At 46.7% G+C, this 72,089-nt stretch overlaps 2 long non-coding RNA genes across 4 annotated transcripts; both read right to left on the bottom strand.

The window, feature by feature from the left end:
• Positions 1-13,554: 13,554 nt before the first annotated feature.
• Positions 13,555-17,830, bottom strand: LOC136456065 (uncharacterized). Of its 3 annotated transcripts, none has more exons than XR_010759333.1 (7): positions 17,575-17,830; positions 16,883-16,997; positions 16,757-16,801; positions 16,560-16,608; positions 14,847-16,343; positions 14,599-14,761; positions 13,555-13,813 (listed from the first exon to the last, which is right to left on the bottom strand). It is a non-coding gene; the product is annotated as an uncharacterized lncRNA (long non-coding RNA). The 3 variants fall into 3 exon arrangements; XR_010759332.1 differs by having other exon boundaries at positions 14,599-16,128; positions 16,214-16,343; XR_010759331.1 differs by having other exon boundaries at positions 14,599-16,343.
• Positions 17,831-36,538: 18,708 nt separating this feature from the next.
• Positions 36,539-56,905, bottom strand: LOC136458303 (uncharacterized). The gene is made up of 3 exons (XR_010759965.1): positions 56,296-56,905; positions 55,582-55,679; positions 36,539-36,762 (listed from the first exon to the last, which is right to left on the bottom strand). It is a non-coding gene; the product is annotated as an uncharacterized lncRNA (long non-coding RNA).
• Positions 56,906-72,089: the final 15,184 nt, after the last annotated feature.

Here is a 72,089-nt window from a genome sequence, read left to right as displayed (position 1 = left end):
AGACTCAAGAAGGTGTGCCTAGGGGAGGCTGATCCAAGCTGACATAGCCTAACACTCAATGTGTTAGAACAGGCTAGCTAGACGATGCCTAGGGCTTCATTTGCTTCATGACACTACCATGGTCCATAGAGCATCACTACAAGACCCTCCTAGACTCTGATGCATGTAGACCATAGGCTGAACCCTCCAAACCACCATGTCCCTGACCTATCTTAATATATAAGGGATAAGATCGGATCCTAGAGGGGGGAAGACAATCCCAGATAGATCATTCCATTCCTCATCGATCCACTCTGGCTAGGCACACTACAAGGTTTTACCCCTGATGCAACGGCCTAAAAGCGTTGCAATATACCAAAAATAGTTGCAATAGACAAAATTGCAACACTTTTTTTTCATTCGCAGGCGTTGCCATAGTAACCGTGGCAAAAGGTTTGCCCAACGACTCATTTTGGTGTTGCAATAGGTTTTCCCCTATTGCAACACCAAGGACTGTTGTTGCAATGCCATGTAGTGTTGCAACCCATAGTATAGGCAACCATCGTGGGTGTTGCAATAGTTACTATTGCAACACACCTGGTGTTGCCAAAAATACCTATTGCCACGTACCCAAAGTGTGGCAATAGGTGCACTAGCAATGATATTGGGTGTTGCAATAGACCTTATTGCCACACATCAATAGCATTGCAATAGATGGACCCTCTATTGCCATGCTATCTCGATGGTTGCTATAGGTGGAACCCTCTATTGCCATGATAAATATTTGGTTGCTAGAGGTAGCCTCTCTGTTGCCACACTAAACATTGTGCTTGCTATAGGTGCAACCATCTATTGCCATGATAAATGTTTGGTTGCTAGAGCTTGCCTCTCTATTGCCACGATCAATATTGGTTGCTATACTTAGACCCTCTATTACCATGCTTACTATTGTGTTGCTACAGTTTGGAGACTATTGCAATGCCCACTGTTCCGTTGGTATGATATTTTTTGCAACACCGTTTGTTTGTTGCTATATCATATATTGCAACGCCAAATTATTATGTCAATAGTCCATATTGCAACGCTTTGGTTGCTTCAAACAATAATTGCATGCCAAACAATAAATGATGAAAGAAGCATTTAGACATCCATTAATGTAACACCTAAAATTCTACTGCAAATTAGCAATTAAATTCTTGCCCTATTTATACATTTTCTAGGTATTTCTAACATAGGCCAAATAATAAAAATTGTATAAATAAAATAAACTATAAGTTTAGAAACTTGTTTGTTGCATTCATGCCGAATCATATGGTTTTTGATTGAGTGTAGGGCTAGATGATTTGAAATCGAATTCAAAGCTTATTTGAATTTGGCTTAAAAATGGAAATGGAGAAAATAGAATTGAAAAAAAAGATTTGAGTTGAAAAGAATTTATCTTCTCTTTTTTTAGCCCAACCGAACCAGGCCGGCCTTCTTCCTCCCCCTTCCCAGCCTGCCTTGCCCGGCGTCGGCCCACTCGGCGGCTGCCCCGCACCGGCGCGTTGGCCCGTACCCCGCGTGGCCCAGCTTGCCGCCTGCGCGCACATTAGCTCGGTCGGCCTTCATCACCGAGCCACCGCCCGTTCCCTCTCTCGCTGCGCAACAGGACCAGCCCACCAGCGCAGCCCACCTCGGCACCGTGGCCCACAACGCCCACGCCGCCGCTCCCTCCCTTCTCTCTCCCACTGCGCAGTTGGTCCTGCCTGTCAGCCGCATGCGCCTGTCGTCTTCTTTCCTTTCTTCCCTGATGCTCTTTCCTTTTCTCTGCCCGTCAATGGCGTGACTCCGAATGGAAGGCCACCGGCGCTTGTATGGAAGGCGCTGAAACTGCCCCGCTCCCCTTCCTTGTACGCCGCAACCGCCCACCTATAAAGGCCAAGCCTCCCCTCTGCCCTTCCCCATCCCTTGCTCGCTGCCGTGAGCCACCGCCGCTGGCTAATCCCTCCGCTCGAGCACGTAACTCGGCGCTGACGTGCCCAGGAGATCCACCGCGACCCACTGAAGCCATAGGTACCTCCACTTCACGATTTTGGCCTCATTTTCCTTGGATTCCACCTCAACCGCACTCTCTCTCTCACCAGTTCGTGGCCGCCATCGATGACTCGCTTCGGAGCCTTCTAGACACCGCGACCACCATCGTCGGATTCCCGGTGAGCTCCTGACCATCCCCGTGCCCTCAGTTCTTGTTTTGGCGCCCTAGAAAGTCGTAGCCCAAGCTCCAGTTCGCATCGGCCATGGCGCCGCCGGCATCTTCTTCTTCCCCGGTGAGCCACCGCCCGGCCCTCACCCCTGCGCCGTTGGATCTAGCACGGATGGCCTAGATTAGAAACCAGTTGGATTTAAGTGGCCGGTCCACGGTGAGCCATGGACCCGTTCCACCCCACCGCGTTAGCACTGGTCCACCGCCATGTGGTGAACCGCACCAACCATGTGCTGCCGCATGTCACCCAGTCAACAGCAGGGTCAACCGTAGTCAAAGCCATGCCTGTTTTACAAAATAGCCCCTCGGTTTTTAGTGAATCAACCCGCAGTCCTGGTTAGTTCAAAATAATTATTTTTTGGTCCAGATTTTATTCGTTTAGAACCCTGTCATTTCCAGAAATAGTATGCCCGGTCCAAATTTCATTTAAATTCAGATTTTTAATTGTTTTAATTTGAAAATAGGTTAGTTTATTTACAGAATTGCCATTACATCTTATTTCATGCATAACTTTCACGTTTTAAGTCTGATTTGAGTGATTCTTTCGCTCATGTGTTCGTAGCAATGCGTAGAATAGATCTGTAAGCTTTTCAACATATATTTTCACTATTTGGTGTACTGTTCTAATGGAAGTCTATCTTGTATGCATGTAATGTTTGGAATGATGCTTGATTGATGATTGGATCACGATTAGAGGGTGAGCCATTTGAGGTGACTGAGGACCCCCAACAGGATCAGCAGTACTCCCAGGACAACTTTGAGGAAGGCAAGTGTACGAAAGGCCCCTTGTTACCTATGAACTACTACCACTTACATTCATGCATGTGTTTAATTTGAAATTGCCTTTAAGGACTTTACCTAGATGATTCCTTGTACCACATATCCTTGATACCTAGGTTTATTGGGTAGGCATTTTGGATAGATGCTACAGTGCTTAACATGAAGTAATTGTTAAACATGTTTAAAGGCTATATGCAATGTGATAAAATGGAACTTTTTAGCAATAGATAGGGGGCTGGAGTACGGGGTTGAGTACTCTAGTGCCTCTCCATAAGGACTTAATCCTAAAGTGACAACCCAGGAGGGATCGTACAACCTCGAGTGTCAAATGGCTCTGACTTTAACCTATTATCTAGTTTGTACTAGCTCATCTGTAGCTCTAGTAAGGGGTAAGAGGGTATCTTTCCTTTTTCTATTAGGGTGTGCATCGTGCTGCGATGCCCACGCGTGCCATTCCTTTGTAGCTATGACCTGTTAGTGCAACTAGCTAAGGGTTTCATAGTGAAACTCTGCCACACTTCCTAGGAAGATGTGTAGTGGGTCTTGCGAACCTCGGCATTGGGAATCATGGCTCGGTGGGTAAAGATGTACAATTTCTGTAGAAATAATTAACCTGTTATAACAGTCATGCTCACGGATATGAGCAGTCTGGATCCTTCAAGATTAGTGGTTACTGTGGATGATGGATGGATGGGTTATGAGATAAAGTTTGATGATACTTTAATACCACTTGGGAATTGGGTCTGTTCATTAAAGTAGTAATTCAGGTTGCTAAAAATTGATCAACTAAAATTGCGAACCGCAGTCAAATAGTGTCAAGCCTATTTGAGCCTCATAGATCCCTTTGTTATACTTGCTAAGCATGGTGAGCTTACACTTGCTTTACATCCAATGAAAATCCCGGATGGGTAACAGATAATGGATATGAAGAGTTTCTAGAGGATGTCCAGGACTACTAGGGAGACGTTCACCAGTTGGAGTCCCTATGGCAGTTGGGCTAGTTATTCCGCTGTGATTGTAATAATTTTGCCTTCGAGCAAACTTTGTATTAACTTTATGATGAGATATGCGATGTAATAAGTACTTTACTTTGATACTATTGCAATTTGTGATATATGTGTGTGTTTAGACATCCTAGGCGCACATATATGAGTACTTGGTTTTGCTTTGCAAAATTGGGTGCGTTACAAATTGATATCAGAGCTATAACTGACTGTAGGATGAACAACCTAGATAGAAATGGACGTTTTTAGGATTTCATTATCTTTATTTTACTACTTTTACTTTGCTATAAAATTTTTGCTTATATTCTGTTCTTTATCTGTTGCCAAAAATTATTTTGTTCTAATACTCAACCTTTTCATTCTTGTAGATGGCCCGTACCAAGCAGACCCCGCGCAAGAGGACCATCCTGATGCCCACTAGGAGGACCAGGTTCACTTTGGGCAAGTATGTCCTGACACACCTTGTGGAGGCTCTAAGGAACCAGGAGGAGGAATCACCTATGGAGGTGCCCATGGGGGAACCTCTGGAGGACTTGTTGGAGGATCCAATGGATGAAGAAACAGAAGAGGGACCCATGTTTGAGGGACCCATTGAGATAGAGGAGTCTGAGGGAGCTGGTGACCCTGATGATGGAGATGGTTCTGATGATTCTGATGCCGATGGAGGTGATGATGGTGGAGACGGTGGAGACGATGGGGACGATGACAATGATGATGATCACAATGCACCATTGGCTCAGGGATGGACTACGGAGATCCACTACGACTTGGAGGGTGATGGCTACTACCACCCTAGGCTTCTCGCACTTGTGCATCACTACCACCCCGGAGGCACTATACAGTACAGGATGGAGCATTGGACCCACCTTGACTACACCAGCTTCTAGGAGACAGAAGTGTACATCCGAGAGGGGACTCGGGTGCGCTACATCCACCGCGCCACCACTGCACGGCTCACACATGCAGCCATCATCAGGGATGCAGCTCGACAGGCGTTGATGGTCAACCACGACCGTCACTTCGACGACATCGCCTGGGAGGATGACCGCTATCTTCCCCGCCATCGGAGCGGACAGTCTACGTGCAACATCACTGCACCACTTGGAGAGGCGAACCTGAGGCTAAGGCCTACCCTGTTGTGCTTGGCTGAGACCCACACTGACTTGGATCAGGCCTTGGATGAGCTCGATGTCATGGGGAGGGCCTACATGCAGCTGGCACGTGAGAACGCTACACTGAAGCAGCAGCTAGGAGGTCCAGATGTGGAAGATTCAGGAGTACCCGCTCAGTCGCCCCCGAGGACCAGAGGAGAGTCTGGAGACCCCAGCACCAGCACCAACATCGACCCGTACCCATAGGAGAGTCTTAAAAAAATGTAATAAGCACGCGTAGCTACGCGAGAGAGTATTTAGTTTCTTTCTTTTAATGGTTGGACAAGTGTTAGTTGCATGGCTAGATGTTTATCATTATGAATAATGTTTGATTTGGATCTTTGATATGATTGTGATGACTTGTGGGCATGTCCACGGTCATTTAGTTAAGGTTAAGGTTTAAGGATATTATGAATAAATAGTTGGGTTTCGTTTTATCATGCTGTCCATGCTGTATCATTCGGAACAGTCTGTCTTTATCAGTCCATATCTCGTAATCTAGATACTCAAAGGTCATGAAATTTTTATGGAGATAAGTAGACTTCAACATCTTTCTTTTGGCTCTGGAATCACCTCAATAGCTATTATAAATTGTGAGATACAGCTGTTGTAAGTTGAGGTTTCTGCGCTGTCAGGATTCTGGAACAGTACTGCTTTTCGTTTGTATTTGACTAAGTAAACATCAGAATCTGAAAAAGTGTTCTAAACAAAAGTTGTAGAGAATTTCATAAGATTTCCAGAAAGGTATGCTACGCAGTCATATGATAAGCAGAGAGTGAGATATGCTCGTTTTACAGCACAGCTGTTATCCAACTTGCTGGAAAAGTTCAGAACAAATATCTTCTTGCATACCCTACATATATCTCTTGTCTACACCTACTCTTGTTACACCAGTATCTTGTAAGAGTTATATGCTTGGACATGTGAGACTTATATGATGCCTTTACAGATGGTGAACACCAGGAGGAACAACCAGGGAGGCGAGGAACCGCTGCCACCACCCCAGTCACCATGGAGCAGCTGATGATGATGCAGACCCAGTTGCTTCAACAGATGGCCCAGAACATGCAGAACATGGGGCAAGGGAATGGGAATGCACCCCCTCATGTCAGAGATAAGAGGGGAGAGTTTCTGAAAGGACACCCACCTGTATTCAAGTACTCTGCCGATCCACTCCAAGCTGATGATTGGCTATGTGCCATTGAGACGCAACTGGAGATTGCCCAATGTGATGATAGGGAGAAAGTTTTATATGCTTTTGGACAGTTGCAGGGAGCTGCACAGGATTGGTGGGACTCATTCCGCTTCGGCCACACCGAAGCTAATCCCATCACTTGGGTTGAGTTCCGCAGTGCCTTTCGCACTCACCATGTACCTGCGGGACTGATAAAGCTGAAGAAGAAGGAGTTCTTGGCTCTCAAGTAGGGGAGCATGACTATTGCTGAATATCATGACAAATTTATACAATTGTCACGGTATGCACCTACTGAGGTAGACGAGGATGGAAAGAGGCAGGAGCTGTTTATGGAGGGCTTAAATGATGGTCTCCAATACCAGCTGTTGTCCCATACCTTTGCTAACTTCCAGCAACTGGTGGACAAAGCTTTAGTGATTGAGAACAAGCGCCGCCAGATGGAGGACAAGAAGAGGAAATTTCAAGGATAGCAATCTAGGAGCAACTCTCGCTTCTGTACCAACCCTCAATAAACTCAACCTCAGCAGCGCTATCAAGGTTAGACAGGTCCCAACCGCAACCAGCAGCAGCAGCGTGCACAGCAGTACAAGGCACTAGCTCAGCGCCAATAGCAACCCAACAATGTACCAGTGAGGAATAATGCCCCCAATGCTCCATAGAGGAATGGCGCACCAAAAGCGCCAAATGCAGTTAATGACAACAAGTGCTTCAATTGTGGAGAGCCAGGACATTACTCCAATAGATGTCCCAAGAAGATGGCTAACTCACAGCAGAATTACGTTTGGGGAAAGGTGAACCATGTTACTGCTAAAACAGCTCAGGAGGCATCGGATGTGGTGATCGGTATGTTTCTGGTCAACTCAAACTCAGCTACAGTACTTTTTGATTTTGGTGCTTCGCATTCCTTCATAGCATATACATTCATAAAGAAGCATGGTATTCCAGTAAGTGTTATGAAGAAACACATGTTAGTAAGCTCAACGGGTGGGGTAATGAAAGCAGAGTGGATATGCTTAGCTGCTAGTCTCAGCATAAGGGGGGTAGAATTTCAAGCAAATCTTGTAGTCATAAATTCCACTAGTATCGATGTCATCTTGGGTATGGATTGGCTAAGGATGCAAAAAGCAGTTATTAATTGTGGTAATAGTTCTATGAATCTTATCACTTCAACTAGAGAAGAAGTGGTGTATGTGACAACTCAGTCAGCTGCAGAAATCTGTCGGGTTAATCAGTTGGAAGGCACAACCATAGAAGATATAAGGATAGTAAATGAGTACCCGGATGTCTTCCCTAAGGAATTGCTAGGTATGCCACCTGACCGAGACATCGAGTTTATAATTGAACTTTTACCTGGAACTGCACCCATTGCTAAGAGACCCTATAGAATGGGAGTGAATGAATTAGCAGAACTTAAGAAACAATTAAGGGAATTGTTAGACAAGGGTTATGTTCAACCTAGTTTATCACCTTGGGGTGCACCAGTACTGTTTGTAGAAAAGAAGGATGGTACACAAAGGATGTGCATAGACTACAGGTCATTTAATGAGGTCACAATAAAGAACAAGTACCCATTACCTAGAATTGATGACCTATTTGACCAATTGAAAGGGGCTTGTGTGTTTTCCAAGATTGACCTTCGATCTAGATACCATTAGTTGAGGATAAGGCGTACTGACATCCCCAAGACCACCTTTGTGACCCGTTATAGACTGTATGAGTTCACAGTCATGTCTTTTGGTCTAACAAATGCACCTACCTACTTCATGTATCTGATGAACAAAGTGTTCATGGAGTACCTTGACAAGTTTGTCGTCGTGTTCATTGATGACATACTAGTGTATTCTAAGAATGAAGAAGAGCATGAAGAACATTTGAGATTGGTGTTGCAGAAGCTTAGAGAACATCAACTTTATGCCAAGTTCAGCAAATGTGAGTTTTGGCTAAAAGAAGTATCTTTCCTTGGTCACATAATCTCTAATGGAAGAGTAGCAGTAGATCCCAAGAAGGTTAGAGATGTGTTGAGTTGGAAGCCACCTAAAGATGTTAGTGAGATTCGGAGTTTTCTGGGTATGGCTGGGTATTATAGGAGATTCATTGAGGGATTCTCTAAGTTAGCCAAGCCCATGACTGCGTTGTTAGAGAAGAATGCCAAATTTGTATGGACTAAGCAATGCCAGGACAGTTTTGAGGAGTTGAAGAAGAGACTGACTTCTGCTCCAGTGCTCATCTTACCTAATCTCACCAAAAGTTTCTCTATCTATTGTGATGCCTCATGGCAAGGTCTAGGAGGTGTTCTTATGCAAGAAGGCAGAGTTGTTTCCTATGCATCCAGACAGTGGAGAAAACATGAGTTAAATTATCCGACCCATGATCTGAAATTGGCAGTTGTGGTGCATGCTCTTAAGATTTGGAGACACTACTTGATTGGTCATAAGTGTGAGATTTATACAGACCATAAGAGTCTAAAGTATATATTCACGCAGTCAGATCTGAATCTGAGGCAGCGTAGATGGCTCAAGTTAATCAAGGATTATGAGTTGGATATCCACTATCACCTAGGAAAGGCTAATGTTGTAGCAGATGCCTTGAGTAGAAGGAGTTATGTGAACATGGCCTATACAACTCAACTACCTGAAGAGTTGTGTGAGGAGTTCAAATACTTGAATTTGGGTATTGTGGCCAACACCATGGAGTTAGAGGTAGAATCCACTCTGGAACAAGAGATTCGTAAGGGACAGCTGGGTGATGAGAGGATCAAGGATATTGCAGAGCGTATAGTGATTGGTAAAGCCCTAGGATTCCATATGGATGATCAAGGGACAGTATGGTTTGGTAAAAGGATTTGTGTGCTAGAAGTAAAATCTATTAGGGAGTCTATCTTGAGGGAAGCTCATGACTCAGCCTATTCCATACACCCAGGAAGTACTAAGATGTATCTTGATCTTAAAGAGAGATACTAGTGGTATGGACTAAAGAGAGATGTAGCTGAACATGTGGCTATATGTGATACGTGCCAAAGAGTGAAAGCAGAACATCAGAGGCCAGCAGGTTTACTACAGCCTATGAAGATACCCAAGTGGAAATGGGAAGAAGTTGGAATGGACTTTATAGTTGGATTACCCCATACATAGAGAGGATTTGACTCTATCTAGGTGATTGTTGACCGTCTGACAAAAGTGGCCCATTTCATTCCGGTCAAGGTAACTTATTCGAGTGCAAAGTTAGCAGAGTTATATATGGAAAGGATTGTATGTTTACATGGTGTACCAAAGAAGATTGTTTCGGATAGGGGTACATAGTTCACATCACATTTTTGGCAGAAATTGCATGAGTCAATGGATACGAAGTTGAACTTTAGCTCAGCTTACCATCCTCAAACAGATGGACAGACCAAGAGAACAAATCAGCTCTTAGAGGATATGCTGAGAGCTTGTGCTCTGTAGTATGGGACAAGTTGGGATAAGAGTTTACCTTATGCTGGATTCTCCTATAATAATAGCTACCAAAAGAGTCTTAAGATGGCACCGTTTGAGGCATAGTATGGCAGGAAGTGCAGAACACCATTGTTTTGGAATCAAACGGGGGAAAGCTAAGTCTTTGGACCAGATGTTTTGCAACTGGCAGAAAAACAAGTGCAAACAATTAGGCAAAACCTAAAGGTTGCACAGTCCCGATAGAAAAGCTATGCGGACACAAGAAAAAGAGATTTGGCATTTGAAATTGGTGACTTTGTCTATCTCAAAGTTTCACCTATGAAAGGAGTAAAGAGATTCCATACCAAGGGAAAGTTGTCACCCAGGTATGTGGGACCATTCAAGATCATCAATAGGAGAGGAGAAGTTGCTTACTAGTTAGAGTTACCGGAGCAGCTCTCAGGTGTTCATGATGTTTTCCATGTGTCACAACTTAAGAAATGTTTGAGACTACCTAAGGTACAACTACCTTTGGAAGAACTAGATATCTAAGGGGATCTATCATACAAAGAATATCTAGTAAGAATCCTAGAAACAGCGGAGAGAATCACAAGGAGCAAAATAATAAGAATGTGCAAGGTTTAGTGGAACAGACACTCAGTGGATGAGGCAACTTGGGAAAGAGAGGAAGATCTAAGAACTGACTATCCCAATCTCTTTGAACCATCCGAATCTCGACGATGAGATTCATCTTAAGGGGGGTAGGTTTGTAACACCCAAAATTCTACTGTAAATTAGCCATTAAATTCTTGCCCTATTTATACATTTTCTAGGTATTTCTAACATAGGCCAAATAATAAACATTGTATAAATAAAATAAACTATAAGTTTAGAAACTTGTTTGTTGCATTCATGCCGAATCATATGGTTTTTGATTGAGTGTAGGGCTAGATGATTTGAAATCGAATTCAAAGCTTATTTGAATTTGGCTTAAAAATGGAAATGGAGAAAATAGAATTGAAAAAAAAAGATTTGAGTTGAAAAGAATTTATCTTCTCTTTTTTTTCAGCCCAAGCGAACTAGGCCGGCCTTCTTCCTCCCCCTTCCCGGCCTGCCTTGCCCGGCGTCGGCCCACTCGGTGGCTGCCCTGCACCGGCGCGCTAGCCCACACCCCGCATGGCCCAGGTTGCCGTCCGCGCGTGCATCAGCTTGGCCGGCCTTCATCGCCGAGCCACCGCCCGTTCCCTCTCTCACTACGCAACTGGACCAGCCTACCAGCACAGCCCACCTTCGCACCACGGCCCGCAACGCCCATGCCGCCGCTCCCTCCCTTCTCTCTCCTACTGCGCAGCTGGTCCCGCCTGTCAGCCGCATGCACCCATTGTCTTCTTTGCTTTCTTCCCCAATGCTCTTTCCTTTTCTCTGCCCGTCAATGGCGTGGCTCCGAATGGAAGGCCACCGTCGCCCGTATGGAAGGCGCCAAAACTGCCCCACTCCCCTTCCTTGTACGCCGTAGCCGCCCACCTATAAAGGCCGAGCCTCCCCTCTGCCCTTCCCCATCCCCTGCTCGCTGCCGTGACCCACCGCCGCCGGCTAATCCCTCCGCCTGAGCGCGTAACTCGACGCCGACGTGCCCAAGAGATCCACCGCGACCCACCGAAGCCGTAGGTACCTCCACTTTGCGATTTTGGCCTGGTTTTCCTCGGATTTCCACCTCAATCATGCTCTCTCTCTCTAGTTCGCGGCCGCCATCGACGACTCGCTTCGAAGCCATCCAGACGTCGTGACCACCATCGTCGGATTCCCGGTGAGCTCCTGACCGTCCCCGTGCCCTCAGTTCTTGTTTTGGCGCCCTAAAAAGCCGTAGCCCAAGCTCTAGTTCGCACCGGCCATGGCACCGCTGGCATCTTCTTCTTCCTCGGTGAGCCACCGCCCGACCCTCACCCCTGTGCCGTTGGATCTAGCACGGATGGCCTAGATTAGAAACCAGTTGGATTTAAGTGGCCAGTCCACGGTGAGCCATGGACCCATTCCACCCCACCGTGTCAGCACTGGTCCACCGCCACGTGGTGAACCGCACCAACCATGTGCTGCCACGTGTCACCCAGTCAACAGCAGGGTCAACCATAGTCAAAGCCGCGCCTGTTTTACAAAATAGCCCCTCGGTTTTTAGTGAATCAACCTGCAGTCCTGGTTAGTTCAAAATAATTATTTTTCATTCCTAATTTTATTCGTTTAGGACCCTGTCATTTCCAGAAATAGTATGCCCGGTCCAAATTTCATTTAAATTCAGATTTTTAATTGTTTTAATTCGAAAATAGGTTAGTTTATTTACAGAATTGCCATTACATCTTATTTCATGCATAACTTTCATGTTTTAAGTCTGATTTGAGTGATTCTTTCGCTCATGTGTTCGTAGCAATGCGTAGAATAGATCTGTAAGCTTTTCAACATATGTTTTCACTGTTTGGTGTACTGTTCTAATGGAAGTCTATCTTGTATGCATGTAATGTTTGGAATGATGCTTGATTGATGATTGGATCACGATTAGAGGGTGAGCCATTTGAGGTGACTGAGGACCCCCAGCAGGATCAACAGTACTCCCTGGATGACTTTGAGGAAGGCAAGTGTACCAAAGGCCCCTTGTTACCTATGAACTACTACCACTTACATTCATGCATGTGTTTAATTTGAAATTGCCTTTAAGGACTTTACCTAGATGATTCCTTGTACCACATATCCTTGATACCTGGGTTTATTGGGTAGGCATTTTGGATAGATGCTGCAGCGCTTAACATGAAGTAATTGTTAAACATGTTTAAAGGCTATATGCAATATGATAAAATGAAACTTTTTAGCAATAGATAGGGGGCTAGAGTACGGGGTTGAGTACTCTAGTGCCTCTCCATAAGGACTTAATCCTAAAGCGGCAACCCAGAAGGGACCGTACAACCCCGAGTGTCAAATGGCTCTGACTTTAACCTATTATCTAGTTTGTACTAGCTCGTCTATAGCTCCAGTAAGGGGTAAGAGGGTATCTTTCCTTTTTCTGTTAGGGTGTGCATCGTGCTGCGATGCCCACGCATGCCATTCCTTTGTAGCTATGACCTGTTAGTGCAACTAGCTAAGGGTTTCATAGTGAAACTCTGCCACACTTCCTAGGAAGAGGTGTAGTGGGTCTCGTGAACCCTGGCATTGGGAATCATGGCTCAGTGGGTAAAGATGTACAATTTCTGCAGAAATAATTAACCTATTATAACAGCCGTGCTCACGGATACGAGCGGTCTGGATCCTTCAAGATTAGTGGTTACTATGGATGATGGATGGATGGGTTATGAGATAAAGTTTGATGATACTTTAATACCACTTGGGAATTGGGTCTGTTCATTAAAGTAGTAATTCAGGTTTCTAAAAATTGATCAACTAAAATTGCGAACCACAGTCAAACAGTGTCAAGCCTATTTGAGCCTCATAGATCCCTTTGTTATACTTGTTAAGCATGGTGAGCTTACACTTGCTTTGCATCCAATGAAAATCCCGGATGGGTAACATATAATGGATATGAAGAGTTTCCGGAGGATGTCCAGGACTACTAGGGAGACGTTCACCAGTTGGAGTCCCTGTGGCAGTTGGGCTAGTTATTCCGCTGTGATTGTAATAATTTTGCCTTCGAGCAAACTTTGTATTAACTTTATGATGAGATATGCGATGTAATAAGTACTTTACTTTGATACTATTGCAATTTGTGATATATGTGTGTGTTTGGACATCCTGGGCGCACATATATGAGTACTTGGTTTTGCTTTGCAAAATTGGGTGCGACAATTAATACAAAATATGCTTTGTTCATACAAATCTTTAATGAAACCATCCAATGTCAAACTTAGTCGATAACACACGCACAGCTGAAACACATAAGGTATCCGACACACACTTGCTAGTTTCAACGCATCAAAATGTAATGAACTATGTCTAACACTTGTAAGAATGGTTGGATTGACGTTGACCGTCCCATCACTTGTGCACTCCACTCGAACTCAATCTTGGTCCTAAAAAAATGAAAAAATCAGTAACATTGGTATATTATGTGACCTCAAATTAAGTTTGGGTTGTGCTGACAGAGATTTTCCTTTTCTACTGCACAAGTTCAGTAGGTAAGTATATAGTTTCAGTTTTTAGCATGGTACACAGAAGCATAGATAGGGTAAGTTTTTAAACATTCAATTAGACAAAACTTTATGTTTGTTCAGACAAGACAGTTTGTAGAATGGGCTGCACCCTAATCTAGTCAGATTTCTGAAGTTGGTCAGAGAATGCCAATGCATTTATATTTAGAATACAAAATAGATTATTTTGGTTATACATTCAAAATGATGCAAACATTATATTTTAGAAAGAACGGATTGCATAAAGGCCAAACATTACATCATTAATCATGAACCCTATCTTCATGGTGAAACAAAGGCCAATAGATTTTTTTGCTTTGCCAGCTCCAATCTAATTCCAATGATGTAATTTGCTAAGAAATAGTAATGAATTATTTTTGAGTTGGTTCTTTTCAGAGATGTGAATGTGAGAAACATGACAAAGGAATATAGGTAGTCAGAGAAATAATCTGAGCAAAAGTACAGAAGTTATAGCATATAAACAATATATCTAGTATTTCTCATTTATGATTTTTTAAAAATAATTCTTGAAGACTAGAATTTCTTGACCAACTTTAATAGAAATGAAGGAAAAATAATTTCCTTTAGTAATTCCATCGAACAGGTTGTACACACAAGCACTACAATATGAGACGTAGATGTAGTATGTGCAGGTTGCATGCATTTACCATGTCTGGGATGTAGTCAACGGCGTCCTGTGTTCCGAAGCTCCTCATCAGTTAGCTGTGAGTTTAATACCCTCCCTAGCTATATAATTTATATTTACTTAGTGAGACCTAGTTGTTCAACTCTTGCACCTCCAAAGTCACAGGCATAATGTGCAGCCATAACCTGAAAAGTATAGGTCAATTTGCAATGTTTTGGAGTAGAAATTCTTTCAATATAGCACAAAAGATACACAAAATCTATCCATAACCTGTGCCATAGTACTCTCTTGTGCTCCAAGAAAATTCTTTTCAAGGCACATTGATAATGGAAACTTCATCTTTTATGGAGTTGATAGAAGTGATCCACATCAAAAAAATTCTTTGAATGAGCTGCAGCCAGAAAATAGATACAAAAAAATAGTTCTAGCTCAACAGGAGAACACGAAATATATAGTTTCAAACTCCAGAGGCACCTTGAGTCCTTCCAAACAGGGTTCACTTCAAGATGTGAGATGACAAGAGTAGCATTAAGAATCTTTCAACTGCAATGGCATCACATATCTAAACAAAATAAAAAAAGAGTTGGCTGATCTAAAGCCCGGATTAAGTAAACCATCTCATGTCTGCAAAATCATGGATACTATCAGTAATTAGAAGAGCATACCACCATTCTTTGTTTGTTCAATCTACCATCAAGAAATTTTTGTCGTGCCTTTGAGGAACAATTTTTTTGACCAAATGATCATACGATCGAATAGTCAAGAGTTGTTTGCGATATTATATTGTGATAGGACTTTTCTTCCAACAACTATCACAACAGTTTTGTGGACCATACATAAAGCATTAGCTTGCTATCTCAAATGGCTCATGTTGAGCTGACATGGAGGGGGTAGCTCCTGTGAGCGGCATGTAATTTGGGCAGAAAACCATGTTGTTTTTATGCTCTGTACATAAACCTCTTTTCCCTATCTTAATAAAAGGTAGAGCTCTTGCTAGTTCATTCAAAAAAATGGCTCATGTTTGGGACATAACTGTGAGTTCGATCTTCTAGGCTTCTAACTAACTATATGGAAGTTTAAGGTAGTCAAGATGAATAAAGGAACTGTATAATCATAGTTCTAACTATGCAATTTTCTTATACCTCTTAGCACGAACCATGTGTTTCATGCAGCAATCAGAAGGCAATCCAACTAATTATCGTAAATATTCCTACATATATGTTTTCTTGCTAGATAGTGGAGTTAATTGTGAATTACCATGCAACAGAGACCTTCATTGATTGTATATATCACTTCAGTAGTTATCGGTCAAAACAACAAAGCTGCACATATATTTTGCATCAAATAAATTGATCAACAAGTAATTAATTTGTTTTGAGATTTTACCCCCAAACAAAATTAGTAGGCATGGAAAATGGACCATACAAAATTATTTTGATTTTATATTGTCCCATATTGATTCATCACCCCTTGTTGTCAGCATTTTTGAAATGTTTCGACCAATGTGGTGTGGCAACTACCATTTCCTGCCAAGTCAAGTGACATAATAAACCTGTGAAGCAGGTCAAAGCATTTGGCATTAGGCTTCTAGCATGGACATCAAAGGACTATTGTTCAGGAAATGGAAATAAACAAACCTTGCATATATACACACCTCTATGTAACCGAGGTTCTCCAGATCGAGCTCCTCCATGATCAAGGATGCATACTCCTTAGCCTGCTCCTTGAGCTTCAATAGCTTTTTGACGACACACTCAAAACGATCGGCTGGGAAAAATAAAAACTTTTTAGGCTGACCACAGACTCAAGATCAAATCTAATTACCTACCGCACAGTGAAATTACATGCATAATTCACCCTATCGAAGTGATAGTTATGACAAAACTCTACAAGTAATACTGACATGTTACTTTCAATTAGTGTACTACTAACTCAGTAACTCAGTTGACTATTAATCAAGTGGGCTCAACTTGGTTTGATTACCTCTTGCAGTTCCTCCCTCATGATCCTACCATCCACTTCGAAGTCCACCCTGAATAGAAATGGATTTGTTTGAGGCCAAGAACACAAGCAAGGAACACCACTAGTTGCAACAGAAAAAGTAGAGGAAGAAATTAGTGCAGAATTGCATGGGGGTGTTGCACACATGTCAAAGAAGAATTGCATACAAGAACACTTACTTTCTTTTCCCTTCCAAGTGTACCAAAGAAGCTCTAAATCATTGTCTGTATGTACACCTCAAAATGATTAATAATTAACATACAAAATGGACCAAACTGTCTTAGTTCAGTACTTCAGTTTCTTACCTTCAGAATGCCCAAAGAAACATCAAGCAAGCACAAGAGTAGATACATGACATCCCACCATGTCATTCGGAGGCTGTTTGCCAACGCTGACTTCATCTTGTCCCTTCTGCTCTTCCTGGAGAGAAGAAAGGAACAAAAGGATTACACAAGAAGTAGATCCAATACCCATTAAAAAGAAACACATCTTCAGAGGAGGTTACTACAGCATGGGTTTTTGGTACGTCATAGAGGTACAAGAAAACAAATGAAAATTTGGCCTACAACTAACAGGCCACCAGCCACACATCCACGATATTCTCATAGTGGACGCTACTTAGCTCCTCCTTGATCTACTTGGGGCCATCGTAAACAGTGGAAAACATGACCTCCAGGGCAAAGGACACAGATCATTGTTGGGGTGCTTCAAACCTTGATGCCGTGATTGTGGGGGCAAGCTAGGGCGGCAGCGATGCGTGACGGCGATGGAGCCCAGGCGAAGATCGGGTACCAGGGGAGGCGCGCATGACTAGGGAGGAGATCGCTTGTGGAGCTGATTGAGAGGGCGTCTTCCTTTTTTCAGATGTTATTGGTAAGTTTTCTTTTTTGCCAGAGGAGAGTTCATGTGAGGAACATCCGCGAGGGCCGGGTGAAGCAAAGGCATGGGGAAGTTTTTCACAGATGTACGGGAGCGAGAGGGTTTGGTGTCGCATGACCTTGTTGCCGTTGTCGTCGAAGCGGTACTCAATGACCTTCTTGGGGCCATTCTCGTCGGGCCCAATGACGACACGGGGAGGGAGGAGGAAGTCGAGGTCACCACCATCGTCCTCCTCGAGCTTCCCCACTAGATCGTCCTCCTCAGGGACAGACGCCGCGCCATCCTGCAAGGGAACCCGAGGGGGGAGGCCGCCATGATGATGGCCAGGCGCAGCAACGACAGCTCTGGGAGGCTGAGCCAGTGGTGGTGGGGGCTAGAGGGAGGGGTGGGGGTGGGGCCACTACACCTCCCCATCCACGAGAGAGGTCAACTGCATGGAGGGATCTAGGGAGGGAGGCATGGTCGGAGGTGGAGGAGGGAGGCATGGTCGGTTTTGCTGATGGAGGAGTCGTGTCCATCGCGGTAGTCGGTGGAGGGAGGAGATGAGGGCACGGTGGTCGGTGGACGAGGAGGAGATTGGGGCACAACAGCGACTGAGGAGATGCGGTCTGTGGTGGAGAAAATGGCCTGTGGTGGATGAGATTGCGGAGACGTGGATGAGATTTGGGGCGTGGGTGCGGGATGAGATTACGAAGATACCCTTAAAAAATATAGGGATTTGAGGAGGAGGATGGGTAGTAGCGTCAATTAACTATGTGAAATTTTTGGGCTGATGCCATTGGACCGAAGAAGGAGGCAGGGGGCCAAACTGAATTTAGCCCAGCGCCTGAAAAGCTTATGTGAAGCAACTTTTTTTAAAATAAGAAATTAAGGCACCTTTGTGAAGCAACTTGTACATAAACTAAATTAAATATGATGAATACATTTTTCAAATGTAATAGGCAACATATAAGTTGTCGTGTAGGAGTTTGAATAATTTCTAAGTAGATTTGGTATTTTCTATCATTTAATTGACTTTCTATGTCTTTATTGAAAGTAATCCTAAGTTGAACTATGTGTCCCTCCAATAAGATTCGAAAAATTGCACAAAAATATTTTTTTAGGTTCATATGTTCCATTACAGACCATGTATTAGAGATGGAGAAAAATTATGTTGTCTTCTAAAGACAATTCAAAATTTTATCTCCAAATTAGCACATAATAATTACAATAATATCTAAATTTGATCAAAAAATTCTACAAATTGATGTGGCAACATATTTTTGGTTCATAACTAAGCTTGTAAAAAAATTAAGTATTTTGATAAAGTTGGAGCATACATTGTTCACAAATGGAGACATCTCTCACATAGTTCGTAGTAACTCAAGTCAAATTTTGAGATTTAAGTAGCACTTTATATGTTTGAACTCATATTCACCTCAAAATTGGATAGAACCTTATAATTACCATGACATTAGAAAATATGAAGTTATGTTACCAATTGTTATGCAAAAAACATGTTTTATCTATTCTTTTTTTTGGAAGAAAAGAAGCTAGAAATTGTATACATAGAATAAACCATCCTCACATCATCTAAAGCCATCCATCCATGGGTGAGGGGCACGGCATGGTGGCCGGACAGCACCCCAGTTGCGGGCAATGTGTACATGGACGACGCCCAACATCTATTTGAGGAGATGCTTGCAAGGTAATTAATTTGCTGCAGTTCTTGAATGTTCTCGTATGCCCGCCTATAATATCCGGTAACAAAACAAATAGAACAAGGAACAAGGACCAAGGAACAAATAGATTAGTACTTCTATATAGGAAGAGTCGAAGACACAAGCGCTTCTCCGACGTCGCCTGAAACCTCTAGTGGTGGCGATGCATAGGCGCCGAAGGCAAGACCAGCGACAAGGCAGAGCACATCATGGTGCCAAAGGCGTCGCCGCCTGGCAGTTGCGTGTTTGTCATGACACAAGTGGGGCAAATAGAATTTTTTAAATAAAAAATAGGGAAAACAAAAATAGAAAAGCAAATATAATACTTGAAACCAAAAATCATGAAAAAAGAGAGTAAAATGGAAAAATCTAGAAAAAAGAGAGAAAAACATGCAAAATCTAGGATTTGATCATGGAACCTCCTAGCTAGGAACCACCACACTTACCACTGAGCTACATGTTCTTTGGTTTAGATTTATGGTATTTAATAGTTTTTAACACAATTTGTTGCACTATTGCTTCCATGGCAACCCTTGGGCAAGGACGCCACATCACCCAGCCACTTGCCCGCCATGTCACCCGGCCACCAGCCGCGCCCACTAGAAATTGGGAAAAAAATTAAAAGATGCGCGGTAAATGCGCCAGAGCTTTTTTTTCCTAGGATCCACGGGAGGGCAGGAAGGCAGCCAGGAGGTTTCCTGTGCAAGAAAAATTATAGAAATTTTAATGAAACTAAAATTCAGGCTGAATAAATTATCTTGTAAAAGTTTCAAAAACTTTGAAACTGATTTACTATTTTTTTCTTTTTCCCTACCTAGCACAACACTATTGTAGAAAGCACAACACTATTATAGAAAGCCTAGAAGATGATTTCTTTATTTAAATACTTATCTTTTGTTCAACAGTAATATGTTTCTAGATTTTTTGTTGAAAACTATCGCATTGTCCGGGATAATGAATAGCTGGAGTTGGTCTTTAAACTGTTATACTCATATTTGTTTTCTATTATAAGCACAAATATCAGCATGCTAGACAATTTTTTGTTTTATGAAATTATCATGGATGATACGGATGGTGATCATCCATGTTGAAAAATGAAGTGAATTAGCCATCTTCATCATGTAAACAAGTAATATAAAGTTTGCTTAATGTCGAACACACCTCAGTACCCTAGTGGTAGATGAGGGTTTGCTTGTACTTTAGTTCCTAGGATCAAATCCTTCGTGGAGCATTTTTTGTTAATAGAATATATTATTAAAAAATGTGTGGAGTATTTTGTCTATTACAACCATTTTTGGTATATTGCAACACTTTTAGGTTGTTGCATCTGGAGTAGTCTACTGCGTGGAGCATTTTGTCTATTACAACCATTTTTGGTACATTGCAACACTTTTAGGCTGTTGCATCAGAGCGGGTCCCACTGGCTGGATTCCCACGCAGCTAGTATTTGCTCTTGTGTAGGTGTGAATGAAATGGTGCAGTGAGCGGCGCAGGCCGCGGGGCTGGTGACATGGTCCGGCCAGTCCTATGCCTCCACGTCGGTACGGTGGACCCCGTGGTCAGCGACGAAGATAGAACCGCTTGCCACGCATGTCATCACATGTTCGTTCTTTTTCTTTTTTTCCTTCTAGAATTTTTATGAACTTCTACAATTTTGAAATAGTAGATAATTTCTAATGGAAAAGTCATCAAAAACAAAGTTGTAGAACCCACCGAGATCTATAATTTCAGTTTTGGTCCTTTCTCCATCTGACTTTGTTTCAACAATTCAAAATTTGAATTTTAAAATATAAGAATACAAATAGAATTTTGGGATAGTAAACGATTTCAAATGAAAACGTTATCAACAACTAAGTTGTAGAAATCATAAAGATCTATAACTTTTATTTTGGTCATTTCTTTATCCGACTTTGTTTGAATAATTCAAAAATTGAATTTCAAAATATAAGAGCTTTAAACATATTTTTGGGACAGTTAATGATTTCAAATGAAAAAGTCATCAACAACAAAGTTGTATAACCCAATGTGTTCTACAACTCTTGTATTGGTAATTTCTCCATCCGACAAAATGTTAGTATACACTGTTCACAATTGGGTACATTCTTCATATTAATCACTAACAACTATGTGAGAGATGTATCAATTTGTGAACAATGTCTATTGCCACCTTGTTAAAATCATTTGAGTTTTTTATATGGTGATTAGATAACAAAAACATGTTACCATGCAAAATTGTAGAATTTTCTGACAAAATTTAGAATTATTACAATTATTTGATCTTAAATTAGGAATAGAAGGATGAATTATCCCTAGCAAACAAATGTTTTTCCCTAACAACTCTGTGATATGGGATAGAGTGAAATGTATGACTATAAATATGTTCTTTGTAATTTTTTTGACTCCTATTGGAGGTACGCACAGTTCAATTTGGAATTACTTTCGGTAAGCACGCAGAAATTTATTTAAAAGATAGAAAATATCAAATGAGTTCCAATTTTTTTGAAACTCCTACACAACAACATATACATAGGCTATTGCTTGTTAAAAAAGTTTTAGAAATACCAACTATTAAGAATAGAAATACCAGCTATTCATGTGTTCTTTATTCCAAATCAGTTCATCTAACTGGACGGAATTAGTACTTGGAAGAAAATTCCCCCAACTTGGCACAAACACTTGTTGTAGCCTGGTGATTAGAATTCCTTGGTTCCTTGTCGAGGTCTTGGGTTCGAGTCTCAACTAAGGAATAATTTTTTTTCTGATTTAATTTCTCTATTCTCTCACTAACATGTTAAGAACAATGCATGCCGAAGTAAGTCACAAACAATGAAGTGGTGTGGTGGTATGGTGCGCTTGGCTTTAGTCTGAGGTCTTGGGTTCAATTCCCTTGGCCAGTATCTTTTTTTGCCCTTTTCACGTCAATTCCCTTGGCAGATGGGCTCCAGCTTGCAGCTGGCGCCAGCAGGCCTGCTCGGACCAGGCTCAAGCGTGCAGCCTAGCCCATATTTTTTCGGTTTTGAATTTCAAATGATTGGACCAAACATGTATAAGGAAACATGCTAGAAAAAATCACAAACACAACCATGATGTGGTGGTAAGACATGCTCATCTTTAGTGGTAGGTCATGGGTTTGAATTCTCCTCACCCCCATTTTTTGGTATATTATTCAGAAATGCATGGAGCATTTTGTCTATGGCAACCATTTTTGGTATATTGCAACACTTTTAGGCTGTTGCATCAGGGGTAGTCTAATGCGTGGAGTATTTTGTCTATTGCAACCATTTTTGGTATATTGCAACACTTTTAGGCCGTTGCATCAGGGGTAGTCTATATCAACACAAAAAAATCATGGCAATATTAACGTGATATTGCGTCCATTTAGGATTGTAGCTGCAATAAGTACTTAACAAGTGCACTGCCATAAAAGATTATTACAACCCTAGAAAACCGTGGAAATAGGAACATGCTATTGCATCCATTCAGAAATCTTGTTGCAATAACCACCCTAGCAATTGCAACACCATGGAACATTATTGTAACCCATAATAACTGTAGCAATAGTTACAAGCAAAAGCAACCAAATCTAATATAGTTGCAATAACACCAAGTAATTGCAACGAAAACCAATACTATTGCAACTCAAAAATGCCATTACAATAATGCCAACTAATTGCAACACAATTCTTAAATGGTTGCAGTAGCACAAGCCTGTTGCAATGACAAACCACACATATTGCAACAAATTTAGTCTGTTGCATTATCAGCACATATTGCAACCATTTTTTGAAAAGGTTGCAATACCCACCTATGGCAACCAAATTAGTGGTGTTGCAATCATGTGCCGTGGCATTAGAGGTAGAATCTTGTAGTGGCACTAATAGTAGAGCAACCTAGAGAGGGGCGCCGAGAGCTCCTCCACCGCACCCGTTGTCTTCCTCCACTCCAATGAGGGGAAGGCTCCATCGGTGGCAAGGCAACCTCAGGATTAGCACCGAGCCAACCCCCTACCAAATCTATCTCTACCTCATGTACACTCTATTGTAACTCCCTAATTTTGGGTGCTCTTGAGTATAAGGATCATCAGCTGCTGGATGTAGCGCATCAATTGGCCTGAACCAGGATAAGCCATTGCATCCTCTCTATGATTCTTGTGTTCCTGAGTCCACCTGAGCCACCAAAGACACGTACTCTGACACCGACTAGAACAACAATGCTTGTCGTGGTTCTGACCCCACGACAGCTAGCACACCAGGTAGGGGGTAGCGTCAACTGTGATTTAGGCTCTATGGTGGCCAGAGACACCTGCCTTATCACTAGAGCAAGCAGCACTGCCCTAGACGGTGGTGTCCACTTCCCTAGGGAGTTCATCACAGCCGATGCCTTCACTCGAGTCTAGGTGCTCAACTTTGGGACCCTAGCCTACATCACCGACTACTACAACAAGTTTCATCCACCCATGGGGGCCATGCTAGTGGGCGCTAGTCCTCACTACCACTCTCTCTGCTAGGTCTTGAGAGAGCAAGGCTCCTAGTCCTGGTTTAGCAGATCCGTCATGACTTAAGCCTCTGTCCAGCCCTGATGAGCTGGCACCAGAAGCCACACACGATGGTAGGCGATCAACTCTTGGGCAAACATCGCATGTGCGGTAGCATGCCCTACCATCTCCTTGCATGGAAGCACCCCACGAAGGAAGAACAATGTGGCAAAGGAGCTGACATGCGAACTCGGCAAACAGCTAAGTCCTCATGCTTCAAAATCCTTTATCATTCATTCCTCGCTCTCTAGATCATCATTGGGAGGGAGACGCTTTTGAGCCATGGGCCTTCTCACCAAGGCCTCATGGTCGAGGGGCAGAACCGCCCTGTCCTTCCTCTCAAGACCACCAAACGGGATAAGCCAACACCCTAACACCAAACAGGCATGTCCTAGGCCAATGGAGCTAACAGGAGGAGATAGGCGCTGGGGATGCTCCCCACTGAGACGAATGGGGGATGAAGTGAAAATGACAATGAAAGCATGAAATTCAGCATGAGAGTGCACCCCTAGCGTACCATTGTTCAAAGGGGCAAGCCCCCAAAATTACAGCAACAAGTTTTACAACTAAATTCTTGCACAAATCACGAGGAAGATGGTGGAGTTTGTCAGGGTTAGAACCATCGCAACACCTTTTCGTATGGCGCACCTGACAACCCAAGGGATGTGTGCCACATGGGAGCACACCCGCTTGGTGAGGTTGAGAGGTTTGGCCCACCTCGGACACCTCTGCCTCTGCCTGTAGCTCATGCCATAGGCGGTTGCACTCCTCGTTCATCTTCTTCGCCTCCTCCTCCAAAATGATGACCTTGCCATGCTCATCCACAAGCTCTGCTCGCTGCCCTACACTGTTCAAAAGGGAAGGACTAAGTTCATGGTGAGTGAGAGTGGGAGGCCCTGCCTTAGAAGCAAGTGAAAGAAGGAAGAGGGAGGACGCACTAGTGATGAGCTGTCGGGCATCGTGGAGCTTGGAACGGGTAGTGTCGGGTTCATAAACCTGGGGTCCCTTGGGGACCAACTTCCACACAAAGGCTCAGCCTGAGCAGACAGCACGTAACTCATGGGCTAGCCCAAGAATCTAAAATGATAGGCCAAAAGGGTGGTCTAGTCACCAACCGAAAGGTCTGGCCAAAGAGGAGCAGCGCCCGCTCGTTGACTATGTCGGCCCACCTCTTCGACTAGACCTCTTGCTTTAGACTCCTGTCACCTCTAGATGGCCTCTTGGATCAGAAGGCCTAGCCCAAGCACTATTTCTGACTCTAACCCCACATCTCTAACCGGGGTTCATAGGAACCCTGCTCACTGCTCTTCTCTGACCGGCGCACTCAGAGCCGACTAGAGCCATCCGACTAGGGACGCCTGCTTGGAAGGGACCAGGAGACGTGCAGAGAAAAGCAAGGCAAGGCTCACAAGTCAAAACCACTGTACCAATGACCATGCCCTACATAGAATAGAACTCCATAACTACCCTGACACAAATAGTATTGTAGGCACCAACATTTCCCTCTACAGTATTATGGGCGCCATTGACTCCCATATGGTAAGGCCCCCCACATGCCCCTGGGCATCAATAGTGTTGTGGGCGCTAGGATTTACCATACCGAGTCAACATGGTGAGACTCCTCACATGCCTCTAGGCATCAATAGTATTTGTAGGTACCGACATCTGCCATTTCTGAAGAAGGCGACGCAACCTCCCATGTGCATCTAACATTCTACAGTGACAATCAACAGTGTTGTAGGTGCCTACCATTATCTTGTACCCACCAGCATGGGCAATAGAGCCCAGTAGCATACGTATCCTCACCCTCTCACTTGTAAAGCCATCCCTTTTATCTATAAAAGGGGATGCGCTCCCTCCAACAAAGGAGAGCCTGTAGTTCACAAAGACTGATCAAGTTCACTAGCTCACAACCACAGAACCACTGGGTTCAGACCTTAAGCACACGCTTGAACACTTAACTCATAGTGTAGTTCCTATTGCTCTCAGCCCTTCCGACCGGAGCTGACTAGACCTCTTGTACACCTCTTCTTTCTCCTTCTCATTTGTAACCCCACTGCAAACTTCGAGCACCTAGGCTTAGGAATAAAGGCATTGACCGACCCAAACTAGACGTAGGGCATGTTACCTGAACTAGTATAAACCCTATGTCATTGAGTGCTAGGCCACCTCCGATCACAATGTACGGCAAAACTACAAATATTCACTAGTTGGTCACTTTCTACACCGACAATTGGCGTCATCCGTGGGGAAGACATTGTACGTTCAACACTTTTTGGTCATCAGATGGCCCACTTTTTTGCCACTCTCACCATGGCGGGCTCAGGCGATATGATTTGCTTTGGCTCGCTGGAGTTTCCCACACTCTTAACGGCTAGCATGTGGGCTCCACCTATCTTCGAGCCATCCTAGGCCTTCCTCTTCGGAAGCCTAGACTTCGTCACCAACTGGCTTGGCGTACTACACCTCCATGAGGAGGCTCACATCTCGGCACCCATTGGAGGGGCTCCCTCCATCGACTCCAGGATACACAACTTCGATGCTGTGACATCTATGCTTCTTTCCAAGCAAACTCTCTGCTCAAACCCCACGGTGAGTAATGTACACGCTGTTATTTACTTACTATTCTCTATCTTCCGCCGATTACCTGTAGGAACCCTGTTGTCCCTGACGCGACCACCGTATGACCAGTTCCCCTATGGCCTCGCATCTTTTGTGGACACATATGCCTAGGGGCTCCAAAGGATGCCAGCGCCGCCCCCTCTCACATCCAAATTCATGGGAATGGCGAGCTATATTCCCACCTATTTCCTCAACCTCATGGATGACGATGGCGAGAGTGACGGCTCCAGCATCGGTGACATGGCGCCTAGCCATCGTCCATCTCGAGAGTACTTCATGGCGGATGCTCTAGGACACCCACCGGTGGAAGCAGAGTCCTCATAGACTCGCACCTCACCAGACTCTTGTGTGGAGACCCTCGAGCTCACACGGGAGCATGGTGAGGCACTACGACAATAGTGGCTGCACCAGCCACCAACTATGCCAGCGCACTCCACGCACCACACTGTGCCCCATGCATGTAGACAGGTGAGCGGCGGCCAGGGTCGTGCCCGTTAGGTCTAGCACAACACCATGGATAGGGGGACTGATCCCTCATAGTTCGCTTGGGCCGGTCAGAACATCATCGCCGCAGCAATGCTTCTGTGCGGCCTGTCTGAGCCCAACGACCCTCACGAACAGGCGATCCACTAGAACCTCTAGGAACTAGTGGAGACTACCACCGTTCAGCAAGCAAAGTGCTCCATATTGCGACACTGACTCATGGCCTCGCTCCCCACTAGGGGAATGAGGATGCGGCAGATGGGTCGCTCCACCCGATCGCCGCTACAATCACCAAGCGCGGTACAGGAGGCTGCATTGGCACCTCATCTTGACTTGATGACCACCCTGCACTGACCGCCTATATATGCATGGCTCAGGCCAAACTGAGACACACACAGCAGCAACCAAAGTCCCAGCCCTAATGGCCTAGGACCACAGACCTTTGTCCAAAACCCCCAACAAACGCCGCTCCCGCCGTGCTCCAACAGAGGCTAGGGCAAGGGCAAGGCCAAGCGCCAGGATTAGGACAAGGGCCCCTCCATGCAGAGGGGGAAAAGAACAGAAAGAATCGCCACCGATCGGCCAACTCCATGCTGGTCGCCATGGCCGATCGTGTGGGCACGTAGCCCTAGCAGGGCCCTTCCAAACACTTCCACAAGCTCATGGAGAGCCTATGCACCAACCATGACTACCCCGTAAAACACCTCTACAAGGAATGCTAGCTCCTCAAGCACCTTCTGCGGTAGGCTGGTAGGCCGAAGAAAGAAAAAGGCAAAGAAGCAGCAACCGAGAAAGGGGGCGTAGCGGGCAAGGATCTAGATGACCAAAGGACGAAGTGATCCGACTGGATGCTACCGACCGGAGGATGACAACGATGCCCTTCTCTCTGAATGTTTGGAATAGCTATGTCGTTTTTCCCCTAAGCTTCAATTTTACCATTGTTTACTTAGCATATGCTCCTATAAAAGCACCCCGACCCGAATACTTTTCAGCATGGGGCACTCGGGGGCTCCACTAGGGTACACTACTATCATTATACTTAATGACTACCTCCCTATTTTGTTTACTACCATATGGTGAAATTCCTTCCTACCTAACCAAAGGGATAGTTTGTTCCTTTAATTTGCCTTTCGTAGCTTTGCTTTAAAAACATTCCAACCGATCGCACCCCATCTTTCCCTACGGTTATGAGCAGCCGAGCCTTGCGAGCCATGCCCCAAGCTCCCAAAGTTGTGGCCTACGGTGCAAATGGGCAGGTACGAGAAAGAAAGAATAAAAAACAAAATTATGCTATGGGAAAACTAAGGAACAAAAGGGAACAGGCTCCCCCGAATGGAGCAACTCCATCATAGAAAACAAAACCAACTGTAGTCATTAAGCACATAGGAACGTTTACACAAGGCTCCCCCACAAACTTAAACTTTTACATTCACTAAATTACTTATATTTTACAAGCTATTGGACCAGCCTGGCGGCATCTGCTATTGGTGTGACCGACGAGGGCGCGGGCTGCTCACTCCCTGGTGGCACGACATTCAGCTTGGTCGATGCCAGGGTGATGTTCACCTCTGACCTAGGCTCTGCACCGTCCACAAGCTGGGCAGCATCCTCCCCATGCATGCCTCTGGCCATATCTTCACGACAGATGTCCATCACCCACTGGGCAGAGACTTGCTCTGCCACCAACCTTGCATGCAGCAGGAAGTTCTCCCTGATCGATAGGATGTCCTCCATGCTCAAGCCTTTAGCATACCCACTGCAGATGGCAGCGAAGTCTAGGTTCGGGTGGTGCGTCGCCACCGAAGTCAGCACCCCCGACGCTCCATAAAACAGCCCGCTCCTGACAAGATCTCGGACCGCATGTGGGACCTCCGCTAGCTAGACGGCAGGCGTGCTAGTGCTTGGTGCTGACCCAAGGACTTCTGAGACAATGAGCTGGGCAACATTGTGGATCTGGTCGAGATCCCCCTCGAGAGCACATCGCTCTTCATGGGACTTGGCTAGCTCCTCCGCATTTTGGCTGAAGGTTGCCTTGATCGTCTCTAAGTCCTGCTCCAGTGTCTTCACCCTTCCACCTAGCTCTGAAAGAAGAGCGACAAGCTCAGAAACAGGCTGAAGAAAAAACCAACACAACAAGAAATAGGAAAGGTACATACCAACATGAAAGTTCTCAAGGGTGGAGAGATCCTCTGCTTGCCGGGCCACCTGCTCGCATAGCCAGGCACTCGCATCCTCCGTCCTCATCACCCAGCCCTAGGGCGCAAGCACCTCCTAGTCCACCTCTAACTAGGCCTTTCGCTCCACCTCCAAGGCCTGCTACTCCACCTCTAGGGCCTTCCATGCCGACTCTAGGGCGGTCTGCTCCACTCCAACTCAAGGGTCTCCAGGGATTTCTGGAGCGCCACCTCGGTCTCCGCCAGGGATGTCCGCAACCCCGCCTTGGTCTTCGCCTGGTGGGGCTTCACCACCTCGAGCCCTTGCCCGGTGGTAGTCGCCCACTTAGCTACATGCTGCCCCTCTGCCTATGCTGTGGTCGCCTTGGCCACTCGATCCTAGGACTCACGATGAGCAGACGCTAGCTGACACTCAATCTCAGCCGTCTGGGCATGCTCCGTTCGGAGAAAGTAGGACTTGCGGGACGACATCCCCTTTAGACTCTATGAAAAAACAAGCTTGCTAAGGCAACCAACAAAAGATTTAGAGGTCAAGGACAAGCACATGAAACTCACCTCTGCGGTGAGCTACAGGTCGACCTCAACTAACTACTGAGCAGACTTAACCCACTCCTGGATGTCTCCGAGCTTCGCGGATAGGTTGGCAAGTTCAGACACCACGGCGTGCCCTTGCTCCCTAAGGATGTCCCAGAGCTAACACTCCTAGGAATCCTAGAGGAGGAACCACACCTTCGCTGGGTCCTTAGGGTAGGGCCACTCTAGGTCACCCACCGATAGCCCATCGGAGGGCCCAGCCTCTGACTGGACCACCGCCAGCTACCGCGATGACACCGGTGGCTCTGCTATATCATCTGCCTTGTCATCAGACAAGATGTCCACCACCTTGGTTGTGTGGACCACCACCAAGTGTTCCAGCTCTATCCCAGCCATGCTTTCCCTAGGCATCTTCGGCTCTAACCACGAGGGCAAGCCATGCGGCCCTTCGCCCGGTGAGGTAGGGAGCTCAGTCTCCCTCTTCTCTTCTGCCGTAGCCGGTGGAGGAGGGGCCACAAGGGTTACTTCTGACACAACCGCCACCAGAATCACCGCCAATGCCAACGCTGTCGCCGTCATAGTAGCAGCAACTGCCCCTGGAAGGAAAGAGCTCACCGCCGCCACCCTGTTTCCCCTGCCGCTCATCGTGACACACTGTAAGGTGGGCCTCCATGCCTCCTGCATGGGAGTTCGGGCGATGCTCAACCCCATCATCGCTCGGCCACTGATAGAGGGCATAGGTAAGTCACACTCCAAAAAGACTCAACATCAAAAGATTGAAAAGAAACAAAGGAAAACATACCAGGTGGTGAGCGGTATGACGCAAGACTCGGCGGTGATGGGCCTAGAGGCCACAGGTCGCTCCCGGGCTACGACCCGTGCCCCTCGCTTCGCTCGGGGGCGAAGCCATCCCGAACGGCTCCTTCACGACCTGTGGGTCGCCCCATCCCATGGCTCAGGACTCCTCGACCAAAGCATGGGGTGGGGCACCCTCTAGCTATGAATCACATGACACATGGGTGCCAATCTGCTCCTTAGACCGCCCAGCTTGCTCGACCACGTCCGCGGTAGGCGGGGACACCCCCGGCTACGAGTTGCGCGTTGGCACCGGTCCCGACAATGCACAAAAGCTAGTCCGCTGCTCGGACCGCTCGGCTTGCTCAGCCATGACCACCACAGGCGGCGATGGACCCAACGATGCCGTCAAAGGGTGCAGTGACCATGTTCGCTTTACCGCCCATTCACCGACAGTGTCCGCGCTCGCCGCACGCTTCCTCAGTGTGGAAGCCACCGCGTGCCGCGTGGCCTCCCGCTCATCCTTAGTGGATGTCGCTGTGGGGCCACGACGCTCCACCGAGGTCACAACAACATCTCAACTTTCCTCCTCCTCGGAGAAAACCATGTTGTCCACATTCATGGGATCCTCTGACTCAAGCTCGAACTCGACATCGCTCTTTCTCTCCCCGACCTTCATGCGCCGGGTAACCTCCTTCTCCTTCTGGTACTTTTGGTGGGCCACCTTGGCCTTCTTCTTCCTCCTCGTGTCTACAGCCTCCTTCTGAGTGGCCTGCCGAGCCACGCGCTTCGGACCCTTGGGAAGGTGTGGCCAGGACTTGTAGTTTCCAAGCCCCTGTGGAACATGTGGCTCCAAATCAAGAAATAGGAAAGGCAGAGGAAGAAGTGCGGACTAAAGAAAAGGGAGCATACAAGGCTGGACACGATCAAGGAGTTGAAAGGCATGGGCTTCCCTTTGACCCTCTCTCTAGGCTTCAGCCATAGCAACCGGCCAAGGTGACTCTAGACCTCACCATCTGGCAGATCCTCTGGCGACACATGGTCTAGGTCCAATGGGTCGCTATACAACCACATCGGCTGTGTCCTCTCCGCCAACGGCATGACCCGGCGATGGTATAGGGTGTGGAACACCCGCACCCCATCAAGGCTGTGCTTCATGAGCTTTCGGAGCTCCTCCTCGATGACCCCCACCTTATGCTTCTCCTTATGGGTGCAACCCCACGACCAGCTGTCCTGCTTCTCTGGCCTCCTATCGGTGAATGCTAGGAATGGCGCTGCCGCCGGATTCCTAATGTAAAACCACTCCCCATGCCACCCCTGGTTGGAGTTACAGGGGAGGTATGCGGGATATGAGCCTCCCATGCTTAGCTTCCTCTATAGGGCGAAACCCCCCATCAGTGCGATCTTGACTGGGTTCCCCACCGTCAAGGCTCTCCTGGAGAAGAGCTGTCGGAAGAAATCCACGTGTGGTTCCATCCCGAGGAAAGCCTCACAAATGATGACAAAATCGGCAATGTGCAGCACCCCCGTCAGATTAAGGTGCTATAGCTCCAAACCCCACTCATTGAGAAGCCCACGTAGGAACCAGTGCACGGGGTACCCTAACTTGCGCTCATGAAAGGTAAGAAAGGAAACCACCTTATCAGGACGAGGTTGCGGAAACTCCTCCCTCCTAGGAACCCTCTAGTGCGCCAGCTCCTTCGGCAGCAGAAGCCCCTTCCCAATGAAGGCCTTCAACATCGACTCCCTCATGGTGGACAACTTCCAGTCTGACATTTTGCTCTAGGATCACAAAAGGATTGGTGAGTTCTCCTCTTCTCCCTCGCTCTCTCCCCTCTCTTTCCTAGAAACCACTATGGCTCTCAGGAACGCTCACGGTAAGAAGGAAGAGGAAAGGCGGTAGTAGATGAGGAACATGCAAAAGAATGGGGCAAAACCCCTCTCCCTTCTCCTACTTAAGGAAAAGGGAACAACAATTAGGGAAGGGCACCGATCGAAGAAAGGCAAAACGGTGGAGCAAGAAACTCTCTCTTTCCCATTTAATGCGGATGAGACGCACCCTGACCGATGAGACGTGCCCTGCCCAATGGAACGGCTCCTGATCAGATGGGACATGGCCTAGGCATGGCCCACCACTACCACACGACCAACCACTACCGCACGCCGGGCACAGGAACCAAAAGCGCCACCGCACATGGATGACTCACCGCTTCCCCAGGCCAGACCTAGAAAACCCCAAAATGAGATCTCCGCTAGGAGAGACCATCGGGCCCCCTAAGTCGATCGAATCACTTAGGATAGACACTGAGAGATCGGTAAGGAGCAAAGGGAGACCCCATGTAGGCCATGCCAACTCCGTCACAAACGACGAGCGCGGGTCTCAGTCGGGCATTTCCGATTGAAGCTCTCCAAACCCCGTCACTCAAGTCATCAAGGTGAGCACTACCAACCCCCTCTATTTCCTTATAATCATTTCATACATCCATACGCGCATTCATTCCATACACCCGTGCCTCCTAGATGATTCGAGCCCTGAACCGCCTAGAGGCTTAGGAACTAAGCATCACACGTGCAGCGAAATGAATCACAACGCTCCGTGTTGCGTCATGAAGCGGTGGTTGCCTCATTCGACATGAGCAACCAACAGAGCCAGGGGAGAAATGTAGATGAGCCCCATGTGGCCCACACCTGGTCTGATAGATCGGGTCATCTCAACCTTCTCGTTCGATCCTGAACGTCTCGCCAAGCCCATAGAATCTCCATCGAGGGGAGGCTGTTAGGCCACCTAGGTTGATCTCTGAAATGACCCACGCATCTACAAGGTTGCAGGTAAAGGAGTAGTGGAATGTCACAAGAGGGCTATGCTGACCCTGTCACGAACGATGGACCTAGATTCCGCTCGATCACACCCGTTAGCAAACTCACCAAGCATGTCACTCGAGCCCGAGCGATCGGGACAATCGACAAAACTCAGCCCCTCTGGTTGTGAGGAACCAAGGATGGGGTAACGCACACAAGTCACACCGACCCCTACTAAGGCCCAACAGGGCTTAGGCTCAAGACTCAAAAAGCCCGGGTCTGCGACCCCGATCTCTCTCCATCCGGCTACACTTCCGACTATGCTCCAAACACCCGGGTCTGCGACCCCAATCTCACCCCATCCTGCTACACTTTTGACTGTGCTCCAAACACCTAGGTCTGCAACCCTGATCTCGCCCCACAACTCTAACACCCAGCTCCAAATACCTAGTGAGCTCTGTCTCGACCAAAACTAACTGCCTCGCCCGATCCCATGGTGCGCACCGACGCTAGGATCAGTGAGCTCCCTCTCGACCAAAACTAACTGCCTCACCCTATCCCATGGCTCGCACTGACACTAGGATCCATGAGCTCCCTCTTGCCCAATCTCTCAAAACAACAAAAATACCTCAGCCGCACAATGACGTCTTGGTTATAACAAACTCCGTCTCAAACTAAAAAACACGCACACACGCCCACTAAATGAACATCCCCCAAACGGTTCTACAGAAACCACCTAGGGGCTCGAGGGCTACACCTATAGGTGCACTCGCGCGCACCTGCCAACAACACAGAAAACCCCTAGATGGTTCTGCCTCAACCGCCCGGGGCTCAGGGGCTACACCCATGGGTGCGCTCACGTGCACCCACCGACAAGACACAAATCCCCCGAACGATTCTGCCCAAATCACCTAGGGGCTCAGGGGCTCCTATCAGGTTCATAAACCCAGGGTCCCACGAGGACCGGCTTCCACTCCAAGGATCGGCCCAAGCAGATAGCACGTAACTCATGGGCCGGCCCAAGAATCTGAAACGACAGGGTGGAAGGGTGGTCTAGTCACCGACCAAAAGGTCTGGCCGAAGAGGAGCAGCGCCCGCTTGTCAACTACTTTGGCCCACCTCTCCGATCGGAGCTCTCGCTTTGGACTCCTACCGCCTCTGGATGGCCTCTCCGATCGGAAGGCCTAGACCAAGCACTACTTTTGACTGTACTGGGGACGTGCGGAGAAAAGCAAGGTAAGGCAAGGCTCACAAGTCAAAACCACTATACTAGGGACCATGCCCTACATGAAACAGTACTCTATAACCGTGAAGAAAAGCAAGGTAAGGCAAGGCAAGCCTAGACGTGCGAAGAAAAGCAAGGCAAGGCTCACAAGTCAAAACCACTATACCAGGGACCATGCCCTGCATGGAACAGTACTCCATAACTGCCCTGACACAAACAGTATTGTAGGCGCCGATATTTCCCTCTATAGTATTATGGGCGCCATTGACTCCCATATGGTAAGGCCCCCCCCTCGCATGCCCCTGGGCATCAACAGTGTTGTGGGCGCTAGGATTTACTATACTGGGTGACCGTGGTGAGACTCCTCACATGCCTCTAGGCATCAACAGTATTTGTAGGTACCGACATCTGCCATTTCTGAAGAAGGCAATGCAACCTCCCATGTGCATCTGACATTCTACAGTGACAATCAACAGTGTTGTAGGCGCCTACCATTATCTTGTACCCACCGGCATGGGCAACAGAGCCCAGTAGCATATGTATCCTCACCCTCTCACTTATAAAGTCGTCCCTTTTATCTATAAAAGGGGATGCACTCCCTCCAACAAAGGAGAGCCTTTCCTTATGTTCACAAAGACCGATCAAGTTCACTAGCTCACAACCATAGAACCGCTGGGTTCGAACCTCAAGCACACGCTTGAACACTTAACTCATAGCATAGTTCTTGTCACTCTCAGCCCTTCTAACTAGAGCTGACCGGACCTCTTGTACACCCCTTCTTTCTCCTCGTTTGTAACCCCACTACAAACTTTGAGCACCTAAGCTCAGGAATAAAGTCACTAACCGACCCAAACTAGACATAGGGCATGTTGCCTGAACCAATATAAACCCTGTGTCATTGAGTGCTAGGCCACCTACGATCACAACATATGGCAAAACTACAAATATTCACTAGTTGGTCACTTTCTGCATCGACAGGTAGCATCCCTTGAAGTCTCGATGACAATCAGGGAAGCCCTCAGCTCCGTGACCATCCCCTCGACTGCGCGGTGAGCCTCCTCCACCTCTATACCCTTCTGCCAAAATACTTTGGTCCACGCTTCCATAGCATGCCTGGCCTCATGCTCTACCACTAGCTCGATCCCCAACCATGTAGCGTCGCTGCATGCCCTATCACACTCCTTAACGAGCATCTCCATCAGCATCTGTCGCACCCAATTTTGCATAGCAAAACCATGTACTCATATATGTGCGCCTAGGATGTCCAAACACACACATATATCACAAATTACAATAGTATCAAAGTAAAATACTTATTACATCGCATATCTCATCATAAAGTTAATACAAAGTTTGCTCAAAGGCAATATTATTACAATTAAAGTGGAATAACTAGCCCAACTGCCATAGGGACTCCAACTGGTGAATGTCTCCCTAGTAGTCCTAGACATCCTCCAGAAACTCTTCATATCCATTATCTGTTACCCATCCGGGATTTTCATTGGATGTAAAGCAAGTGTAAGCTCACCATGCTTAGCAAGTATATCAAAGGGATCTATGAGGCTCAAAAAGGCTAGACACTGTTTGACAGTGGTTCACAATTTTAGTTGATCAATTTTTAGCATCCTGATTCACTACTTTAATGAACAGACCCAATTCCCAAGTGATATTAAAGTATCATCAAGTTTATCTTAATTCCCAACCATCCATCATCCATAGTAACCACTAATCTCAAAGGATCCAGACCGCTCGTATCCATGAACATGGCTGTTATAATAGGTTAATTACATCTCTATGCCGAGGTTCGCAAGACCCACCCTACACCTCTTCCTAGGAAGTGTGGCAGAGTTTCACTATGAAACCCTTAGCTAGTTGCACTAATAGATCGTAGCTACAAAGGAATGGCACACGTGGGCATCGCAGCACGGTGCACACCCTAACAGAAAAAGGAAAGATACCCTCTTACCCCTTACTGGAGCTATAGACGAGCTAGTACAATCTAGTTAATAGGTTAAAGTCAGAGCCATGTGACACTCAGGGTTGAACGGTCCCTCCTGGGTTGCCGCTTCAGGATTAAGTCCTTATGGAGAGGCACTAGAGTACTCAACCCCATACTCTAGCCCCCTATCTGTTGCTAAAAAGCTATATTTTATCACATTGCATATAGCCTTTAATCATGTTTAACAATTATTTCATGTAAAGTGCTGCAGCATCTATCCAAAATGCCTACCCAATAATCCTAGGTATCAAGGATATGTGGTACAAGTAATCATCTAAGTAAAGTCCTTAAAGGCATTTCAAATTAAACACATGCATGAATGTAAGTGGTAATAGTTCGTAGGTAACAAGGGGCCTTTGGTACACTTTCCTTCCTCAAAGTCATCCTAGGAGTACTGCTGATCCTGCTGGGGGTTCTCAGTCACCTCAAATGGCTCACCCTCTAATCATGATCCAATCATCAATCAAGCATCATACCAATCATTACATGCATACAAGATAGACTTCCATTAGAGTAGTACACCAAATAGAGAAAACATAAGTTGAAAAGCTTACAAATCTATTATATGCATTGCTACGAACACGTGAGTGAAAGAATCACTCAAATCGGACTTAAAACGCGAAAGTTATGCATGAAATAAGATATAATGGCATTTCTGTAAATAAACTGAACCTATTTTTGAATTAAAACAATTAAAAATATAAATTCTCATGGTTACAGGACTGCGAGCATTAAATCTGGAAAGTACAGGGTCTAAAGTGAATAAAAATAGGACTAAAAATAACTACTTTGAATTAAAATGGATTGCGGGTTGATTCTGAGAAAACCGAAGAGCCTTTCTAAAAAATGAGCGCGACTGTCAGCGGTTTGGTCCTGGCTGTTGACTGGGCGGCCACGTGGCCGCTTTGGTAGGCGCGGTGCACCACGCACACGTGGGCGCGCTGACGTGGCCGAGTGGACCGGGTCCATGGCTTGCTGTGGACCAGCCACTTAACAGCGAAGGGGTACGAAATCTAGATCGCACAATCAAGATCCAACGGTGCTGATTACGATGGGATAGGGGATCACCGGCGACGACGGCTCCCACAGTGGTGCCATGGCCACATGACTGGAGATCGCCGGTATGGCATTCTAGGGCACAAAATCACAAATGGAAGGCATGGACATGGTTAGGAGCTCACCAGGAGTCGATTGAGGACGTTCTCGGCGTTTGGGACAGGCTCCAGGGGCTTGGTCGACGACGGCAGGGCTCTAGAGAGAGAGAGCATGTGGGTGAGGCTCAATCTGAGGAATCCGTGACCAAAACAACAAGAGGGAGGTACCTATGGGCGCGGGAGTTCATGGCGAAACTCCGGGTGGCATCGGCGTCAAGCTTCGAGACGCGGGAGAGGGGAAACTACGGCGTCGGTGGTTCTCAACTGTGAGCAGAGGATGGGAGATGAGGCGGGCTCGGCTCGAGGTTTTATAGGCCGGACGGCAAGCGGGATTAGGACGGGAAGCGGGTGGATTCGGGCAGAACGGGTCACTTTCCTTCTGTGCACAACGACGCGGTGGCTTTCCATACGGGAGTGCCATTACCGGGAGCAAGGAAGGAAAGAAGCAGCGCGAGGAAGAAGGAAAGGCTAGCGCTGATGAGTGGGTCCCATGGGGCAGTGAGGGAGAGAAGAAAGAGAGCGGCGAGCACAACGTTGTGGGCTGTGGTGCTGGGCTAGGACATGCGCTGGCGTGCGTGTGCGCGCGGGAGGAGGCCGGTGCGGCAGGTCCGCCGGGTGGGCTGCTCGGCACGGTTTGCGGGCCGGTGTGGGGAAAAGGGAGAAGGGGGGAAGAGCGTTGTTGGGCTGCCCGTGGGCCAGTGCAGGCAGGGGAAAAGAAAATAGAACTAGACTTATTCCTAGAGTTGGGCCAGAATGGAAGAATATGAATTTTTCAAAATCAAATCATTTTCCAAATCTATTTCCTCTATTTTCAGTTTTAAGTCAAATTCAAATGTGATTTGAATTCAACTTCAAATCATCTAACCCTACACTCATCCAAAAACCATATGCTTTGGCATGAATGCAACAATCATTGTTTCTAATCCTTATAGTGTATTTTATTTATCCAATATTTATTATTTGGCCGAAGTTAAAAATATCTAGAAAATGTAATACAGGTTAAGAATAATAAATTGCTAATTTATAGTAGAATTTTTGGGTGTTATAGCATCGCCACTCTAGAGTGCAGCAGAGGGTGTGTAACATCCGGCCCAGTTTGGAATTTGGCACATAGTGGCCCATGTGCAAGTTAATGAGATATTGTGGAGATTTTAGTACCACCTTGGCTGTTAAAGGTGGGATAGACCAACATATAAGGCTTCTAGAGTCCATCCGACCATTCCTAGGTTAATCCTTTTATGTGAAGCGAGGACAAAAGCGTAACTGGGATGGTGGAAGGTGTGGTTCGCTCAGTATGCAGAGTGGATCTAAGCCATTTGGACTCTGGAGCATTACAAATAGTATCAGAGCCAACCTTTGTAGCCACAGGAGCATGTGGATCAGGGGCGCGAACATGGGGTTCATTGTGTGTGTAGGCCCTACAGGGTGCATGGCATGGTAGATGTGCTAGCACTAGACGTATGGTCATATGTGCTAAGAGAGAATGTTCCTGGACATTGTTTGCCTGGTTATGGGTGTGTTGGGTCAACGAGGACGTCGATTCCTTTGAGGGGGTGTATGTCACATCTGGCCCTGTTTGGAATTTGTCCCATAGTGGCTCGTGTGCAAGTTAAGATATTGTGGAGAGTTTAGTCCCACCTTAGTTGTTAAAAGGTGGGATAGACCAACATATAAGGCTTCTAGAGTCTATCCAACCATTCCTAGGTTAATCCTTTTATGCGAAGCGAGGACGAAAGCGTAAGTGGGATGGTGGAAGGTGTGGTTCACTCAGCATGTAGAGTGGATCTAAGCCGTTTGGACTTTGGGGCATTACAACGAACAAGGCCAGCAAGAGCATATTGCCCCCGCTAGAGGAGCCGGAGGACACTAGCGAGGCAATCCTCTCCCACTCTCAGACAAGATCCGACCTTCTAGGAGAGCTAGAGAATCACCTACAACAACAGCGAGAGGAGTTCAGACAGTCCGTCACATCACCTACAATTTGGCAAATTATTTCACCAACCCATACCTCACAGGAATCACACCCCCCCACTGGAGGTCAAAGAACTCCCCCATTTGGCCCATCATGCTAGAGAGGGAATCGTAGAAGAAGGCGACTAGCTTATTGATGGCACCCCGCTTCTCCATCAGTCCCAACCATGCATCCACCTTGGGATCGTCATTCAACACTTGTGGCCTCTTGACTAGAGGCGTGGAGGGGACTGACATGGCCATGGATGAGGAGCCAGCCTCCTCGCTCTGTAATGCCGAGGGAGGCTCGGAGATGGTAGCCCCCATCGGATCCCCTTTGATTGTGCGAGAGTGTCTCCGGGGAGGGGGTCCGCCTCGATAGTACTGGATCCTCCCAAATACATTGGAGCCCCACCGACGGCCCTACCCCTAGCAGTGCCCTAGTCTACGGCCGTCCCCATAGAGGGAGCAAAAACAAAGCCCTCACCTACCCAGAGCACCAGCAACGGGGGATCACGCACCTTTAGCATGAGTGGCCGGAGGTCACCTTCACCTCGCTTAAAGTCCCCACCGAAGAGGATTCCTTGCAGCAAGCAGCGGCGCAATTAGACAACAGGCGCACAAACCTCAAACGATAGCTATCAAATCAATAGAGGGTCCTTACCTGCCTCCTGCAGAGAGCCTCAACATGGAGCGCCTCTTCCATCGGGACACCCCCACCCTTGGAGCGCTCGAACATGGGTGCCTCCTGGTGATCTGGGCGGATTGTGACCCGCCTAGGGACAAACTAAGTGATGCACCCCCAGTGGTGGAGAAGGATTGCCAGGATGGACCTCCGCTCCTTAGTCCCTTGGGCTAGGGGAATGGAGACTTCTCCTAAGAACAGGAGGTTGTCAGGCCTTGGCTCGAACACCGAGAATGGGGGTGGCCCACCATTGACTGCCGGCTCCCCCAACATGGAGCCGAGCACCATCGATGCCAACCTAGTCACGGACTCCTCTAGGAGGTGACCATCTGCCACCATGGACTGATCCCCTGGTTCGATGTACTCCCACATTAGGGTCGTCCTAGCCTTTAGTGGGAGGACACGGTGGAACAAGAACACTCAGAGCACCATCTGGCTAGTCAGCCCAGCATCCTTTAGGGTGGTGATCTAGTCTAGCAGTCCATCAGTGACCTCGATGGTAGGCCCCTCCAGCATGCTCTTCCAAGATGGTGGCATCATCAGCCCTAGGCGGTCAAGGGAGTAGGCCGGGAGAGACCCAGAGGGGTCAGAAAGATAGAACCACTTTCGGTGCCACCCCTTCTTCGATGTGGGGAAGGAGAGCTCTTGGTACCACAACTTTGGATTATTGCGCAGCTAGATGGCAGCAACGTTGGTCCACTGGATGGACCCGTCGCCATCCTTGTTCAGGTTCAGTTGGAAGATTCTTTGCCATAAATCAAAATGGGGCTCAATCCCCATGTAGCACTCATAGAGGGTGACAACCACAGCAAGGTGTGCCACCCCGTGCGGTGTCAAATCATGGAGCCATAGCCCAAAGTGGCGAAGCAACCTCTACACAAATAGATGTGTGGAGACCCCAAAGCCAGCAAGGTGGAAGGCGACAAAGGAGATGACCTGAGATTCCCCTAGTGCGGGCTCACCGCCTTTGGGTCCCATAGATCCCACCCGTTGGGAGGAAGGATCAACCACGCCCAGGCCACCTCCAACATCTCACCCTTGGCATTTGAGGTGTCCCACTCCACCATTGCGAGACGACCAGGAATGGGTGCAAGCATGCTTAGCGGCGTGAAGGAAGGAGGCGATGGGAAAGTTAGGAGTAGAAGGTATGACCACTCCCCCCGTCCTACCCTTTCTATAACCTAAGCATGCAAGAGTGAACTTGAGCTGACCCAAGCACGCTGCCCACTCTATGCACGCCTACTCACAGGACTTGAGGTGATCTGACCCCACTAGCCACCATCATTGGCCAGATCCACATGCACCAAGTGCCATGGCTTCTCCTCCACTAGATCTACTCCACATGGCCCCATGTCCCATCTCCCAAACAAAGTGGGATGGCGCAGGAGTGCACGCATAACTCCTCCATCGGGTGTGGCACCCCAAGCACCATCAATTGGCTGCACAAAGCATCAACAGAAGGGATGTGCTAGAAGCCATCATGCTCACTGATATGGAGGCCCCACGATAGCCTCAAGGGCTACATCGGCTCCCTAGATAGAATAACCCAACCCCCCTATCGACGGGCGCTCAGGCTGTGCACACCCAAAACCAATCAACTCCCCGAAGTTGAGTCAAGAGCCACTAAGCGGTGGGCTCAATGAGGGTCCCCCACCCGAGCTTGGTGTGCTCCCCGTGCCCTGACCTATGGCTGCATAAGATTGTCCCAAGAAGGCAAGCCCAAGAGGATCAGGGCCTGTTACCAAAGCCCCTAGAAGGGCATGGCACGTCGGGTGATCAGGTGGCCCTGAGCTAGAGCCTAGACACTCTCGATCACCCGAGCCATGATAGGCTTCAACCAAAAAGAAGGGTTCCCTAGGGCCTAAAGTTAGTAACTCCAAGATGAGTTCTCTGAACCCTCGCTCGAGCCATAGACCTACATGACATAGGGATAGAGAAGGGGTCAGCACCACTACCACTCAAACTCAATAGCCGAGCACCCCTTTTCACTTGGGGAGAAGGCCCCACATAGGGCATTGCGCTCTTGTCAGTAGAAGTCATCCCTGCCATGGCTAGCTTGGTCACTAGAAGATCGAATTCAGCCCTTCATCACCTTCACAAACTAGGCCAAGTGAGGCCACAAAGGCCTCAGGGGCTCCTAACGAGATCCTAACATAGGGTATGTTAAGCTTCGAGATCAGTGGTTCCTGACCAAAGAGACTAATGGAGACGGGGATCCCGATCTTCCGTCAGGTGATGGTAACTATCGTTGTGGTGGAGAATGACACACCGATCTGGCTTCAGATCGAAAGATCGAACCCTACAATCTTAGCACCATAGCTCCTCTGGTTATCAACCGAGTCACGGACCAGATTGACCTCGCCAAGAAGGCTAATCCCTGCCTGCGCAACGAAGAACACAAGCAAGAACAAGAAAGATCGCAACCAAATTGTAGATGTATGATTAATCTCATGAGTTGGGGTCTCATAAACCGAAGAACGGCGAAACTGTTTCTTGACAGAATAATCTAAGCAAAACCCAAACCCTCATGGAGGGGTGGCAGCTGTTTATGAAGACTCTAGGGTCGTGCAAGACCCCTGGACGTGCCCCTAATGGGCCCAAACTCGATACATGGTCCAACGGACCAAAAGACGGTGTCGCAGCACACTGGCAGATTCTGGACGCTGACTTGTTTCGACGATTCCCGTTTATTCCGAACAGCTTTTGACGTGAAACCAGTTGGATTGGCTTCCTTATCAAATTAGCTTTCCATCCATATGCGGATCATCGAAAACGGAGTCCGGATGCGTCCTGGGCGACCAGTTTAAGGCAGACTGGTCCTGGAGGCCGAGGCAGACTCGAATTCGTGTTGGACTGGGCCTCCGGCTTGTGTTGGACGTCCTTGCTGGTCATCATCACCTCCTCCACGTCCTCTTAGTCCCTCTTGACCCTCTCCAATGTTCCTAAGCAAGATAACATCATTAGGTAGTAGTCTATTCTCAAAAGTATGAAAAGGATCGCTTAAGAACGAGCTCACCTGTAAATTGAGTTGACGCATTCGAGCCCGGGTCATTGGACCTTGCATGACGGTTGGAGGATCAGCTGTTACATCCAAAGGAGTGATGTCCTCATCAGAGACCCCCCAACCGACCCCTCTAGCATCGCCTAAGGGTTCGAGGGCTATACCCATTAGGTACACTCGCGTGCACCCTCAGACCAAGAAACCTGGCCTAGCCTAAGCATGTTGCGGCTTCTACTTAGAGCTTGGGGGCATGCCCGAGCCTCAAGCTCCCGATCGATAGAAAACCTAAGCCCAGCCCTTAGCTCCTGCCTGGCCTATGACGCTAGCCAAGGTCTAGGCACTAGAAGACAAGCCCGAAGCCATTGAGGCTCGAGGGCTCCGTGTCTCAGCACTTTGGGCACGACCTTGCTAGCTGCTCCCCCAATAGGGTCACGCACAGGGCGTGACACAAGAAGACAAGCTCTCCTCGGCCTTCGGGGACTCAGGGGCTTCTAGGCCCATGTGTTAGCCCCTTGAGCTAACATCCCTCGTCACCAAGAAGACTCTAGAAACGTGTGCCTAGGGGAGGCCGGACCAAGGTGACACAGCCTAACACAAAGTGTGTTAGAACAGGCCAGACGAATGACGTCCAGGGCTTCTTTGGCTTCAAGACACCACCACGGCCCATAGAGCGCCGCTGCAAGACCCTCCTAGACTCCGGCGCTTGTAGACCATAGGCTGAATGCCCTAAACCACAATGTACCTAACCTATCTCGATATATAAGGGATAAGGTTAGATCCTAGAGGGGGGAGGATGTTCCTAGACAGATCATTCCATTCCTCATTGATCCGCTCCTGCTAGGTACTAAGAGCAGAGCAACCCAGAGAGGGGCACTAAGAGCTCCTCCACCGCACATGTCGTGTTCCTTGTGCCCGACGAGGGGAAGGCTCTACCAGCGGTGTCACACTCAATTTTAAGGACAAAATCGAATGCATGACATATGTATTCCAAGATCACTTATTCATGCATATGTCAACTTCATTATAGTATCAAAATCAGAGTTGCTTACATAACAAAACATTATTACAAAAATGACCCATGGTCTAAATGAAAAATCTCCTAAGCTTGAAGTGAAAATGGACACCATCTTCACAGGAAGGTTAATCAGGGGTAGCACCAGCCTAGTACACGTCATTGGGGTCAAATGCACCATCTTTAAAGTACTCCTTCTCGTCTCCAGCGTCTGGGTGGGGTAGCTGGGGGACAAATATGAAGGGTGAGTACATCAAAATGTACTCTGCAAGTGTAGGAAAAGTATGACATGAGGCTTAAAGCAAGGATAGGCTAACTTGGTTTGACACCAGCATCTAAGCAACACATCCTATTTTTCCTTAAATCCTTAGAATCTATTTACTATGTGAATTCTGCCTTCTCCTCAAAGAACCAAACTATGGGGGGTACGACCTTGGATACCCATAGCAGACTACATAGGTTGCACCCCCAGGGGTGGTCCAGCCCACAAGATGATGCCTTGCATAGCACGGCTTTGCTCGACGCGCCCCGCAAGACACCGAGAAAATATCCTAAAGATACTATGAGATCTGTTAGGATACGTTTGATCCCATGATTCATGTAATCTGTTATTATTTTCTGGTTATCTCCAAGATCTAATGGACTTGTAACCCTGCCCCCCAGACTATATAAGGCGGGTAGGGACCCCTCAAAACACACGCAATATCATACAATCACCAATACAAACCAACAGACCATAGGAGTAGGGTATTATGTCGTGCTGACGGCCTAAACCTATCTAACTCTTATGTCTCTGTTGCCTTCTTGTTCTTGATTACGCGCACCTCTGTCGATCTATCTACCTTCATGGGATACCCCTCGGAGGACTGCCGAGCATCTTTTGTCGATAGTTGGCATGTCGGGTATGGGTGTGCATGCTGTTTCTATGACGAACAAGATGGTACGTTTTGTAGGCTCTTCGTCCTCCCCAAAGCCTAGCTAGATCTTCACAGACAGATCGATCTCCTAGGTCATCAACGCTGACAGAGATGGAGAGATCATCGATTCGATGTAGATTGATTCTGCGCCGACCACACCAGCACCTGCAATAGAAGATCCAATCTCGGAATTACCTCTGAGGTCATCTTCATCAACAACTCACCACCTGCTTCCTCGCTACCCAAGGAAGCAGATCAACAGTGATGATCTGATCACATCCATCGATCAGGTTGGCTAGAAGCTCATCGACTGCCTCTCCATCGTGGAATCGGCTCTGACCACTCTAGTTTAGCGATGACCACCCTCCGATTCTAATCTATCGGAGGCTGACCACAAAACTCTAGGGGTTATGGCCCTACCCTTTGGGCTCACTAGCATCGCTGCCTCCTACAAAGATGCCCTAAGGGGCAAATTCGCTGACTAGTTGGGAGACATCTATCCTCTCACTGATCTAGTTGCCGACCAGCTCTCACCAACTGTCAACATGCTACAAATCGTCCGATGTCCTAAAGCATCCCTCCAAACCATCCTAGAGGAAAATCCAGACTCTAAGTCCCAGGGCACTACGAAGACTATCGCCGAAACCACCACCGTTAAACCTCCTTTCCCACCCTTCCAGGGAGGTAGGATTTTCAATGTAAGCGTCGATAGCCCCCCACAGGATGGGGAAACCGATGAGGACCTCACTGCTCATGTTAACAGAAATGCCAACCGTGCGCAGCACCGAGCGAACGAGGCTAGCATTACACTAGCCAAGGCTACTGGTAACGAAGAACAGCTCAATTCACAAGGGAGGCCATGCCCACTCTGCCGCAACCTCGACGATGAATTCATCCATGTCGATGGCCACGACGTCTACAAGACTCCAAGTGCCAACTTGGCTATGGCTGCTAATGAGCTCGCTCGGCTTGAGCAAATGCTAGAAGTCACCAAGGTCACCGCCATGCTTAAAGTAGTGCATTTCCAAGTCAATGAGGTCTGCTAGGCTCAGAGATCCTCCTACTTGACAAGCTTGATTCGCTGATCCACCACGCTAAGATCCAATTGCTGCCCTAGCTAAAGCCGTTTTGCCGACCAATAGCGTGATGATGGACAACCCCTCTAGGGGGGAGCTGGGGAAACCGCATCAACTACCCTCACCAACATGACCAAGAAGTCAACCAAGATGTCCGAGCGCACATCAACAATCTCTGAGACGCACCACATCATATCAACGTGTGCCATTTCCCTCACCATGAAGAGGAAGTACATCGGCGTCAAGAATACAAGCAAGAGTTCAGTAATCTAGACATAGCCCTCTAGCCACTCAATGCCGACAACACCACAGATCATGAAGGTGATGATCTCAAAGGGCCCCGAGCATTCATAAGGGCACTTTGAACACTCCAGTGGCCCCGTGGTTTCAAAATCACTAGGGTCAAGTCCTACGAAGGATGGATGAACCCCACACAGTGCCTACAAGCTTAGGCCACCGCTGTGCATGTCGTTGGGGGAGATACTAGTGTCATGGCAAACTATATTTCCATCATGCTCATGCTAACCACGATGAACTGGCTCATGAGCCTTGCCCAGATTCCATCAGATCTTGGGAACAGTTGAAGAAAGTCTTCACCGACAACTACATGGCTACGTGTACTTGGCCGAGCACCAAGCATAATCTAAATCGCATCTACCAGAAACCATCTAAGCTCCTCCATAGCTACATCAGGTGATTTTCTGAGATGAGGAATTCTATTCCCAACATCACAGAAGCAGAAGTCATCATCACCTTCGTCCAAGGACTCCATCACCACGACCTTCGCTCCAAATTCAATCGCAAGCCACCAAAGGGGATTTGTGAGATGATCACAACCGCTGATCAGTATGCCAACACTGAAGAGGCCAAAGTTCACTTCAATGAGGATGCGGGCATTCACCGCCCAACTCGCCACAGCGATGAGCGCCCCGATGACCAATGCCATAGTGACCGCCGCTATGACGACCATGGCCACTGTCAGGACAATGGCCGTGAATGGCTAGAAGGGTCCAGAGCCGGTCAGTATTATCATCGCCGACCATACAACATCATCGCCGCTGTTGATGAACCTCGCGCTAAGCGCAACTATGACGAGTAGTACAAGAAGATCCTCGAAGGCCCATGCCCCCTCCATAAGAACAGCAAGCACAAGATGAAGGACTGCTTTGGTCTGGCTAAGGAGTTCTAGACCAAGAAGAAGGACGACAATGACGATGATGGAGCCAAAGGTCGCCGACCACCTAGGGACAACAACAACGCCTTCTAGGATCACGACAAGGTGGTCTTTGGGGGCCTCGTCGCCGCTGAGAGCAGAAGAGATCGAAAGCTCACCGCCTGCCGGGTGCTCGCCATCAACAAAGAAGACGCCATCACCAACCCCAGCTATTGCCCCTGGTCTAAGGTCCCCATCACCTTCAACAGGGCCGATTAGGGGGTGGCCATCCCTTACATAGGGCATTTCCCCTCGTCCTCGACACCACCATCAAGAAAGTGCTCTTCAGGAAAGTACTCGTTGACGGCGGAAGCGCTCTGAACCTCCTCTTCATCGGAGCCCTGAAGGAGCTGGGCCTCAGAATAGAAGACCTCACTCCCTCCAACTCCTCCTTCTAGGTGTGGTACCTGGTAGGGCATCCAAATCGCTAGGAGAGATCACCCTCCTAGTACAGTTCGGCACAGCTAGCAACTTCCGCATCGAGCACATCAACTTCTACGTCGCCGACTTCAACACCGCCTACCATGCCATACTTAGTCGGCCAGCTCTGGCCAAGTTCATGGCCATACCACACTATGCCAATCTGGTACTGAAGATGCCTTCGCTTGCTAGAGTTCTGGCCCTATGGGCCAACCTCTCCATCGCCTATGCCTACAAAATAGAGAGTCTTGCCCTCGCTGAAGCCACCAACCTCTCCATCCAGATGGCTAGTGTGGTCACAACACCAAGATGGTGCCTGCCGATGACCTGGAGATCCTAGCGCTAGAGCCTCCACGTGCCTCCACCAAGTCCAAGGAAACAAAGGAGGTCAGCCTCAGCCTTGATGACCCCACCAAGACCATCAAGATTGGGGCTCATCTCGAACCCAAATAGGAAAGTGCGCTCGTCTCCTTCCAATGTGCCAATGCCAATGTGTTTGCTTGGAAACCTACAAACATGCTAGGGGTACCATGGGAGAAGATCAAGCACTCCTTGAATGTCTTGTCGACTGCCAAACTAATCAAGCAGAAACTCTAACAATTCACACCAGACAAGAAGGAGGCCATAAAACAGCTCCTAGCAGCCAGATTTATTAAAGAAGTGTATCATCCTGAGTGGCTCACAAATCTAGTTCTTGTTCAAAAAAAGAATAAAGAATGGAGAATGTGTGTTGATTACACTAATATCAACAAACACTGCCCTAAAGACCCCTTTGGTCTACCTTGGATAGATGAGGTTGTAGACTCCACCGCCGGCTACGAACTCCTCTCCTTCCTCGACTGTTACTCCGACTATCATCAGATATCTCTTAAAGAGGACCACCAGATCAAAACATCGTTCATCATGCCTTTCTGTGCGATTGCTACACCACCATGTCCTTTGGACTCAAAAATGATAGGGCGACCTAGCAAAGGGCCATCTAGATGTGCCTTGACCAATAGATAGGCCACAACGTCGAAGCTTACATTGACGATGTTGTCATCAAGTCCAAAACTACCGACAATCTCAATGCCGACCTTGAAGAAACATTTGCCAACCTAAAAAGATACAAATGGAAGTTGAACACTTCAAAGTGCATCTTTGGAGTTCCATCTAGCATACTCCTAGGCTACATTGTCAGCGCCCATGGTATCGAACCCAATCCCGATAAGGTCTCTGCCATTACCAATATGAAATGGCCAACCTGCGTAAAAGATATATAGAAGCGTACAAGGTGTATGGCTGCTCTCAGTCGCTTCATATCATGCCTTGGTGAAAAGGGACTACCATTCTTCAAACTACTCAAGGCCTCCGAGCACTTCTCCTGGTCAGAGGAGGTTGATACGGCCTTCGAGCAGCTCAAGTTGTTCCTAACGAAGCCTCCGATCGTGACGGTGCCTCGACCAGATGAAACCCTATTGATCAACATCGCTGCCACCTCTAACATCATTAGCATAGCTATTGTCATTGAGCACAAGGAAGCCAGGCAAGCCTATAAGGTGCAACGTCTAGTCTACTTCATTAGTGAGGTTCTTAATGAGTCCAACACTCATTACCCTTAGGTCTAGAAGCTACTATACGCCATCCTGGTCATGTCACACAAGCTCTGCCATTACTTTGAGTACTACAAGATCACCATGGTCACTGAGTTCCCCTTGGGGGACATTCTCCATAACAAAGAGGCCAATGGCCACATCATCAAGTGGGCAGTTGAGCTTGGCACTTATTCCATCGAATTTAGAAGCAAACCTACCATTAAGTAGCAGGCGCTGGCTGACTTCATCGCTGAATGGACCGAGAACCAAGAGCCCATTCTTGCTACTTGCCCTAAGCACTAGATAATGTATTTCAACGGCACCCTCAACATCAATGGTGCTTGTGTCGGCATTTTGTTCATCACTCCGACCAAGGACAAACTCTGATACGTCCTCCGAATTCATTTTCCAGCCTCCAACAGCGCCGTAGAATATGAAGCATGTCTCCATGAACTCTGTATAGACATTGAGCTTGGTGTCAAATGTCTCATGGTGTACGGAGACTCCACACTGGTCATCAACCAGGTCAATAAAGATTGGTCCTACTCTAGTGAGAACATGGACATGTACTACACCAAGATTAGGAAACTCAAAGGGAAGTTATACAGTATCGAGTACCACCACGTGGTATGAGATCAAAATCAGCTCACCGACCACCTATCAAAGATAGGCTCTTCATGCACTATGATTTTGCCTAGGGTCTTTGTTCAAGACATCTTTACGCCATCTATTAAGGAAGAGAAGGAAGTTCCTAAGATCCCCCCCACCAAGCAGCTGGTACTTGCAGTACCTTCACCAGCTATGCATTAGAGGGAATAGTTCATCTAGTACCTCACCAGTGCCAACGTACCTGCCAATAAGATAGAAGCTAAATGCCTCATCCATCACAGCAAGCATTATGTGCTAGTAGATGGAAACTTGATGAGGAAAAGTGCCAAGTAAGGGACACTGCAAAAATGCATCACCCAAGAAGAGGGAGTGAACTACTTCTTGAAATTCACTCTGGCTCTTGTGGCAACCATACGGCCTCTAGAAACCTGGTCAGCAAAGCTTTTTGAGTTGCTTTTTACTGGCCTATGGCCATCACTGACGCAGAAGACCTCGTTCGATGTTGTGAAGGATGTCAATTTTTTGCTAAGCAAATACTCGTGCCGGCATAGGAATTGCAGACCATCCTAGCTTCTTGGCCTTTTTCATGTTGGGGACTAGATATGATCAGACCTTTCAAGGCAACGCTAGGTGGTTTTCGATATGTGTATGTTGCCATTGTCAAGTTCTCCAAGTGGATCGAATACAAGCTGCTTGTTTTGGCCACTTTAAAGAAGACAGTTGAACTCTTCAAAGATATCATCCATAGATTCGGTCTGTCGAATAGCATTATCACCGACCTCAAACTACATTCACTAGTCACCATTTTTGGGACTTCTACGAAGACCGATGCATCTCCTTCAAATATGTCTCTGTTGCCCATCCTAGAGCCAACGGCCAGGTCGAATGGGCGAATGACATGATCCTCGATTCCCTCAGAAAGAGACTATACAAGAGAGAGGAAAAGCATCTGGGCAGATGGCTCAAAGAGCTCCTAGCTATGGTCTGGGGACTGCACACAAGCTAGTCGCAACACCGGTGTGTCTCCATACTTTTTGGTCTATGGCTCAGAGGACATACTTCTCGTGGACATTGCCTTCCGAGCACCTAAGGTGGAACATTATAAGGAAGAGCAAGCCATAGTTGTTCAGATAGAGGATGTCGACAGGGCCAAAGAAGAACGCCTGATCACTTGCATCTGCATAGCCAAATACCTAGAAGGCTTACGAAGATACTACAACCGCAATATCAAAGGTCGTTCATTTGCGGTTAGCGACCTCGTTCTCCGTAGAAAGTAGAAAACTGAATGGATGCACAACCACCTAGAGTGGAGAGTACATATCTAGAGCATTTCAAGGATAGAAACATATAAATGCTCCAGATATGTACTCTCCACTCCATAATGAATGATGCTTTTGTCGCCATAATTTGTCTCCGTTATTTCTCCACTCTAGTTTAATCTCCATTTACTATTACTAGCTCTGAGCTGCTCCTTAACAAACATCGACAATTATACATGATCTCCATAAAAGCTATGCCCCATTTTGCCAACCATCGAGTAGCACACATTCTACTCTGTGTTCTTTGGAGAAAACCCAACTCCGATCTCTCCCAACATATGCTACGGGCTCTGCGCTCTGCATTATGGGTGGTTGGCTATGGTTCCTCGGTCACACCTGTTCCTCCTACACGTGCATGGGCTCTAGCGCTTGACATTATGGAATACGGACTAGCCAAGGCCAAGAGCCTAGTAACATACTACCTGCTTGGATGCAACTTATACCATGTATAAATGCGTTAGGGTTAACAACAAGTTTCTTTTTTATCGAAAGTGCTAGCAAACTGCATAAACATGCACACGATGTCTACATACAACATTTATACAAATACATAAATGTTTGCTTATGCCCTCACACATCTAATGCTCCTCTCTAGATGTTACGTATAGGTTTCTCTCCACTCAGGTCATTGCACTTGGCCCTCACCATCTACCTCGCTAAATAGATCGATGTCGTCGGCCAGCTTCTTCACCATGTCCTCCACCACATCCTTCAGCTGCTCCTGCTTTGTTGCACCTATCCCTCTAGTGAATCTGGCTCCTATCGCTTGAAGGTTGATGGCAAGGTAGTGAGACTAGACCACCACCAGAGCATGTGTCATGATGGAGACAGTGATGTCACGGTAAAAGCTCTTGAAGTTCTCCCACGCTACCTTGCACCTATCGATGATGGTGTCTAGACATGGCGGCCTATCGTCAGGCTAAGGAGCTATCTCCATGTCGATGTAGTCGAGCACTGGCCTGACTCCGGCCACCATGGTGTCAAGTTTTCCCCTCTAGGTCTTGGCCTCCAGCTCTAGCACATCAAACTATGCCTTGGTCCTTCGATGGTATTCGGTAGACACCAAAGGGATTCGTCAAATGAAGCAATCATATCAGCAACAACTCCAACCACGAACTACTCACCTTCTAGTTCCTTGGCCAGTTTCTCTGCTCGCCCAGATGCCTTCTCCTTCTCCTCTTGGAGTTGACCAACAACTTAACACAACTAGTTGAGCTCTACATCTTGCTCTACAAATGTGACAGTCGTCAGCAACACAAAAACTATTCGTCAATGTAGAAAAAATTCACCGATCCGCCATACCATTCTTATGGTCGGAGATGCTCTTTAGCTGCTCAGAGGTGCACCCCATCTGCTTAGAGATGCTTCTTAGCTGCTCAAAGGTGCACTATAGCTGCTCGGAGATAGTCTTCAACTGCTCAGATAAGGCGCCCTTTTGGTACTCTAGGTCCCTCACGTTTGATTCAGCAAGATCGCTTTGTGGTGGGTTCTTTGGATGTTTTTCTCCATCATTTTCATCGCCTCCTTTAGCTTGGCGTTCTCCTCGGCAAGGGGCTCCATCATCTTGATCAGCTACTACTATTGTATGGTAGTTCACGCTATGCCCTGCCCACTAGGATTGTAAATGACCTTATTGTCTAACGCCAAAGACGGACATCGCCAATGCAATACTAACCTCGATTTGCTTCATGGCTATGGAAAGAGTGGACCATAGCCTCTTCACCTCCCTGGAGGTGTCCTCCTCCATGACCACCACTTCATCCCCCCACTTGCAGAGGATGCGGATGGCTTGAGGTCATGATTCTCCTCCTCCTCCTTAACCTCGTCCTCCACAGCTGGTGCCACTCCCTTGGGGCTCGGTGGTCTCCCTGGGTGCTCGGTGGCCACACGAAGCCATTGACCATGCTCCGCGGCATCTCCAGATGCACCACTTGCTCCTCCAACACTATTGGCCTCTGTGCCCTAGACTCTGGCATGATGTGGGTAGCTCTCACCTCCGCCTCCAAAGAATTGGTGGCTCTCGCCATCGCTCCTGGCATCTCCATCGCATCGACCACCATCATCGCTAATGGCTCTCCGCCACCACCTCCATCAATAGTGGTGGTCGACTCCTCTATAGACCGATGAGCGCCTAGGGACTGTGGCACAGAGTACGTCTGCAATGTCTCTATGCTAGGAACAGCCCTAGCTGCTCGCCAATTTAGCCTAAAGGATTCCAGTCCTCCGCGCGCCCCGTTTGCATCAGATCAGCTCATTGGTCACCATAACTATAAAAATCAGAAAGCTACTGATCCCAAGGCAAAGATACTTACACATCAGCATCCTAGTAGATGGTTCTAAACCTGTGCTGCCTTCCCAAGCACCTAGGCATTGCCCTAGGGTCAACTTGCATGGCCTAGGCTAGAGGTCTTGTAGCCCCTGCCATTGGTGTCTCTTCCGCTTGCTGCTCGGGGACTCCTTCCCCTCCCTTCGATTGCACCTCCACATGCGTGTTGTGTGATGGTGCCTTAATGCTCGGAAGGGGAGCTACGGAAGCCTCATCGTCATCCGACCACTCGGATATCGCCGTACTTTGTGTCTGAGTGGTCTGATCACCACCAAGCGAGATGCCACCTGGCCTACGGGGAGCTACATCCACTGTTCTCTTATTCTTTTGGGCCAACTGATCTTGCACCGCCCTTTTCCCCTAGACCTTCTCCGACACCGGGGGGACTCTTCGTCCGACCAGCACCTACACCTCCAGATTCAGATGAGGTGCTAACAGCACCTTCCTCTGGCTGAGTGGTTGGCCTGGTGTCTACTGCATTTGGCCAATCACTCCTTAGCATGCCCGAGAAGTATGCTGCCCATTCCTGCAAATGGATCTTTCCACAAGTGAATCAATTCACTACTCGGCATCAACACAAGATAAAATCACTAGGAACAACAGTCGAGATTTTTACCTAAGGAGGTGGGTTCATGTAGTTGAAGGCTCTTGGCTGCCCTGGCACGCTAAATGGTGTGTTTGGAGAGAATAGCTCTGTGGCCTAGTGTAGCACAGCCTCCTTCGTCAATCTCTCTAACCTCTCCTGGGTGACGTCGGCGTCTCCCTTAAAGTCAAAGCCCGGATGGGCCCTCTCCTTGCAGGGCCAGATGCGGCACACTATGAAGCTCACCATCGACCACCTTGGAACCACCCCATCCTTTCTTCTTTAGCCATAATAGGCGTCGGAAAAGATTGAAGTGGGGAAGAATGCCAAGATACGCCTCGTAGAAAATGGATAAACATAGCAATGTGCAAGATCATGTTCGGATGCAGATTGCATAGGCTCACTCCCTAGAACTCCAATAGATCCCATAAGAACGGATGTACCAAAAGTCCTAATCCGTGCTAGAAATAATCTTCAAATACTATGACTTCATTGGTGTGTGGCATCAGATAGGGCTCACCGTCGGCCGGACGCCATCCGACGGTGACTCGGTCAGGAAGAATGCCTGCCTCCACCATCTCATTGAGCTCCATCTCCCACATGAGTGATGGCACTCATTCCTTTTCATGGCTTGCTCTAGCGGCCGCCTTCTTTGGGTTACCACCTCCCCACTTCAGCGCCATCCCTCAGATCTAGATCGGAACCGTTTCCTTTGCGCAAGCTTTCTAGCCCTAGCGGTGGAGCACGTGTGAGTGCAAATCAGGAAGCACGAGGGCTGAGGAGGAAGACAAAGTGGTGAAGTGGCAAAGGTGGAAGCCTAGAGTGCGGTGGTGTAGTTATAAAGACACCCTCTCCACTTTTTGCATTCAAGGGTTTTTGACAAACCGCACCATGATTTGCACCATCTCCCGTAACCCAGGACTAGGCAAGCCTAGGAGCCAACTCCCGTACCAAGCGGTATCCTCCATAGAAGCCTTCTTTTGTACCCATGTCACTATGAGACTAATATCCACATAGGGATCACCTAATTAATTAGCCAGGTCTAGCCCATCCAGACCTCATGGCTGTGCCATTAAGTCGGGTTACATGCTCCAAGAACCGGTCCTTAGGGATCCAGAGCAGAATCAAACACAACCAATGATCCCGATTAGATTTCCTATTCACCATGTTGCTAAAAACATTACTAGTAACCGTTGCATAGATCATTAATCAAGATTAAATTACAACATTTCCAAACCCAAGACTACAAGCAAAGCATGACAACTACCCATCCAACCTAGGGTTTCAAGGATGATACATCAAGCACTAGTAAACCCTATCATGGGATTCCAATTTAGACTCTACATGCAAACTAATGGTCTAACTACTCTAACTCAAAGTAAAACAAAAATGTAGGAGCAAGTATGGTCAAGGAAACTTGCCTTCAAAACCTGTTCAGATATTTGTACTTTCTTCTAGATCAACTTCATCAACTCTTCTTCAATTGATAGCAACACAAGAACAAGCATATCAAAGTTACCTAAGAACAGTACATAACATCAAACATTACAAAATGCATTATAAAGGTTACTAATGTGTAGTGCTTGTTTCTACGATCATGTGAACACAAAAACCACTAAAAACAGGGCTATGGTTGAAAAGTTATGAGTTTTTGAAGTTTGAGGGCATTTTGGTAAATAAAAGGGTATTTTTGTAAATACTTTTCAAATCTAGGGACCAAAAGGGTAAATTATTTTGGACCACAAAGTTATTTTATAAAGCTAAAAGATTTATTTGGAAATCTATCTTTTTTCAGAATTATTTCATTAACTAAAACACATTAATGACATCATAAAGGAATTATAACCTTACTAATCATTTTAATAAAACAAAATAAAAACTATTTTACTTTTATTTTATCACCAAAATAGATTAAGGACATCATTAACTAAAATAGTGACATCATTAATCATTAATGCTATTAAACAAGACAAACAAAAATCATTTTACAAAAGTTTCTCTGATTTGGGTGGAAACAGAATAAGGGTAGGTCATAGGGGCTATCTCAGAAGATTACATAGACTCAGATAAAACTGAAGTATTTATAGAGAACAACAGGGGCTAGATTGTGAAAAGGAGCCGACTGGAGGTTTAACCTTGCTGAGGTGGCGTGGACCAATGACATGGCGGAAGATGATTGGATGGAGCATGATGACTGGGACGGAGCTGGTTGACCAACGGTCAATGATGCATCAAGGCTACACGTTGCTGATCAAACGGTGAGGGAGGAGCACCCTTCTCTGTTTCTGTGCACCGGGGCAAAACAGAGTGCCCGACAGCGGCGGCCTCATCGATGGTGGTAGGAGTGGAGCTCCTGTGGCTGAGGCTCGATGGTGAGTGGTGGAAGGTGTGGAGGAGGCCACGGAGAACTCTCTAGTGGAGTTTTTGGGGGTGGGGAGCAGCCTGTGGTGGTGGCCGATGAGGATGGAGGTGCAGGCGGCAATGGAGCTTCAGTGAGCATGGCGCGAGGCATTGCGGCCATAGATTTCCTGCAAGGAGTGGTGCAACAGGCGCGGTATGCTTCTACGAGGCCGAGGGAGGAAGCTGTGAGGGTGGTGGCTGTTTATAGAGGGAGATTGAGAGCTCAGGCCAGGATTAGCCATGGCGGTGGCAGTGCTAGCTGAGTTTGCTAGGGCAGGATATGGGGCTCGACGAGGGGCAAGGTGGAAGCAGTGTGCGGTCGCGGTGCTAGGACCATCTCTTATCGGGCAGAGATGGAGCAGAGGAGTGGTGGAGGGAGCTCAGGTCGCTACGCCAATATAAGCCAAAGAGGGCAGATCATGGCATGACTGTGTTGAGTGGATAAGCGGGGAAAGAGAGGCGGTCGCATCGTATGGTGCGGGTCTTGACTGGCGGAAGGAGGGGAGGGACTTGGTTGGTGCTTGGATTAGTTCGGTGGAGACCCAGCCATGGTGGAAGGGAGAGCTAGAGGTGGGGGTGATGTGGTCCCCACTTGTCGATGAGAGGCAGAGCAGGAGAAGAGGGGCTGACGAAGGGTCCCACATGTCAGTGACTGGGGGAGGGGCCGCTAGTGGGCTAGCTGTAGCTGCGCTAGTGGGCCAAGGCCTAGGTGCATGGGAGGGGAAAGCGCGGGTGAGGGGGTGGGGTCAGCCCGAGAGAAAAGGAGGGCGAGAGGGAGTGGGCCGGCCAGTTTTGGCCCAACATATCATAGAACCGACCAATTTATAAGAGCACAAGTACAATGGCAGCCCGCAAGCGGTCGCACTGTCATACTTGAGCCCATATAAACCCGGTAGTCTTCGAGTACCACAACGGGTCTCGATAAATGATCCACAAACAACCAAGATCATACATGATTCAACATGCATATCACATATTACATAAAGTTCACAGATACATTTCCATCATTAGAGTATGAAATAAAGTTATTACAAACCCAGTTTGATAGAGTAGTAATAGCGGAAGCAAATTAAGTTTGGAAACTAGCATTTGTCACATAGTTCAAATACAGTGCCAGCATGGGATCACAATCCACAAAAGCATAATAGAGGGATTATTAAAGAGGCCTGTCCAAGGCTTACTCCTCATCCACAATGGGATAGAAGCAATTCTTGCAATATCCATGATATACGGTGCCATCTGCAATAATAGGAACAAAACCCTAAGTACGAGAAGGTACTCAGCTAGACTTATCCGTCATAAACCAGAAATAAATTGACTCCAAGGATTATGCAAGGCTTTATAAGTGTAGGTAGCTTGACAATATTTTGCATAAAAAGCGATTAACTCAATTATACAATTATACTTTGGTCATCAAGTTAATTATAGTTATTTATCTCTAGATTAGCAACTATCCTAGGCCAAACATGTTGTATATTATTTTAAGAGCATACAGTAGTAACCATAGCTGATGTAGTATTTCTATCTTTATTCGAACCATCACATTCCATAATACAATTACTATGATATTAGGGGCTAGCCAAGTTTCTCACTATCCAGGAGAGATGGCAATTTGAATCGATTTCAACCAGCTGGGAATTTATTCCTAACACAAACACAGGTGTACCAGCCATGGTAGCCTTAGGTCACCTTTGGTACAACTCAGGTCCACATTTCACGGGTTCACCCAGCGCCGCACAATCAGGGACAACCAGCTGCCTAGGACGATTAGGACTACCCTGCCCTCAGGCTCATGTCTGGCTCCCTACATATCCTTACTACCATCCAGAGTGCACACTTTGATAGAGCGGGGTCTACCCTGAGTTGATCTACTCGGCTTCGTGGTCAGAATGAGTTATCCGGCCAGCTAAGTGATAGGCATGCGTTCAATCATGTCAAAAGTGCCAACAACTGGTATGGTCCTTCATCGGCACAGATGGAATCACATGAGTCAACCTACGCATAGACTTCGCTCGGCCTTGATTTATATTACCCTATGGTTCTTCTCCATGATAGCAAATATAGCCAACCGTGCTTTGATATCCACCTATATCTCGCAGGTGACAGGAAATCACCCGACTTCTACCGGTCTAAGCATGGCTAAGCATATGTTCGATCCTAGACCTACAGAGGATTAAAGGTGTATTTCTAGACAAGGAAATTATATGCATCAAGTGGTTCCAATCAACTCTTATAACCTAATGCATCAAACATAAAGGACTCAAGTGATATTTTGTAAAACAATGAGAGACTTAGAATGCTCCGGGGCTTGCCTTTCAGAAAAGAGATGCGGGCAGTGGTCAGGGCACTCTAGGAGCTCTTCTGGATTCTGCTCCTCTTCTTCGGGAGCTGCGGCTTGAGGAATCTCCTGCTGGTCCCCTTCCTCTTCTTCGTTGAATTCTAGCAACGTTATCTCCTCGGTCGATCCTATATGCATGACATGGAATAAGATATCGTGAATGCATATACGGTGACACATGTAATATGATATACATGATGAATGCATCCCCATAAGTATTTTCAATAGCATGGTATTAAGGTGCTAACAAGTGCATCCTATTTTACTGAGTAGGTGCATAACTCTTCTTAATTACTTAATCAAACACTTCTGCAATTCATTTACTACACCACAAAATAGTAGCTATTTGTTTTACCCAGAACTGAAGTTATATACATCAAAATCCTATGATTATAGACATTCTAGAAAGCTTATGAAATTGTCTACTAACTTTATTTTAATACTCTTGATGTGATTCAATAGTTATCTAGGCCAAACAAATCAGTCAATCAAATCTATCTAGAAAGTAAACATTTCGAGCAGCAAATTTGTAACAGCTAGAACTCTTAAACCCTAAGTCCTGTTACTGTGAAAAATTAACACAAGGTAGATTTGTAAGTTATCTACAACTTTGTTATTAACAAGTTTTACAGCAAAGATAATTATCCATACGAAATCATCCACACAATCAAAATTATACATGCAGCCTTGCATTTGAATTACAAAGTAACAATTAATTAATTGCATACAACCAATGGCTTCTACACCTTACTATGAACATCAACACTTACTATGCCTCACAAGAATCATAGAAAACATCATGGTGAACCCCAATTTAATTACATAAATGCCTTTATTAATTTAATTAAATAATTAGGGTAAATAATAAACATACACCAAATGTGCACAATAAATTCTTAGAAAATTACAATAGACTCCTAATGCTCACAATAGGCTACAATGAATATTTCATACCATTTGCACATATATAACATCCTATGCAAAAATGATAAGCTAGCAAGGGTTAATTTAGTAAAAATAGTAAACCCTATAGAAAAGTGTCAAGCAACAGATTATATATTTTTCTAGCTTCATATTAGTGCCATACTACTGTACAAAAATTTGTATAGCAATATATTACATATTTTTATCCCTACAAATTTCCTTAGAAAATGCCATTTATTAATAAATAAATAGAAAGACTACATTTAAATCAAGTTTACAGCAAGCTTAATATTTTTACTAGCTAGAGCATGTCAATACAAAACCCACCAAATTGGAATCACAATTTTAGGAGTTTTCTAGCTCGAGATATCAGATTATTAACATTCAAAAAGCATTTATCTAAATACATTTAAATCCCCAATAAAAATATCAGAAACTATACATATCATATTTTTACAAAACACTACACTTCATGAGGGACACAACAAAATTTGTTTCACAAGATTTGGATCTCTACAGCTCAACTTATCCTTATTCAAAGTTAGCATGAAATTCTGAAGAATAAATGAACTATCCTTTGAAACTGTGTCGCTGACAGGCGGGACCCGTAGGTCAGTCAACCCCACACGTCAGCGACGGCAAAAATAGAGGAATGTGCGGGACAGGCTGGAGTTTCACCTGAAGGCAACTTCTCCGGTGATGGAACAGGAACTACGGTGACCCTCACTGACCTTGCGCACCTGATATAGTAGCTAGGTGGACTAATTAGTGAAGCTAAGCTCGACGGTGGTGGCCAGGGCGGTGCGGGTCGATGGCCATACACCGGAGGTGACCACTGATGACTCAAACTAGGGCTCGGCCAAGCATCTATAGGCTATGGTGAAACCAGAGAAAACACTATCATGGCACATGATGGACGGAAGCATCTCGGACCACGGTGACGGAGCATGTTGGCGGGACACCGGCGAGGGCGAGCGCAGCAGTGTAAATGCGAGCGCGGTGAGATGTTGGGATCACTGGTGGAGTGGCTGCGGTGGTGGAGAAGCGATGTGGGGCAAGCTTGGTGGCTGGCAAAGGGATGGCATGAGCTCGGCCCTACGGTGGCTGCTGCAGACGAGCACTACGGCGAAGGAGGAGGCAGGGAAATGCAAATGGGAGCGCAGGGCGTCACGGGCGGATGCTGGGGAGGGTGAAGGCACGCTCTGGCTCAGCATGGCCTGGCTGGTCAGGGCAATAGTGACACATGGCTTCATTTCCTCCATGCGGCGGCCAGCGTCTGTGGCCAGTCAGCCATGAATCGGCACGGCGCGACGTTTGTCAATGCCCGTTCAAGCGCTTGACAGCACGATTTCAAGACGCTAATTCTATCGATCTAGAGCGATTCAGTGAACTGACACTAAAATCAAACTTGTAGAGCTATGTACCAGCTATAAATCTTATTTAGAAATCAAGTCCTAATTCTTGATGGTTATGGAGTAAAATCAGCCCAAAGTTGAGCTCAGTCACACTGTCAGTCGAAAAAGACTTAGTGAAATTTTTGATTTTGAAAAAACAGCAAAAGGTTGAATTTTGTGAGCTCAAAAAGACTAAGCTATGCACATAATTAGCTCATGACCCAAAAATAAAAGTTGTTCCTCTCATCAAATACTACAACTTTACTTTAGTGTACACATCCATGCAAAGTCTCTATCATATCAGTTCAAACTAGGTCAAACCTACTACATTTAAATAATGACTAACACTTGAACTATGACTTAGTGACCAAATTACCCTCAGTCATGAATACCAAAGTTGTTCATAATGACATTCTAAACATGTTTAAGCTATTCATAAGGTCACACAAACATTTCATACATTGGTTACACATTTCACTTTCTAGGTCAACATACATAGCATCACTTAAGGACTTGATTAGACAAAGTGATCTTCATGAACAATGTTCCATTAGTCATCCTAAGTGTAGCTAAGATGTTTTAGTGACTCACATCAACCATTTACATGTATTCACTCATGATCATATGCATATATACAAAGAAACATAAAATAACACACATGTTTCATATGTTTCAATCACATGTTTCAAATGTAAAAGCTTAAATATGAATGCTTGATGCTCATGCAATGCAAGTCAAATTATGCAAGCCTAACACCTAGGGTGTTACAGCCCCTCCCCCTTATAAATATCTCATCCCGAGATTTGCAACACCTACCATTCTTGGAAAAAGGCGGGATAAACCTCTCGTAAATAATCCTCTCGTTCCCACGTAGGCATCTTGTTCACTGTGATTGTTCCATACCACCTTATAGAACTTAATGATCTTACTTCGTGTTACTCTTTCCATCTCTTCTAACACTTGGATTGGCTTCTCTTCATAGGTCAAATCCGATTAAAGGCTTTATGTTGGTGGGTGCAATAGCTTCCTTAGGTATACAAAGACATCTCTTCAACTGCGAAACATGGAAGACATCGAATATTGCACTCATCTCTGGTGGAAGTTGTAACTTATAAGCGACATTCCCTTTTCATTCAATAATCTTGTATGGCCCTACATATCTAGGCGCAAGCTTCCTTTTTACTCCAAATCTCTACACTCCTTTCATGGGTGACACTTTCAAGTATACATAGTCTCCCACTTCAAAAGTCAGTGGTCTTCTTCTTTTATCAGCATAACTCTTTTGTCTGGACTGAGCGGCTTTCATATGTTGTTGAATAATACACACTTGCTCTTCAAGTTCAGTGACAAAGTCAATACCAAAGTATCTCCTTTCATCGGGCTCAATCCAATTCAATGGAGTTCTACATTTTCTGTCATACAAGGCTTCAAACTGGAGCCATCTTGATGCTTGCTTGATAACTGTTGTTGTAGGAGAACTCAGCTAAAGGTAGCCATTTCTCCCATGAACCCTTGGAAGATATAACACAAGCTCTCAGCAAATTTTCTAAGATATGGTTCACTCGCTCAGTCTATCCTGAAGTTTATGGATGGTATGCCGAACTTCTGATCAGTATAGTTCCCAAAGCCTGGTGCAAGTGCTCCCAGAAACAAGCTATGAACTATGGTCCTCGGTCTGAGATTATGGTCATGGGTACCCCATGTAGCCTCACAATCTGAGAAACATATAGCTCAGCGTACTTCACCACATGATACCTTATGTTCATAGGTATAAAATGTGCTAACTTGGTGAGACGATCTACAATGACCCATATTGAATCATGACCTTGCTGTGTCATTGGAAGGCCTATGATAAAGTCCATACTAATTTCTTCCCATTTCCAACCTAGAATAGACAATGGCTGACGTAATCTAGCAGATTTCATATGAACAGCTTTTACTCTACTACAGTTATCGCACCTAGCAACATAGGCTACGATCTCCTTCTTCATCTTACTTCACCAAAAATGGGTCTTCAAATCTTGATACATTTTGCTACTACCCAGATGGATTGATGATGAGGATATCACTTCTTCAGAGGTACCCACTGATCCTCCAACCATCATGCAAGGTCCAATGACCCGGGCTCAAAAGCGACAACTCAATTTAGAGGTGAGCTCGTTCTTAAGCGATACTTTTCATAGTTTTGAGAATAGACTACTACCTAATGATGTTATCTTGCTTAGGAACATTGGAGAGGGTCATGAAGGACTTAGAGGAAGTGGTGGAGGTGATGATGACCAGCAAGGACGTCCAACACAAGCTGGAGGCCCAGTCCAACAAGAATTCGAGTCTGCCTCGGTCCTCCAGGACCAGTCTGCCTTAAACTGGGTCACCCAGGACGCATGCGGACTCCATTTTCGATGATCCACATATGGATGGAAAGCTAATTTGATAAGGAAGCCAATCCAAGTGGTTTCACATCAAAAGCTATTGGAATCAATAGGAATCGTCAAAACAAGTCAGCATCTAGAATCTGCTAGGGTGCTACAACACCGTCTTTTGGTCCGTTGGACCATGTATCGAGTTTGGGCCCATTAGGGGTGCAGTCTAGGGGTCTTGCATGACCCTAGAGTCTTCATAAACAACCGCTGCCCCTCTATTAGGGTTTAGGTTTTGCTTAGATTAATCTGTCAAGAATAGTTTCGCCGTTCATCGGTTTGTGAGACCCCAACTTCATGAGTTTAATCATTCATCTGTAATTTGGTTGCAGTTCTTTCTTGTTCTTGCTTGTGTTCTTCAGTTGCGTAGGCAGGGATTAACCTTCTTGGCTGAGGTCAACCTAGTCCATGACTCGGTTGATAACCTAGAGGAGCTGTGGTGCTAAGATTGCAGGGTTTGATCTTTCGATCTGAAGCCGGATCGGTGTGTCATTCTCCGCCACAATGATAGTTACCATCACCTGATGGAAGATCGGGATCCCTGTTCCCATTAAGTGGTAATCAGAGCTAAGGTATACCATCAAGGTTCACTTTTATTCCCTAGTTTTGAGTGTTTCGCATTCGTCCCATAGTCCAGTGTCATACTCGTTTTTCCTGTCCTAGAACCTTCCGCGTCATAGCCTTTGCATATTTTAGTTTTAGAGTCCGTCGTGTTGAGTTTGTGTTCTAGTCAAGGTCTTGTTGCTGGTTAGGTATGTGTTAGAGTCCAGTTCAGTGTGTTTTTCCCCATCATTTCCATCAAATTTTGGCTATTGTGACCAATTTTGCACATATTGTTCCCGTTTTGTCCTCTAATTCAGAACCAATTCTTAAAACCAGGTCTAGGTTTCGCATACGAACTCTATTTTCGACGTTCCATATATGCAAATCGATCAGAAAAAATTTTGGATCCGTCTATCCCCTGCTATGTTGGGGTTCAAAATTTTTAGATTGGTCAAAAAGTGGTCACAAGATCCTCGTTTCGTGGTCACAAGGTTTTTGTCGATTTTGATCCAGTTTTCTAAAAATTCCACAGGCCACGTCTATCACTTGTTTGAGCTCATATTTTCTATGGTTACTTCTTTTGTGCTCCTAAGTAAAGGAAAAATATCAAAAAATAAAATAAAAAAGTCAAAATTTCCCAAAAAACAACGACAGCCCAAAAAATAGAAAAAAGAGGGGCAAAAGAGGAACAATATTTAGAGGAGCACATAGAGAAGACCAAAGTGAGCTTGTGTTAGCGTGTGTTGTCTAGTTCCTTGTTTGTGTTGCTGTCTCCATCCACCATACTTGTTTTTCTCACACCTATCACCTTGCTATCCACCATACTTTTGTCACACACCTAGGTACTTGCAACACTTTAGACCAGCAACGAGAACAAGTACTTTGGAACTATAATTCAACATTACTTTCTGTTACTGACTTATATGCTAGATATACATATTACTCTTTGTGTGCCTTCCAAGCTCCACAAACTCTTCAGATCAGTACAGACAAAGGGCCTTGCAATCTCGGTACCACTGCCTCACAGGTATCACGAACCAGCTGCCGGTTGTACCGTCCACTGTTTGTGTTGGTAAGAACTTTGTAAAAGCTTGGTAAGATGCTTCCACTTGCTGTGAAAAGTGACACCACTGCAACCACATAGTCATTTGGTAGGGATAACTTTCACCTGTTTGTTCCTGTTTTTGTGTTTTCAATGGCCAGAGGTGAACAGACTAGAGATAATACGGTCGGCAGTCTACCTAGGGGTATGCCCAAGGTAGTAGATTGTCGGCAGACAGATGCGCAAGCCACAAACAAGATGGTGATGCAAGACAGACACGAAGTTTTATCCAGGTTCGGCCGCCAAGAAGGCATAATACCTACGTCCTGCGTCTGATTGTATTATTGTATGTCAATGAGAGATGTTTTTAGAGGGGTCCCCTGCCCGCCTTATATAGTCCCGGGAGCAGGGTTACAGATCTGGAAAACTAATCCTAGCCAGTTACAATTGCCATAGGTGGCCGAATAAGGATTCCTATTCTAACCGACCAGGATCTTGCTTGATTGCCAAACTTGCCTTGACTCCTTGCGCGGGACTCTAAATAGGTTGGCTGGGCCGCGCGTCGTCTTTTGATGGACCGAACCCTCTGATCTAGGCCAGCCCAAGCCTAGCCGTAAGGGTATAGGGGTTAATACCCCCACAGCTAGTCCCCAAGCACCATGTATTATGCTGCGACATGCCATTCTAACCTTCTCCGACAAGTAAGGCTTGAGTCCTTGACATCTCTGACCACCGTTGTTGCCGGAGAAGTAGGTTGTCCAAAGAATGTATGGTGCTCTTAAGAAAAAAGAAAAAGATTTCCATCCTGTGAAGTGTGCCCACTTGTATTTCTAAAAATAAATGTAAGTGAATCTTGAAGCGTAGCATCCTTGTTCATCAAAGGCGTAGGGGTCGAAAGACAAACAAATACATTCACCGCAAGGTGAAGTGTGCCCACTTAGTCCCCAAGCCTGGTAGTAGGTGACGTAGGCACGTGGTGCCAAGGTCTAAAAAGATTTCCTAGTTAAGTTGAGAACCCAATCGTCGTACAAGCGATATGAGATGCACCGGCAGGTGCATCGTACCGATGTAGTCCCCGGGCTTGCTGGAAGGCGAAGTATGAGCCTTGTAGCAAGGTCTAAATAAATGTCTCTCAATTGTATGTGAGTACAAATCACATGTAGCCAAGGAGAATGATCTCCGAGCAGTGGTCGGGACAGTCCCTGAGCATAGTAGTGGTCGTAGCAGTCCCCGAGCACGGTAGTGGTCTGGGTAGTCCCTGAGCACAGCAGTAGTCTAGGCAGTCCCCGAGCACGGTAGTGGTCGGAGCAGTCCCCGAGCACGGTAGTGGTCTAGGCAGTCCCCGAGCATGGCAGTAGTCTGGGTAGTCCCCGAGCATGGTAGTGGTTGGAGCAGTCCCCGAGCACGGTAGTGGTCGGAGCAGTCCCCAAGCATGGCAATGGTCTGGGCAGTTCCTGAGCATGGTAGTGGTTGGAGTAGTCCCCGAGCACGGTAGTGGTCTAGACCATCCTTGAGCACAAGACATGCAGCGAAAAAAAACGAACGCCGCTTGTACTATTATTTGGTGTATTTATTTATCTTCGTATTCTGTCAAGTCCAATCATACATGTCTGGTCAAAAAAGCAGACAGGTATAGCACGTCATACTGTCTTCTTGCCCTTTCTAGCAAATAGTCACCTGGCACCTGTAAAGAGGTGCATCAGTGTGGGCCCTCTCACACTAGCAGCGAAGAGGCGCATACACTGGTAACGAAGGGGCATGTTTATTGGCATAGATCTCGAGGTTGTGAAAACAACCGTCTACGGTGCGTGCGCATGTCTCCCAAGAATCTTGGGCGGATGAAATGACAGAACTCTTGGTTATTTATAATATAGAACTGGTAAGTTACTTTTTACCAATCCCCATATCATTTGCCGCCGCAGCCTTCTTCTTCCTCTTGCCAAACCCTATTCCTCCAAAATCATCACCAATCCCCCCTCCATCGCATCCACCCCTTTAGCAAGGACGGATTAATGGTGAAGAGAGAGCACCTAGAAGAGAGCCGGAGTCATGGCAAAGGAGTGGTGGAAGTCAAGGAGCAACGAGCAGACCATCAAAGACCTCGTCACCATGGGAGTGCTCCACAACAAGGCACTCGTGGGATGGCGTGCGCCGAAACGAGAAAGCTTTCCCGATCCACAACCAGGTGAGATTGTGGTTTTTGAGGATTTCTTCAAGCGGGGTTTTGGGGTTCTAGTGCATCATTTCCTTTAGGGGCTCTATTTGTATTACGAGATTGGGATTTGCAATCTGCATCCCAACTCGATTCTCCTTGTCTCCACCTTCATCCATCTTTGCGAAGCCTATGGTCGCTTCCAGCCCCATTTCGACCTCTTTCGCCATCTGTTCTGTCTGCGGAAGAAAGGGAGTGGTGGCTCGAAGATAGCCGAAGGCATATACCTCAATCTGTGCGATGGGATGAAGGCCTAGTACCTACACTACCCTTGGAACACATCGTTGGATGACTGGTATAAGAAGTGGTTCTACATCCATGAAGAGCCGAACACGATCACCCTGTGCGACATGGGGTTCATTTTGGAGAAGAAGAATAGCTGGTCGGAGAAGCCTGAGCACTTGGAACAGATTGTAGAACTGCTCAGGATGATCCTGTGGGGGAAGCTAGATGGTCCAAGCGTGGTTGGAAACTTCATAAGCCAAAGGATCTAGCCCTGCTAGAGGAGGGTACATCCTGGCTATGAATACCAGGGGAGCGCAGATCTAACGAGGACCAAAAAAGAGGTGCTTGACAAGATCAAAGTCAAGGCCAGGATTGGGGAGCTATTCAACTTAGCCAATCCCAATTATGTTAGGTTAAACGACATTGAGCATGCCTTCAAGCTGGCCCGACCTCCCCCAAAGGTAAATTATGCTTCCTTGTACCTGTAGAGTTATGTTGTAACAAAAATTGACTGTGTTGTCGCCTTATGTCTCCCAGAGTAATGGTCATGACAGGGCAGCAGTGTTCATGTCTCCACCCCCTAGTGTGGATTGGCCGCAAGTTGCCGGCCCAACCGTCCAGACCAGCGCCAGAGCCAAAGACGTCGACTGGGCTGTACTCGGGGTTGGGGAGGAGGCAACGGCTAGGGCTGCTGGCAAGCGGCTAGTGGCCAACAAACGTTGTCAAGACATCTTCCCACTATCAAATGATGAAACAGAAGATGCAGACATCTTCTGATTCGTCCCTCAAAAGAGGAGGAGACAACTGGAGTCGACAGAGCAGAGTGGCTCCTCTATGCCAGCAGGGATCGCATCACTGACCACTGCAACATAGAGGACAAGCAGCAAAGGGGTCGAGCACCAATCCCTGACACCGGTACTGGTCGTGGGAAAAGACCCGGTGGAACCCATCGAGCACGTGGAGTAAGCATGGTCAAAGAGACACTCCTTCGCCATGTCGTTCCGTGCTTCCAAGCTATAAGCATTTGTAACCTTGATGTAAGCTTACAATTTGTATTGAATACTATTGTCTTCTGAACTTATCTCTGATATATTAGGTTGGCGTCCACCGAAAATCCCGACTAGCTAGCCGGGTGCGGCACGACTTCGCCAGCAATGGCGGAAAAAACTACCTAGTAGCCAACTGTGGAGGAACCTGTGGAAGAAAATCCACCAGAACCTCAGCAGATGAGCGGCCAGATGACAGTCCCCGAGCAGCTGGCTGAGAAGAGAGCCGAGCCAAGTACAAGTGCTCCGAGCACTAACCCTACTAAGGGGGATACTTCGGTGCCAAGGGGACCAGACCAAGCCAAGGAGCAGTAGCCGGAGGTGGCACAGAGCACGCTTGCCGATGCTACGGCTCATGGGAAAGCCATAGTGGTCATAGAGACTACAAACTCTAGACTAGCACCACCTCCTGAACAAGAGGCCAAAGAGGACAAAGTAGAAGAGATCCTGGGCTGTCCCCAAGACAAATGACAACATGTATATGTGTCGTGCTGGCGGAACGATGAGTGGGTTATGTATGAGGAAATCCCAGAGGTCGAAGAGACCCTAAAAGTTGAACGAGCGGCAAAACGTCTGGTGATAGAATTCTAGGTATGCTTGGCTTGACCACTTGATCCTACTATTTTGTCGAACTGTCTAACTTAGCTTGTTTATATACAGGACTTGATGAAGACCGCAAAGTACCGAAAGAGGTGCTTCGACCAGATTGAGGGAATCACGGCCAACAATAGAGAACTAGCGGCCGAGGTGGAACGCTTGTGCCGCCAACTTGAAGCCGCCGACCAGGAGAGGATGGAGCAAGAGGCACAGAACCAGAACCTGGTCGTCCAGCTCAGCAACAAAGAGCAGGAAAAAACAAGTAAGTTGTCATTTTATCACAGCAAGTGCATGACACGTGTTGTTGCATTGTTGGTAGTGACAGCTGTAGTGCAGGCTTAGAAGCCGAAGTAACCCGCCTCCAAGAGGAGAATAGCCGTGTGACCGTAGAGTGTGGTTGCCTGAAGGAGGACAACGAGAAACTGGCGCGCGACCAGTCTCAACTCTAGGACCGCACAACCAAGATGAAGGAGGAACTGAAAAGTAAGTGTTCCAGACCACCTTTCTCATTCTGTTGCTCGCCTTATCTTGTCATGCCATTACATTTTGATGTCTTGTATAGTTTGCAGTTTTAAAAGTCAATGCCAAGAAACATCTAGAAGCCATGATGAAAGATCATGATGGCTGGAAGGCGTGATGCCTAGAGACCATCGAGGATCAGGACACATGGAAGAACTGGTGCCAGGAAGTGGCAATTGGCATTTTGCCCGTCCTCGACCTTATCGACCCGGCGCTCATAGAGGAAGAGCCAAGGACGCCACAACTCAAACTGGTTGAGAGATGCAGAAAGGCATAGGGATGGTTCCAAGAGTTCGTGAAGGAGGCGGGTGAGTACATGGGTGCACATGTGCTAAACATGGTGCGTGCCCACTACCCCCTGATCGATCTCAAGCGCCTGGAGGCTGGGTACCCGAAGGAGGTAGACCTAGATAAGGCTAAGGAGCTTTGGATGGCCCAGCTGGACCTGTCGTCAAAGATAATTGGCGACATTAACCTATGTGGAGGTGGGACAGCACCTGTACAAGGTACGCCATCAACAAGTCAGCTGGAAACGCCATCAGTTGCAAGCCAACCGACGAAGCCTGCGGTCTCGACCAGCCAGGCATCGGTGGTGGGGCCATCCTCTTCAGTTCGACCAGCACAAGAGTCCCTGAGACTCGAGTAGGATATCGAAAGCAACAAGCAGTAGGTGCCATGCGCACCGACCAGCCAATGGAATAGGCTTAGAGCTGTAGAAGAAGGACATAGTTGTGTTATTGTAAACTTGGGCCTCTTCAAGCAAGCTTGTAATAACATAACTGTATATCATCATAAGCTTGTTTGCTTTGTATAAAACATATTTAAGCTTGAAACTCATGTTGGTGTAACTAAGTGAGAACATGTTAATGTTCTGTTTAGTTGTACCATTTTGCTCGACACGTCATCCCGAAAAGTTTGTGTGGCCCTAGTTTGCCATGTGGTCGGAGTGTGAGGTGTGTGACCTGTGCACACGTAGACGCAGACAAGTCAAACCAAGGGGGACCTGCCGATCACCCATAACGTAGAGAGCGGATCCCATGCACGTGTTGGGATGAACCGGAGACAGGGCCTGCTCCGAAAACCATAGAAGGAATGGTGGTCGGCTTTTACTGGCTAAGTTAGAATAACCATAAAATTCGAAGTTACACATTAGAGTGGTCGGAGAAATCATAATAGCTTTATTGAAGTAAATTGAAAGTACAAAAGGAGTACATATCTCAGTGGTCAAGCATAAAAACGTCTAAGCTTGTTGATGTGCCACGAGTTTGGTACGTCCGTACCGTCCAGGTGAGCTAACCTGTAAGACGTTGGTCGTGTGACTTCCTTGATCATGAAGGGCCCCTCCCATGGGGTTGTGAGTTTATGGATGCTAGCCTGGTTTGTCTTCCACTTTAGGACCAGGTCCCTGACCATGAAGAATCGCTCTTTAACGTTCTTGTTGTAGTATCTACGCAAAACAGCAAGGTATTTGGCCATACGTATACAAGAATCGAGCCGCTTCTCTTCTGCGCTATTCACTTCTAGCTCCCATACTTCATTGACCTTGCCTTCATCAAAGTTCTCTACCCATGCTGATCTGAAAGCTATGTCTACTGGGAGGACTGCCTCAGTGCCGTAAACCATAAAGTATGGTGAGACGCTAGTGTTACAACTGGGCTGAGTTCTGAGGCCCCAGACCATGGCTGGTAACTCTTTGATTCATCTTCTGGGAGCTTTGTCATTTTCTCTGTACATCCTCTTCTTCAATGAGTGCGCCACCGAGACGTATTTTACTACTATGCTCCTTTCATCGTAGAAGTCCCAAAAAGTGTTCTCGGTGAACTGAGTACCCAGGTTAGTGATGATGCTGTTGGGTATGCTGAAACGATGGATGACCTAGTCGAGGAACGTGATAGCCTTTTCTGAGGATGCCTGTACCAGAGGCATGTATTCTATCCACTTAGAAAATTTGTTGATCAGCACAAAGACGCATGTAAATTTTCTAGGAGCCGATTTGAAGGGCCCAATCATATCCAGTCCCCAACATGTGAAGGGCTAAGAGGCTGGTATTGTCTGGATCTCATGTGCTGGTATGTGGATTCTCTTGGTGAAGAACTAGCAACCCTCATAGTGGCGGACTAGCTTCTCTGCGTCGGCTACTGCTGACGGCCAATAGAACCCTGCTCGAAAAGCCTTATCGACCAGCGTTCTTGAGGCCGCGTGGTTGCCATAGGAGCCAGAGTGGATTTGGTCTAGGAGATGTTTGCCATCCTCCTAGGTTATACACTTC

The sequence above is a fragment of the Miscanthus floridulus genome, chromosome 6, assembly GCF_019320115.1.
Source record: "Miscanthus floridulus cultivar M001 chromosome 6, ASM1932011v1, whole genome shotgun sequence".
In the NCBI taxonomy this organism is placed as follows: domain Eukaryota; kingdom Viridiplantae; phylum Streptophyta; class Magnoliopsida; order Poales; family Poaceae; genus Miscanthus; species Miscanthus floridulus.
This window is presented reverse-complemented; position numbering and strand designations above follow the sequence as displayed.